Consider the following 72,089-nt stretch of genomic DNA (forward strand, 5'->3'; position numbering starts at 1 on the left):
CTCTTATTCCAATTCTTCCAAATCCAAAGGGTTCTTGTTTAGAGGCCGTAATTCCGTCACTTCCAAGAAAGACTCCCCCCCAATGACGCCAGGGTGGGAGGAAGACTGTTGGACTTCCTCCCAGCCTGGTCAAAGATTTCCAACAGTACCTGGATTCTTCAATCCTTATGGGAGGGATTCAGGCTGGAATTCAAGGGTCTTCCCCCTGAAAAAAAATGTGGTTACAGAGGTAGGCCTGAGGGCTCTAGAAAGGGAGGTAGAGAAGCTTATTCAAAAAGGTGCACTTATCTTTTGTCCTCCATCAGAAGAAGGTATGGGGTTCTACTCCAAACCTTTTCTTGAAGTTCTTAGTGTACAGAAAGTTCTAAATGGAGACGATGAAGTCAGTAATGGACCTCCTTTACAGGGACTGTTATATGTAGTCCTAGACATTAGGGACACATTATCTCCCGATACCCGGCTCACCTGAAATTCTTGAGTGGCACTGCAGATGCAGGGATGTCAGGCATTTTCAGTTCCAGGTGCTACCCTTTGGAATCTCCATGGCAGCTGATCTAAGAGAGGACATCCTGTTTGTGCCATATCTGAATGATTTCCTGATCATAGCCCAGTCCGAACAGGCCTGTCTCATCCAGTGAACTCTCTGGGGTGGATAATCAATGCGGAAAAGTCCAGAATGGTTCCTCAGAAGGTTCAGCAGTTCCTGGGCATATTATTGGACTCTGCATCTCAAAAATCTCTTCTGCCTCCAGAGAGTAAGGTCAGTGGTACATCAGCTTATTCAGTCTCCTTCTCTTGTCTATCAGAAAGAGCATGTCAGCTCTGGGAATTCTAACCTCCTGCATTATGGAGGTTCCGTGGGTGCAGGCTCACCAGGAGCCTTCAATGGGAGATTATCCAGACTTGGTCAGGGAAGGTAGAAGAAATGGACAGGGAAACTTCCAGTCAGACATGCAGTTCCCTAAACTGGTGGTTGGATCTGGTCAATCTTGTCCAAGGGGTTCCCTGGAAGGATTGTGGACCCTGGACCCAATAGTAGTAACTACAGATGCCAGTCCAGTTGGCTGGGGAGCTCACATCCAGGGCAGAGTCCCCCTGGGAAGGATCAATATGTGCAGCTTCTTCAAATGTAAAAAAAGAGTTGATGGCGGTTCTTCTAGCCCTTGCTCGAGAATAGTCATCTAAAAGTGTTGTCATACAATGGTTCAGTTTTAGCTTATCTGAATAATCAGGGAGGGACCAGGCCCATAGAATTACAACAAATAGCTGCCCACATTTTTTCCTAGATAGAAGGGAGAGTCCTGTCATTATCGGCCCTTCATATCAGAGGAGTAGACAACCAACAGGCGGATTTTTTGCGTTGCCAAACTAGACAAGAGAGAACCGTCTCTGAATCAGAGGGGGACCAGTCATCCACTCTCCAGTAAAAGGTCTTCACTTGATGGCCTGGTGTTAGAATGATCACTGCTAACGCATAAGGGTTTGTCTGAATCAGTTATTTCCACCTTGCTTAAAAGGGAACCTGTCACCAGGATTTTGTGCATAGTGCTGAGGCCATGGGTTGCTAGATAGCCGCTAGAGAAGTGAGTGTTATTTGTGTGAAACTGCCTCAAGGGACACTTTACAATTTTTATCATTTCTTACTCTATTTTATTATGTCTACATGGTTTTAGTCAGTCCCTTCTCTATAGCTGGGTGTACTCTGGGTCCTCTATCCGGAGTACCCATCATCTTTACTCCACGCTATTGCTCTATGATATATTTTGTGCAACACAGTAGTTAGCACTGAGTGGTGCTTTGTATTCCAATTCCTTTTTTTAACTGCACTTTGACACAGGGTTTGGCGCTCTTTTTCCCTCATTTTGTCTTTAGGGTCTATACTGCAAGTGTTTGACCTTTGGCCAACACTATAGATACAGACGTGGACAAAATTGTTGGTACCCTTTGGTCAATGAAAGAAAAAGTCACAATGGTCACAGAAATAACTTTAATCTGACAAAAGTAATAATAAATTAAAATTCTATAAATGTTAACCAATGAAAGTCAGACATTGTTTTTCAACCATGCTTCAACAGAATTATGTAAAAAAATAAACTCATGAAACAGGCATGGACAAAAATGATGGTACCCCTAACTTAATATTTTGTTGCGCAACCTTTTGAGGCAATCACTGCAATCAAACGCTTCCTGTAACTGTCAATGAGACATCTGCACCTCTCAGCAGGTATTTTGGCCCACTCCTCATGAGCAAACTGCTCCAGTTGTGTCCGGTTTGAAGGGTGCCTTTTCCAGACTGCATGTTTCAGCTCCTTCCAAAGATGCTCAATAGGATTGAGGTCAGGGCTCATAGAAGGCCACTTTAGAATAGTCCAATTTTTTCCTCTTAGCCATTCTTGGGTGTTTTTAGCGGTGTGTTTTGGGTCATTGTCCTGTTGCAAGACCCATGACCTGCGACTGAGACCAAGCTTTCTGACACTGGCTAGTACATTTCTCTCTAGAATTCCTTGATAGTCTTGAGATTTCATTGTACCCTGCACAGATTCAAGACACCCTGTGCCAGACGCAGCAAAGCAGTCCCAGAACATAACAGAGCCTCCTCCATGTTTCACAGTAGGGACAGTGTTCTTTTCTTGATATGCTTCATTTTTTCGTCTGTGAACATACAGCTGATGTGCCTTGGCAAAAACTTCGATTTTTGTCTCATCTGTCCACAGGACATTCTCCCAGAAGCTTTGTGGCTTGTCAACATGTAGTTTGGCATATTCCAGTCTTGCTTTTTTATGATTCGTTTTCAACAATGGTGTCCTCCTTGGTCGTCTCCCATGTAGTCCACTTTGGCTCAAACAACGACGGATGGTGCGATCTGACACTGATGTTCCTTGAGCATGAAGTTCACCTTGAATCTCTTTAGAAGTCTTTCTAGGCTCTTTTGTTACCATTCGGATTATCCGTCTCTTAGATTTGTCATCAATTTTCCTCCTGCGGCCACGTCCAGGGAGGTTGGCTACAGTCCCATGGATCTTAAACTTATGAATAATATGTGCAACTGTACTCACAGGAACATCTAGTTGCTTGGAGATGGTCTTATAGCCTTTACCTTTAACATGCTTGTCTATAATTTTCTTTCTGATCTCTTGAGACAGCTCTTTCCTTTGCTTCCTCTGGTCCATGTCGAGTGTGGTACACACCATATCACCAAACAACACAGTGATTACCTGGAGCCATATATATAGGCCCAATGGCTGATTACAAGGTTGTAGACACCTGTGATGCTAATTAGTGGACACACCTTGAATTAACATGTCCCTTTGGTCACATTATGTTCTGTGTTTTCTAGGGGTACCATCATTTTTGTCCATGCCTGTTTCATGAGTTTATTTTTTTACATAATTCTGTTGAAGCATGGTTGAAAAACAATGTCTGACTTTCATTGGTTAACATTTATAGAATTTTAATTTATTATTACTTTTGTCAGATTAAAGTTATTTCTGTGACCATTGTGACTTTTTCTTTCATTGACCAAAGGGTACCAACAATTTTGTCCACGTCTGTATATCACCCTGCACATTCATATACTATCTTGTTAATTGTCTGTAACCACAAACACTTTCTGGAGCTGCCTCCCCCTCCCTTCTCTTTATCCCTACCACCCCTGTTGGCGCCTGAGTTTTTTATTCCTTTGGGATACGTTGTGATCCCTACGGGTCTGAATTAACTTTCCCTTTTTTCTCTGTTCTATATTACAGCTATTAGGGCATGCTGGGAGTTGGTTTTGCAACAGCTGGAGGGCTGCAGTTTAGACATGCCTGATCTAAACAAAGCTGCTGTGGATTTAGGTCATTTATGCAAGAAAGCTGGCATAGAAGACAAATGATTTAAGCTTCTGGACCCACCCCTTTTTCACAAAGTGATGAAGGCAGCATAAAAGCCGTTTGTGACAACTGCTGCAAACATTGGGGTTGTCCCCAAAAAAAAAAAAAAACACATTATGTGACTAAGGCTAACAAATTCTTACCGATTTCACATAATTCGCTGTATGAGAATACACACTACTCTGGGGAAGTTATCTGCATTCTGATTGGTCCTTCTAGTTCATGTAGGGAGAGCAAGGTGTTATGGGAAGTGAGGGAAATACAGGATGGCCTCAAGGACATTGCAAACCACCACCACAGGAAGATGCCATCTTAGGCTACTTTCACACTTGTGTTTGGGGTTCCCCTTGCGAGTTCCATTTGAAGGCTCTCACAAGCGGCCCCAAACGGATCCGTACGGCCCCAATGCATTCTGAGTGGATGCGGATCCGCTCAATGCCTCAGTCTGTCACCGTTTGAACTCCGTTCCGCTCAGCTGGCGGACACCCGAACGCAGCTTGCAGCGTTAGTGTCCGCCTGGCTGTGCGGAGCCAAACGGATCCATCTGACTAACTTTCAGACTTAGAATTTTTTCTGAAAGATCCATTCTGAACAGATCCCATTGTTTGCATTATAGGAGCGGATCCGTCTGTGCAGAATTCAGACGGATCCGCTCCGAACGCAAGTGTGAAAGTAGCCTAACGCAGATGCCACAAGAGAGGCAAGATATTCATGAATAAAGCTTCATGAATATCTTACCTTCAGTATCACATTAGGAATTTTTTTTGGTAGCGAAATGAGTTACACTTTAATGAATCTCACTGGCAGGTCCTCTAAGGCTACTTTCACACTAGCGTTCGGGCGGATCCGTTCTGAACGGATCCGCTCATAATAATGCAGACGGAGGCTCCGTTCAGAACGGATCCGTCTGCATTAAAATGGCAAAAAAAAAGCTAAGTGAAAATAGCCTCGGACGGATCTGTCCAGACTTTCAATGTAAAGTCAATGGGGGACGGATCCGCTTGAAGATTGAGCCACATTGTGGCATCTTCAAACGGATCCGTCCCCATTGACTTACATTGTAAGTCTGGACGGATCCGCACGCCTCCGCACGGCCAGGCGGACACCCGAACGCTGCAAGCAGCGTTCAGCTGTCCGCGCGGAGGCGAGCGGAGCGGAGGCTGAACGCCGCCAGACTGATGCAGTCTGAGCGGATCCGCTCCATTCAGACTGCATCAGGGCTGGACGGCTGCGTTCGGGTCCGCTCGTGAGCCCCTTCAAACAGAGCTCACGAGCGGACCGACGAACGCTAGTGTGAAAGTAGCCTAAGTTTTTAAAACCATCATTAATGCTAAACAGCCTGTTACAAGTGGTACTGTCTGGTAAATCTAGCATGGAAGAAAAGTCCAGTAGGCGGCATTTATGTGTAGTTTCAGATGCATCCAACACCCATTTGCCTCCTTGAAACACTGAATTCCAAGTTTCCCTAAATCAGCACAGTTCATAGTAAACCTTTACATTATATATAGCTGGTAATATGCAGTGAGCTCCGCATGCATGTGGAACCTGTCTTCCCTTAATTTGATAGAGGCCAGTATGGCACTAGCTGAGGAAGCATTTAGTGTAGATTCCTGTCCTAAAGAAATTGCCTTGTTGGCAGACAGGCACAATTTTATACAAATTTTGCAAAGAACCTCACATTTATAATGTAGTATTAGTACATTTTCTATAGTGAGAATGGCACCATTGCATTTACTTTGATTTGCAGCAGGCTGTTGCACTGCATTTGTTTCTGCTCCTTTAGCCATGGTGATGTGCATCTGCCATTTTTATATATCTAGATTCAAGAACAAATCCATTGCCAAGATTGCCCAGTTTATTTTGCAACCCAAATCATTGAGTTGGGTAAAAAAGTACCTAACAGATTGTGAATTGTATGGAGCTAGAGAAGTTCCAAGTTCTAACTAGACAATTTTAGGGGGCGTTTACATACTTTGCTGGCGTTTTCCTGCAGTTTCCCATAGACCTTCAGCTAACAAGTTTTTTGCCACTGGTATTGTTGAGGTACTTTCACACTTGCATTGAGGATCTGGCAGGCAGTTCGCCGATGGAACTCCCCATGCAAACGTTTACCATTAATAGATGGATCCGTCTGAAATGCATTGAAATACTGGATCAGTCTCTGTCATCCAGAAAAACAGGCCCAGTATTTATCATTCACATTTTTAAAGGTCTGCACATACAAACTGGGTCAATGCAGCAATTTTAAAGCATGATCCAGCACTAATACATGTCAATGGAAATTAAGTGCCGGATCCGGCAAGTGTTCCGGAATTTTGGACGGAGAAAATACTGCAGCATGCGGCGGTATTTTCTCCAGTCAAACACCGTAAGAGGGATTGAACTGCTGCATACTGAATGGAATGCTCCCCCAGTCAGAATGCAGTAGGATTAAACTGATCAGATTTTTTTCTGGTATTGGGCCCCTAGGATGGAACTGCATACCGGAAAAGAACACCACTAATGTGAAAGTACTCTTCATTACAGCAGGTGCCACTTTCTGCTGCTTTCCAACAGCAAGCTTGACAGGCATTTTCACATCACTTTTATAATGGCATTAAGAAAACACTAGTGGGCAAACTGCTGCTTTTGTAAAGCTGGCCAGAGTATGGAGGCAGCCTGACCTAGAGGATAAAAATGTATTTATATGGAACATCTGCAAATACCACAGCATAAAACTTCAGGTGGTCCTTATGTTTTTACTAGACAATTTGTGTGCAGCAACCCTTAGACATGGAGACAGCGTGGAAACTCCAACATATGTTGGAGAACAGTATTGTTTCTGATTCTATGCTCCCTGGGAAGTGAGAACCCTGCTGGACGAATCACATGCATGTCCACTGCTCAAATCAACTTTATGGTACTGAAGGTGATAGCCGGGTCCAAGCACTTTGCCATTTGCAGCAGCCCCATGCATGTGTGACCGCTGCTCCACTCAGAGCATAAGCCCTTAGCAGTCAGACCCCCAGTGGATAGGAATGTTTAAAGAAATACAGCAAGTCAGTACAGGAATTTGATTCTTTATTTTTAAAAATCCATTTGAAAGCAATTAGTCCTGAAAAATAAAAAAATAAAAATGATAAACACACAGCATGGCATATTGTAATTGTAGATAAGTGTTACACAGTACAAGATAATGACACTATTTTCACAACAGTATACCTTTTAGCCCCCTAAACTTGAAGTTCATTTTGTAGTTGCAGTGCAGACTGGATGACACTTCATAAAATCTAAAAGACAAATGCAAACGTGAGTTTTACACTTCCTGAAATATTACAGATAAAATGTAATGAACAGCAGAGCAGTGTGACTGAGCAAACAAATGTGTCAAAACCCCTTCAGTCCCATTTTTATGTAGTGTAGGGGTGTACTGACCACTGTAATCTACTTTAATTACTGAAGTCACACATTTCTATTAGAAAATTAGCTGTAAAGTAGGCCATTTTAAGTCTTCATAACCCTCTCCTGTTTACATAACTGGTGACTTGCTCAACACTGACTTATGTAAACAGCATTGCTAAGGCTCAAAATGGGCCACTTGAGCTATTTTTCTAATATAAATGTATGATTTCAATAATTAAAGTAACAAATGGTCAGCATCACTGCCCTATACATTACACAAAAATAAAAAATGGTAGTTACACTAAGGGTTTCTTCAGCTTTGTTATTGGCTTTTGTTTAGCAAAACCTATAGAGTTCAATCTTGGAATTTTTGATTACTTAAAACTGAAGACTGTTGGTATACAAGCGTATCCCTATAGAGGGATTGTCAGCTCTGAAACATGCATAAAACTGACAAAGGGTGTGGTTACAATTGAGTATTCATTCAACTAATAACTGGACAAATAAGTACTATGACAAGGTGTTCCATCACAGTTCAAGTAAAAATTTTTATAAAAATGAATGACACGAGCTGCCCTCTCCCAGACTACCAAACATACCTTATACAAGAGCACAGAGTAGTTCATGTCAGCCAGTGTCTAGACTCCAGACCTAGAGATAGATAAAACAGTAAGCAATGAATGTGTAACTTATATTTCTAGACAAAAGGAAAAAAAAAATAATCCAGGATAACAATTTTAAAGAGGAGTTGAGCACTTTATGGTTATTTAAAGCAATGTGTAGGAACAAAGATAAATTATAAAATGTTCTGCCGTCTTTCTGGTTTGTTAAAAAGGAATCTGTTATCAGTTTTAGGTTGTCCCAAGGGGGTACCAAACTAGGGACAGATCCCCTTAGCAAAATGTTGGTTAACTTTCTCTAGTTGGTCAGCATGTGCTGGAGCAGTTTGAACCTAGCAGCATAAAAACTGGTAACAGATTCCCTTTAAGCGCTGCACCCTTGTCAGGCAAAATGATAGTTGCTGGTCATGTCACCAGACCCACCACCAATGGAAAGACTGAGGGAGGAATGTGCAGTGTGAGATGGGTGACTGACATGTAGTCACATGATACTCTGTCAGCAGCCAGTTCAGGACTGGAGCTGTGTGGTTCGACAAGAATGCATCGCCCAACAAGGGACAGCGCCAAAGAAACAGATTTTCAATTACTTGTATATACAAATGTGTCCTTCCTTGCATTTCATCAACAGGTATCCTTTACCTCTTGGATCATGAGTGTGCAAAATGACCCAATTTTGGAAACTATGGGATAAAAAATGTGGCAAGTTTTGTTGGTACTATTTTAGGTTTCTCTATATTTCTTTGTGAGGCAAGGGTAAAAAAAAAAAAAAAAAAAAGTTTTCAAACTTGTTGTTCTTTACAACTGTCATCTGACAGGTTAGATCATGATCTATTTTTATAGAGCAGATTGTTATGGACGCGACAATACCAAATAGGACTACTTTTTTGGGTTGTTTCAGTTTCACATAAAGCATCTTTGAAAAGATTAGTGTCATGTTCTGAAAGCCATAGTTTTTTGGGCGACGCATGCAAGTGCTCATTTTTTGTTTGGTATGAGATGACGTTTGATGGTACTATTTTAGGGTGCATATGACTGATCACTTGGTATTACTTTGATGCAAGGTGACAAAAAGGCAGACTTTTTTTTACAGTGTTCACCTGAGAAGTTAGAGGTAATGTGAGTTTTATAAAGCAGGTCGTTACAGAAGTGGCAATACCCAATATGTACACTTATTTATGTTTTACACAATATTTTTTTAAACAAAAAAAGGTTTTGGTGTCTCAAAAGTCTGAGCCAGTTGTGTTTTTTTGGGGCGATTGTCTTACATGGGGACTCTTTTGCAGGATGAGGTGACATACTATTTTGGGGCATATGCCTTTTTGATTGCTTGGTGTTACACTTAGTGATGTAAGGTGACAAACATAGCCTTGAGGTTTTTTTTAGGGTGTCTATTGGACAGGGGTGGATCATGTATGTGATCTTTATAGAGCCAGATGTCAGATGCCGTGATCCACATGCCATGCAAGGTATTGAGAAGCCTCTGCATGGCATAAGGCTGCCTTGTCACAGGGTCCCCAATGTGCTCCTTCACCTGCCACAAACCACTTCTATGTTGTGGTCAGCGCTGACAGCGGCATAGAAGGGGTTAAATCTGCTGGCAGATACAGCAGGGGCCCAGCTACCAGACCCCTGCAGTAATTAGGTGGGCGCAGCCCCTGCACCTGGTGATCAGCCTGCCGTGCATGTACAGTAGAATGTGTTCTGACACAGCATCCCACTGTACATGCACAGAATTTTCAGTTTAGGGGTTAAAGAGCAAAACTAGTTTTATTGACATTGCTGTGATATTCCATTCATATATACCCTGCACTGTAGAGGCACTTTTATTATACTTACATTTAGTCATAGACTACTGGTTGCCTACTCTTGACAGGTGCATATTATATTTTTTATTTTTAGTTTAAAATGTAACTTTTATTATTGCTTACTTAATAGATAAAAATATTTACTATGATGCCTAACCTACTACATTAAAACTATCTACAGAACCCCAGTGTGTGCAGTTCTAATATTTATTTCTTCCAGTTTGGCACTATTGTTACAGTGGCAGTATGTTTGTTGCAATTGCTCTCTAGTAGCTAACTGCTTGAGTTACACATCTATATAGATACTGCTACTTTTCTTGTGTCATTGCCATTTCTTTCAATGCTGCCTAAAGATTTTTTTAATCTATTTCTTGTGGTAGATTACTGTAACAATGTTGCCGTTTTTTCTGACTTATCTGCAGCGGTTCATACCCTGCACTTGCTGCCTTATGTCGGTCAGCTTTCTGCTCATTCTATTAACATGCAGCATTCATTGTGGCGGCACTGTGGCTTCCTTAGTTGCCTATTAGCTAGTCAGCAGCTTGCACACTTTGAACTGGGTGCCCTGTAGCCTAAAAATCTAGATACTGCCCTGACCTGTATGAATGTGTGCATACATTAACAATTTTGTGCAACGGTTGCGGACCCATTCATTTCAATGGGACCCCAAACTATGCAGAAAGCACAGTGCTGTCTGCATCCGCAGAAAAGAGCTTTTACCATTCTTGTCCACAGACAGGCATCTTTTATGATGTGGCTATGTGCAGTCTGCAAATGGCTGGTATCTGTTATACAGATCCGCAAAGCACTACAGCTGTCTGAGTGGGCTCTTAGTCTCATGTGGTCGAATTTATTTTTTGTTTTTTTTTTAATACTGTTTGAGGGTACATAAAAATTTGCATTGCACATATAGAAAAGCAATTTTACAGTACAGATGTCACACAACCCATATAATTTCAGGTTACGGTTGTGGATACCTGGCATGTTTTTTGCTTGTATGCCTAAGAAAATTTCATATAAAATGTAATATTTTAGTAACTTTTTAAATCCCATTAAAGAATCACTATTTCACAAATTCATATTTTGTACCGATTTATTCTCATACTCCTGTATGCCAGAACATTATGCTGCGTCTATGGCACTGGCAGCATTTAGAGAGACTACTGCACTGTAATAGTTGAATTACTGAACTAAACTTTGGGGCCTAAAAAAAAGACCATGACGGTAGATGGTCAAGGCTGGGTTCACATATGTGCTTTTAACTCTGGCAGTCTGTTCCAGCAGAGGAACAGACTGCTGTAGTTCATATCTGGATACTACTGTGGACTGCCAAATCCCATTCACCAAGCGCCCATTGGGCTCTACTCTACACTAGAGCAGAGCCACAGTTACAACTGTCTAGCAGTGGCTCTCTGATCCCCATTAGCATAGACCCACACAGTCAAGTTTTCATGTGTATGGGGAAGACAGGAGGAGCAACAGAAGGTATAATTGGACATGTATTTGACCCACTCCCGGTTTTGGACTCACAATCAGTAATGGAAATTAATGGTGTTTGTTCAAAACTAGTCACTTTACAACACTCAAGATCTCCAGCAAAGTTTAAAAAGGTAAGGAAGGACACCATAAGCAGTTTTCTACACATTGGTTAAAGTAAACTTACAGTGAACAACTCCTTTAGGTGTCAAGCAACAGTCACAGGGCAATATAAGGCAAAATCTACCAGCTGACTGGATTTAAAAAAAAAAAACTGAACAAAGTACTGAGTGACTGAATGGGACTGACTGAGGAAAATTTACTCAGCACAGACCAGTGGTCGGTTATTGGTATTCATTTTCAAGATGTACATTTTTATCCAATATGTATTAATCCATTCATTATATATGTCAGCAGTACAAACTGAGCTGGTGATGCAGTTCAGTCCAAGTTATGCATTTCCAGCACAATGCAGCTTATGTATCTGCATGGAATGTAATAAGGGAGATACAGACTGAGTGAAATGCCCATTAGTCCACAGAATTTCCTGCCTCAACCAAGTTACTTCAATGAGACACGAGCCCAAACCCCCATTATATCCCCAATTCATTAGCTACTTAAAAAGGTGCAGATCATTAAAGACAAACTAAAATTTTAGTTAAAGACTGCACCTTTAAGCAGCATCTGTTTCTGACATAACACTTCTGATTTGTTTTTGAAGGAATTCTCATCAATAGTGAAAACACAGTGCAGCACTTTATCAAGTTTACTTATAGAACCCACTTCACATCTGGTCACTGTGCACAGAGAAGCTTTTCACCTGTACAACAGTGCACGCGGAATTACGTGAGCAGTATTACAAACACCGCTCTTTTAGACTGCTGAAGTTAAAGCATGACCCAGTCAAATATCTAAAGATTCTCCTCAAGGAAAGCCAGTACTGGCTCATAAAAGTTCACAGTATTGACATGACGAAAGCTGCATACCGATAGCTCATCACCACACCAAAAGTAGACCCTCATACACAAGCATGGTTACAAGATCAGGGTTTGCGCTGTAAGATCCTGGGAATTAAAGTGGAGTCTGGCAATGACCAGTGTCATGAGACTATATGAGGTATATTGAACACTGCATTCCATCAAGTAATGTTTGAATTCAGTCCCTAAGCCCTTATTTGCTTATGCATTTAAGATGTGCAGTATATACTGTCCTGCTCCATTATCCACAATGCCATGATGTACACAGTGCACTCATGAACTATGCAATTTAGATAATGAATTGGTCAAAAAGATGTACATTATATATTTAGTATTGATATGGGATTACAAGCTAGTAACCAGAGCAGCATTAAGAAGTCTGCAGGTTTCAGAGCTGAAATTTGCCCATGACAGATTCAATGGGGTTTTCCCTGACCAAGATAATGACCTATCCATAGAATAAGATTGGTGGGGGATGACACTATCCTATTAGCCGTTAGTGGCAGCCTCTGTTCAAGGAAGTAAACATTGGAGAGCCTGTAAACTGCAGGGGCCATTCTCTGGTACTGAGGGACATCAAGCTCTTCATCCCAGAAAATGTCAACTATCCAACTGAAATGTTGCTAACCCAGTAGGAATGTTTAAAATATCTAGCATTAAGGCAAGTTCAGATGCAGTAACAAGCTGTTGATTTTGCAGATTTGTTGCTAGTCATTACACTGCTAGGGGTGGAATCTGGTGCACATGAATATGTTCTCAAAAATCTTGTTTAGGTATTCTACTTTGCAGCAAATGTATTAAATATATACCCAACTCTGGTATATCTGAAAATGCCCAAATAGTGAATAAATGCATCTGTAGAGTACATGGCAGAAATGCTGGATCATGGCAATTTACATAAATAATTAGTTTCTCCCCACTCAAGCCAAAATGTTATGCCAAATCAGTTGAGGCCAGACAGCTCACTGTAGAATCAGATTCTGCTCAGAAGTCTAAGGGCAGAGTGAGCTGCTAGAGGGAGAATAAGGCATTTTCATTATTAGTCTATTTGTACCATTGTCAGTGTGTGGAAAGCACAACAATTAATCTTAAAATGGTCATTGTAAACAGTTATTTCTATATATATATATATAAAAACTAAATGGTGCTTTAAAAGTATACCCTTTAATGGTTTAGTTAAGATTTGGCTTTGTTATTGACAATAGCCCTCACTGCAAATCTTGCTGCATACCTGAAGTAGTCATCATTTCCTTACTGAAGCAATTAGTGTCCTGCCTTATGGTCTCTTTAAAAGCTACTGGTACACAACGTTTTTAAATAGTTTGACAAAATCCAAATTTCAGCCTGCCTAGTTATACCTGCTTTGCAACACCAGAAAAAACACCAAGTTGATGTGATGTGCACCAAGTCTAATACTTTAGAGTCTAAGCACAGTTTAGGGATTTAAAAGGCAATTTCAGTACACAAATTAGTTTGTGCTCTTGGCCCTTGTGACCAACTTTGGACAGAAAGGCTTAAGGTGGTTTTCAAAGAACAGGTAAAATCCTGGCCATGGATCATTTGGAAGAGCTGCAATACCAGGAGTTGCACCATTTCTGGCGGGGGGTGGGTGTAGGTAGAAATATGTTTTGCCAATACTAGACTTGGTGTATGGCTACATGCACATTGATACCCTACCAGCCATGGTACTCAGAAATGGCTATTGTCCACAGACAATAGGACACGATCTACAATATGCAGAACGGCTGGGGACAGCATACAGATAACATCCATGCGTTGTCCATTTTTTTTGCAGCCCTATAGAAATGAATAGGTCCGTGTGAAAGTGTGGTTCAAATATGGACCAAGACGATAGTAAAACCGCACACTGATAAGCACCAGATAAAATTCATGAAGGCGTTCCAGTATATAGAAAACTAAAAAGGTTCTTACAGCTAAAGAATGCTAAAAAGGTTTTTCCAAGTACTTTCTAACAGTTGCCTGGTACAACATTCTTTGAAAGTAATGTAGCAGTTCACTGAAAATGACGACTTGACCACCATACACATGGCCGAAGTAAACTTTGCATTGTGAGAGATTCCACCCAATGTCCATTAAACAGAAACCTCATCTACTGTTACACAGGAATACAAATACCCACCCAAACAGACTCCTGCCAGGTACTGTAGCAGTGAAATCATGTAAGTAAATGTCCGCTTTGATACTTCGTCGTAGTTTGAGATTACAAAACCCCCCACCCCCAAGTGCTGCACTGTTTCATTCAACAGAAGTGTTATTTCAGAAGGGCATCTTTACACAGTATTTGACCAAGGTAGAGGATTACTTATGTACCTACCTGAGCACGATCAGCACTGAGCATCTTGAAGCGGCACTACTACATCCGGGATCCTACAGTCCTTTGGTAGCACTATGTTCCTCAAAGTTACGCAGAACTGCTTGCTACAGACGGTCACTAAGACTGTAAGTGCAATTGAAGCAGCCAAAACTCCAGCAAGAACATGTAAATGCGTTCCCATGACTCTGGCTGCCAAGATCACACAGCTGAAGTACTCATCTTTGCCAGGATTACATTCAGAAGACAACAGGAAGTGTTAGTCAACTGCCTGATTTTAACCAGTTATGAAAACTGTCTTTACATCAAGTACATACAATACTTTTCTAAAGGACATTAGTAGTTTGCCAGCTAGTAGGTTTATGGATGGCATCTGCTTCATATAAAGTCATACGTCTCAGGAGTGACAGTTAAACCTTTGGTTACTGGCCATCTTATAAGCATGATGAGGTCAAAATATTTATCAATGCAGAGTCACCTTGGATTACTAAGTGCTCAGCACATCTAAAATCAGGTTCCTAAACATGGACTAATCTATGGAGGAAAGGGGTTGCAGTAGTTATACCCCAAACGTACACTATAGGGATTGTGAAAAAAAAAAGTATTGGCATAATGAACTTAAAACCCCCGCATAAGAAAACTACATCTAGTCTGGTAATCAGCATCCTGCTTTTGCCATTGGTCTAGTTTTAGAATACCTCAGTGAACACATGGCAAGGAGTAGGTGAAGTGTGTGAAGGCCACACACAAATAGACAAACTATGGAATCTGTGGTCTCAAGAACTGTAGAAGTGGTCAACTACTATATTCCCAGCATTTAAGACATAGCATCTTGAGAAATGCCATCACTTAGCTTTCCCTTCAGCAGCAATTGTGTAGTGTCCTAAAGATGGGGACAACTCCCAGGTTGCATCCTTATTAATACCAACTATGGAATATAAAATTGGGGTTTAGTCATGTCATTTATACAAGTGGTACAAGTACAGTTTGTCACCAAGTACCTATACTTAATCTTATATCTCAAATGTTTGATACTTCTATCCCAAGCATGGACCTGCCTTGAAAGTTGTTAATTTAGTCATCTTGCAGCTATAAACAGACAACACCAGACCAACACTCATTTATGGGCTGCAACTATTAAGACCAATTGCCTACTCCTGAGACATCATTGTTGAGGCTTTACATTTTTTTCCAAGATGCTGAAATTTAAAGAGACAGAGTTAACCTTGGCGAAAACCTGGTCGATGTGGCCGTGTCCTAAATTATACAAATCAAAGAATGGTTCAAGTTAGATTAAAAGCTATGATTTTCTCTACATTAAATGGTCCATGTCTACTTGTGCAGCCAGAAGAGTCCTTTCCAGTGACTACAGCTTACATTAAACATGTAGTAGAGCAAGCAGAGTAGTTTCCATAGACTTCAACCTCGGTCGAGACGACGACTTAAGGCCTCATGCACACAAACGCATTTTGTTTCAGTGTGTTCCTCTTTTTTGCAGATAGGGTGCAGACATTCAATGGGTGCGCAAAAAAAAAAAACACAGCATGCTGTCCACATCAGCATGTCTGTTATGTAGCCTCAAAATTAAATAAAAAGAACATGTCCTAGTCGCAGAGAATAGGCATTGTTACAATGTATCTGCAAAAAAAAATAAAAAATAAGGATGGCATACAGATGTCTTTTTTCAGAGCTGCAATTTGCGGACTGCAAAACACATACGGTTGTATGCATGTAGCCTTATACTGCACCTTTTTACAGAGACCTTATCGAAGTGCCTTAGAGGATGTCAAGTTATGGCAACTCATTCTGACACCCCCCCCCCCCGTCAGAAAAAGTCTGACTGCAGCAGTGATATTCCATGCAACACACAAGACTGCTGCAGCCAATCACTGGCGTCTAAATAATAAAGCACAAGACAACTGAGGCCAGCAACTGGCTGTAGCAGTAGTGTGCAGTATATGGACACCACCACTCAAAGTCCAGCTGTAAGGATTAAACATTGCTGGGATGGAGGGAGTCTTGAACAGCATTGATCAGACAACCCCTTTATGTTATATAGCAGTACAAGAGGTTGTCCCTTCTCTTGCAGACTGCTTTGGAAGGAAATGCTTTAAATAAAGTTTCCCCAGCAATTGTTCTCTAAAGCAATTTGTCTTAGGAGTGGCTTGAAGAAAAATGCAGTCATCTATATCATTAAAGAATCCATAAATTTGAACCCAATAAGGACTTGCATAATTTACCATACTGATATATCTGGAAAACCAATGATTCTGCATTAAGAGGACTTGTCAACATGTCCCATATTCATAGATAACCAATGACAACCAGTCTGTAGAATGTGAGCCATTTGTTTTAACTCCTCACCATCTGATTTGACAACTGGGTGTTACATTATGTTTGTCATTCTGGCACTGTCAGCACCACTTGTATAGTATACTGTACTGGCCACTAATCCACAATAGCCAGTTGTCAATTCATAAAATTCTAGTGGTAATAAGTGGAATGGCACATTGTACAGTTCTAATTAAATATGCTTCAGAATTAAAATCCTAAATAAAAGTCAGAAGGGATGACAGCTCCTCCAGTTTGCTTATAGACTACAAAAAAATTCGAGAAAGACAGGTCTAAAAATATTTCATAACCTTATTAAAAAGCAAGCCAAATGTCAAACTAGTCTTGGAAATCTAATAGAGTATCTAAACAGCTTGTACATTGTTCAAGTATTACCACAATGCAATTTTATTATGCAAGCTGTTCTAGGAAAATTTATAATATATTCTAGAGGGGAGAAAAAAATAATCCCAATTGATACTGTATGAGTATACCTCACAGTTTAAGGGGGAAGGAAAAAAAAAAATCCACAAAGGATCTTAAAACAAAAATGAGCCAGTTGTACAGTCCATACAAAGGCTTCTGCTACCCAATATCATAAGTTAAAAAGGGGCCTTGGCTTTACCCTGTCATAAAAGCACAAGTTTTAAATAGTTTTCAAGTTTCATGCGTCGTAAGGTACATTGCAAGGATTGCCATAAACGTTTCTTGTTGGCGGCTACATAAGGATTTCTCCAGGTCTGCCTACCAACAAGGAGTTATCCCAGAAACAATCTTGATACTTTGAAAGTCAGAATCTGATTACACCACATTACTGTTCTCTGCTAGTTTCCCTTTCAGTAGTGACCATATGGTAACCCAACACAATAAGCATTCCACATTTTTTATTTTAAGTTTTTTTAATACAACGAATTACAAGGACAAAATCCATGGAGCTTCTACTTGTCACAATACTCAATTACATAAAGATTTGAGTGTTAGAGCTTTTACCCAAAATACTGGGCAGATAAACCAGTGATGAGAATTATATCACCATCTTGACGAAACCACAGCCAGCTGCATTTGTGCTGCACAGATGTATGGTGTAGGGCTGCCTATCTGGTTTTACAGTCCAAGTGGGTGGCAGAGGCAAGGCAAGTCATGCAGTGGTCTTACCAAGCCACAATTACAGCTCCTGAGATCAGTTATCCCAGTCAACTGTCAAAAATGTAAATGGCAATGTCCAAGAGTGTATATAGCATCCAGTATAGGTCAAGCACAGTTTAAAAATATATAAAAAAGGAGATAAGGGAATCCACAAACTGTCATAAAACAAATGAGAATGTCACAAGTCAAATCTGCATATATTAACTGGCTTTACAAATACTGGGTCAAGCAAAGGCATCCATAAAAATGTTACCTTCTCGCTAAAATGCAAGTTAAAAAAAAATATATTAAACAAAAACTAACATTAGACTTAAGGGAATCTATTTAGAATCTGGCTTTTTTGCTTGGCCCTTCATATTCATCTCTGCCCCTGCCATAACCTCCAGCACCCGCTGCAGGAGGTACAGCCCCAATCCCTCTGGAAGCCTGTGCAGTGGGAGTTCCTGCATTGCCCTGGGCAAAGCGATCGTTACGCTATTGGATAAATTCAGTTCATTACAGAAGAAGTCCAGGTGTATAGTATGTTAATTTTACAGTAGTCCCGTAGTCAAGGTTCATCGATACAACCACCAGTGAGCCGATCCACAGGTACGAGGAACATAGAAAGGAAAAAAGGGTAATTTGCAAATTAGTTAAGAATCACATACCATGAGAAACGCTCCGACAATTGATAAAGGTCAACTGCTTCAAAGAGACTTGTAGCTGTGCCCAAGAAAGCACCCAAAATGAGCAACTGGGAAGTTATAAGTTACAAAGGCACTCAAGTATACAAACCCGAGTACTTCTGCCTTATGACCCTACACATATTGCAACAGATAAAACCTGCACGTTTATGGCCCTAAAAGCTTACTGGTAAAACTAGAAGCTATTGCATGGCCCTGCTGAATTACACCATAAATATCAACCGCCATGAAAAATTACATCAGGTGAGCCAGACACCTCACATTTTCTATGGCAGTGTTCCACGTTTATATTCTGGAGGACAGAACATTGCTACCTCACTCTTGAACTGGCAACATCACTTTTCCAAATAGTGTATCTAAAGCAGTGCTTCTCAAACCAAGATGCCCCTTAGTTAAGGCAATTAAAAGTGATCCATATGCTGATCACTCCTGCTGGAAAAAATAAAATTTCACCACTTGTTAAAACTCTGGAAAAATGCTGGCCCTGTATATGGTGAAAATGTGTTGCGCCTTTTCCTCCATGAACTCTAGGAGCTGATGAATGCACCAGAATTATGTCATGGGGAATGCAAGCAGTTACTAACAGACGTCAGTAGACAGGTCCAGAGTTTGCAGCAAAACGCAGGGGTCCAGATAGCGACCAAAATAGTCGCCAATGTGACCAAGAATTTGCAAGTGGTGACAAGTCTTACTGCCATTTGTGACTTGTCCCACTGCCGCAGATGCACCACACTAGACATGTCTGTTAGAAGAGCCAATCCCCTGACATCCAGCCCACAAGGACGGCAAGCTTGCGAGTACACAGGTATAATACTCTGTCTTCCTAAACTCTTCAGCATCCACATCGTAAGTTGGTTAGTGTGACCGCATACCGCAACGGATACATTATCATGAGTCCCCTGTGCAGTTCCCCTTCCCAGCACACTTTTTTGCCCATGTAGGGACCATGCTGCTTTGAAGATTTCTACCTTCAGTGCAGACAGGCCCTTACTGACGATCAGGCAGCAGGCTGCTGTGAAGCAGGGACCATAAAGTTCTAAAGCACCACAGGGAACACAGAAGGGCTGAACCAAGGACAAAGACAAGAGGAAGGAGGTACTGTATACACAGACAAATGGTTGGATACAGTAGGATACAACAATGGGTTACCTTCCCTTCATTACATATTCCCTTTTAGGTCCCTTTCACATGGAGCAAGCTCCAAGCATTAACCTCGCAGTGCAGGGAGCACTGACCTCCCAGCAGTGACAGGGTCACATAACATTGATTTATGATGCTCTGTAACCCTTACAGTTCTGGAATGTATTACACTGACAGCATTATGTCAGTGTCATCTAATACATTCCAGAACTGTAAGGGTTACATAGAATAAATCACTAATGCTATGCAATCTCCTTTTCCCCTCTCCCCCATATCTGTGCTGGAAGTTCAGATAGGTGATGTATCTTTTGGCTTTTAATATTTATAACCTATCTTCAGGACAGGTCATAAACATCAGATCGGCAGGGCTGATACCCATCACCCCCGCCGAGAGCGCAGTGAGCAAGTGCCACCTCCCGTATCTCTTGAGTGCTGTGGCTTTGCCATAGACATAGCAGCAAGCACGATTGGGCTTTTGATATTGATCTACCGTGCTTGCTGCTATGTCTATGGCAAAGCCACAGCGCTCAAGAGATACGGGATGTGGCACTTGCTCACTGCGCTTTCGGCAGGGGTGCTGGGTATCAGGTATAAATAAAGAGCACGTTTCATCTTTTAAAGGAGAGCTGCAGATTTTTATTGTCCGTCTTCCATCCCGAATCAAGGGATCACCGCAGGCACCCTATACCTTTAAAGCTACAAGGGAGTGCTGCCAGACTATATCTACACACACCAGGATTGTACTACTGAGAAGTAGAATCCCATGTGAAGGAAGGTTTATCTGCCCAAAAACAGACTTAAGTATGCAATCAATTCCTATTTCTACACTAGAGGATCCAATTGAAATTAGTTCAAAAGACCCTTCACTGAAACCATTTAATCCTGAGCCCTGTGTTACATGCTGGTCTGGATCTAAGAGGATGCCTCATTACACAGGATGGCCAAGTGACACTGACATTTTGACCCTTTATTGGGGACCATAAACCCTACATTTTAAAACGATGTAAATACCATGTTTCTCAGAAAAAACGGGGCCTTTCTCCGAAAAAAGGTTTGGGGCTTATTTTGGCTCCATGAACATATTTTATATAAACACATGCCAATTACAGAACAGTCCCTGGACAGTGTTTCTATTAAATATGACTAACCCCCTCATCCATAGGAATACACCCATATACTGCAGTACATAGGTGAATTTCTATGGATGAGGGGGGTTTATAGTCATTTGCCAGACATTTTTCATTCTGGTACTGTATATTGCCCCTGAGCTGTCCAGATCAGCAGCAATCTATGGTACCAGGGAGAGCAGATCTGGCATAGGAGAGAGCTCCTCCAGGCAGCAGAAAAGGAGAGCCTCCTTCATGCAAGTACAAACGTGTGGGCTGGCAGCAGTACAGGGCATACAGAAGCCGCCAGCCCCCCCCCCCCCCCCCCAACATGAAAGTGAAGTGAAGCACAGACTGCCAGCCCACCCAGGTGCTGCTTAGTGTTGAGATGTATGCACAGGTTGCCGTCTTCACCGAAGGCCAATTCACTGAGGCCTGTGCTGCTTGGCTCAAAGTCACTGCCATGTGAATGATGCAATTTATATCATGTATTTAAATTTGGCAGCTAAACATTTTATTTGGCTCCCAAATTTTGCAGTTTAGGATCCATTGGCTCCTAGGTAAAAAAATGTTTTAGTCTGGAGCACAGACATGCAAAATAAAGGACAGAAAAAGAACAGTTGCCAATACAGAAAAACCTTCAGTTTAAGGCCACATTCTCAAAACTATGGGATGACCATGCTGTGCTGCAGATCCGCAAAAAACAGACACCAGCCGTGCGCACTGCCCATTAATGTGCAGACCCAGAAGGGATGCTTGTGTTTTACAGATGTGTAACCCATGCATGGCTGTCCCACAGTTGTCTGAATGTGGCCTAAGCAGCATGTTCAGGATATTTTAGTGCAAAGGTTATTGCAACTCTGTTCAAAAGCTCAGGGGGGAAAAAACAAAACAAAAAAAAAAACACAAATTTCTTGTAGGTTACATTTGGAAAAGCATTGGTTTAAGCTCATCCTTGGCCTTGCATTCAACTGGCAAGGCCCCAGCAGGTAGTTTGAGAAGCACTGATTTAGAGAAATTACTCCACATGAATCAAACAGCACTGAACTTGAAATTACAAATACAATAACCCAAGGTCACGTTAGATGCTGCAGTGATGCAGTCTGAAGTAAAAAAAAAAAGACTGTTCTCATGACAGTCAATAGACCAACACCTCTATATGTTCCATATCAAGTCTGGAAGGCTTTTAAAACTAGATTCCATAAGATTCCTCATGTTTATCAATAAGACATGCATGGCATTCACCTAAAGCCATGAGCAAGTGGGTGATCACCAGATCACCTAGATTACTCTACCCATTTCAGTTGTTGTGATAAAGTATTTCATAGAACCGCAAGTCACTCACTGAACCAAACATCTAGTCATAAATCCCTCACCTAAACCAAGTCTGCAGAAATGACGCAGACCATCTAGAACACAGCTGGGAGTGAAGACTACATGTGTAACAACTGCTGAAGGAAGGTTGAGAATGATCAGCCTGCAAGGACTGAAGATGTATTCACATTGTCTCACTAGGAATTTTTCCCAATGAAACAGATTGGGGATGAATGCAACATCTATAGCAGATAAATGCATCACAATAGTCACTTGTGATATCCCCTGACTGTTGTGGTTACAGAAAACTAGTGGACAGAGTTTTGTAGTGAGAACTTCCACAATGCTCACATGGAATGCAGATAAGAAATGAAAAGTCCACTGAGCCCAAGCTCAGCTAAGGCTACTTTCACATTTGTGTTTTGTGCGGATCCATCATGGACAGATCTGTTCCGATAGTACAACAGTCTGCATCCGTTCTGAACAGATCCATTTGTATCATCTTGAAAGTCAATGGACAGATCAATTTTCAATCGTGCCAGTGAAAACTTGTTGACTTTCATTGTGTGCCAGGACGGATGTTTGGCTCAGTTTCATCAGACGCACCAAAACGCTGCAAGCATGGTTTGGCTGTCCACCTGACGAAGTAAAGCCAAACTGATCCATCCCCATTGACTTAAGGCTACTTTCACACTTGCGTTCGGAGCGGATCCGTCTGGTGTCTGCACAGACGGATCCGCACCTATAATGCAAACGCTTAGATCCGTTCAGAACGGATCAGTTTACATTACCATTTTTTTTGTTCATGATAGTCAAAACGGATCAGTTTTGACTTTACATTCAAAGTCAATGGGGAACGGATCAGTTTGAAAATTGAGCCATACTGTGTCAACTTCAAACGGATCCGTCCCCATTGACTTACATTGTAAGTCTGGACAGATCCGTTTGCCTCCACACGGCCAGTCCGCCTGCTGAGCGGAGCTGATGACAAACAGTGCCAGACTGATGCATTCTGAGCGGATCAAGGAGGATCTGTCATTGCTATAATACAACCGGAACCAGTTCATGTCTGATGCATGCAGTTGTATTGTAATTAAGAGTTTTTGCAGATCCATGATGGATCCACAATAAACACTGGTGTGAAAGTAGCCCATGTTGGCAATGGTATTTAAAGGCGTTTTCCGAGATTTTAATATTGATAATGCATCTTCAGAATATGTCAACAATTTCAGAACGGCAGGGGTCTGACACCTGCCACCCTGACCGATCAGCTGGTTAAAGGGCCACACTGAGCACTGCCTTCCCTTCACCTGTTAGTATACATCACAGCAGTAATTACCAGCTGCCCCATTCACTTCAATGGGGCAGCTCTGTAGCGTACACTTTACTAGGAAGGGGCCATCCAAATGAAGTGAATGGGACGGCTTGTAAACAATGAAGGGACGGCTGTGCTTGCATGGAGTGCGGCCTTCTTTACAACCAGCTAATCAGCAAGGGTGCCAGGTGTTGGACCCCTGTCGATCTGATATTGATAAACAATCCTGAGGATAGGAAGACCCAGAAAACTTCAAGTGTACTACAGTGAATTGCTGGTAGTTTACAATGAGAACTGTAAGTGGCAGTCCTTGTAAAGAGTAAAAAGCTTTTACATTCTTAAATGCCATTCAAATGGCCTGCTAAAACTCACTTAAATAACTTAGGTTTACACAGTTGAGTGGAAATGTAATAAGGCAAGATTCTTGCTGTCTTTAAAGTCAGATTTCATAAACTTGATATTCTAACATTTTACACTTGTCTACAGGTGAAACTCGAAAAATTTGAATATTGTGCAAAAGTCCATTTTTCAGTAATACAACTTAAGGAACTGCATTAATGCAACTTAAATTATAATTTTGTAAAAAGGTTCAATATTCTAGGCTCAAAGTGTCACATTCTAGTCAGCTAATTAAGCCATACCCCCTGAGCAGAGGGGACCTGAGATTGTGACTGGGGTTTCATAAGCTGTAGGCCATAATCATCCAAATTACAAAAAATACCTCTTGCACACAACCGTAGGTAGTTATTTTTTGCGGACTGCAAAATATACAGACTGTCCGTGTGCATTCTGTATTTTGCAGAACGGAACAGCTGGCCCCTAATAGAACATTCCTATCCTTGTCAGTTATGTGGACAATAGGAAAAGTTCTATCTTAGCGGAACGGAATGCACACGGAATACATTCTTTTTTTGCTGAACCATTGAAATGGATGGTTCCAGATACAGACCACAAACTGAAATAGCAAAAACTGAAGGAAAATACTTGTGTGCAAGAAGCCTAAAGGCTTGAAATTTCTTGCTTTGCATGTAATGTCTCATGTTAGTGCAAAGTTCATTTCTTTCAGTAATTAAACAAATTTTTCAAGTGTTACCTGTACACTATAGTGGCTGCTGTTAGGACTACACTAGCAGGCTTACTATACTGACAGCCTTGAGATAGTTTGAAGACATCCAAGGCTGACTGCAGATAGATTAGAGATGGGAAAGAGCTAACAAACATGGTGACGCAATTTGAGTGGGGGCTGAGGATCTGTAGGTGCCCACAAAAGACAGGGCAGTCAATAGTTGCATATCAGATGCCACTTAAAGACCAAGTAATAAAGACAATCATGGTTAACAATTACCCAGTGACCACCTGCAAGAGAAGGTTTAAACTGTAGCATGCCCATTTATACCCTTTTAAACAAACTCGGCAAGAAACTTTAACCTAGCCAGAATAATCTAACCAGTGCAAAGAATGAAATAATTGAACAATCTTTGCAAGCAGCATGGGCAAATGAGGTAGATCCTTAGAAGGGGAGGTGGAAGAGCGCACATGTAGTCCATAAACAGATGAAAGCTGTTCATTACTCCCTGTATAATGGTCAGGTCTTTTCAGGCAGACTTGGCTTAGGTGGATGTTACACGACAGCAGTATTATGCATACAGATACCTGCCTAGAATAACCTAAATTACCAGAGACTATACTGTATAATACATAGACTGATTTAAGAAAATGAAGTCAAAATACCATATTTAAAACTGCTAGATGCAAAATGCCTGAAAACTAAGGGTGCTTACTGAAGGTCAAAGCAACACCACTAAAATGGGTGCTTTTGGATTTATAGTCCATAAAAACGAATTTCTAGCGGATAATTTGGTTGCTAAAATCCTGCAATTCAAAGACAAGAAACTACAACACTATCATACTACACATTCTAGCTTTTATTTACTCATCTTTCTAGTTATAGAGACAGCTACTGCTCTGATCAGATCACATCTGGATACATTACCATTTCGCCTGCCATCAGGGATGAAGCAATTGCTGCTTGGGTTACACCTGGGCTGCCTTCATAACCCATACCAGATGCCCCAAGGGGTGGGTACTTCTGTGCTGCTGCACCATAGGGATCTTTTAAAAAATATATATAAATATAGATCAGTAAATAAAAGCAGCTTTCAGATTTGTAATTTACCTTGCACTAAGTGAATAGAGTCTCACCTCCCATGCCCATAGAGTTTGCTCCCATACGCATCTCCCGCTCCCTCTGTAAGTTAAGAAAGTTTGTTAGATGAATTTAAAGACCCAGAAATAAACTCCTTAGGATTTTTACTTACTGGATCCATGTATCCCATACGATAGCCATCATCTCTTTGGCGCCTCATCTGCTCTTCCATGTCACGCTGACGAATCATCATCTCTTCCTCACGCCTCCGCCGCTCTTCTTCTTGTCTGATTAGGTTAAACAGGGTTTAAAAACACGTCATGGAGCAGGCTACTTTCACACTTGCGTTCGGAGCAGATCCGCTCCTATAATGCAGACGATGGGATCCGTTCAGAACGGATCCCATCGTCTGCATTATATTTCAGAAAAAATTCTAAGTGTGAAAGTCAGACGGATCTGTCCAGACTTTACATTGAAAGTCAATGGGGGAACGGATCCGTGTGTTAACTTCAAATAGATCCGTCCCCATTAACACAGTGTAAGTCTGGATGGATCCGTTTGGCTCCGCACAGCCAGGCGGACACCCGAACACTGCAAGCTGCGTTCAGGTGTCCACCTTCTGAGCAGAGGTCAAACGGTGCCAGACTGAGGCATTCTGAGCAAATCCGCATCCACTCAGAATGCATTGGGGCCGTACGGATGCGTTCAGGTCCGCTTGTGAGAGCCTTCAAATGGAACTCACAAGCAGAGCCCCAAATGCTAGTGTGAAAGTCCAAAAGCTACAAAGCAAAGATCAAAAACTATGGCTTACCGTAACTGCATCTCCTTACGCTTTTGCATTTCTTGATTGTGTAGTTCTTCCATACGTCTAAGCTCTTCCTGACGCCTCAACAGATCTAAAGAAAAGTTATTACTTGACGATAACTGCATAAAAGGTTTTACTATAGAAGGCAGCAGACTGCTTTATACAAGCTAGCAATTCAGAAGCTGTGCCAGTTTCCTTAAAGCTCAATACAAAATGTAAGATACTTATGGGGTCATTTATCAAACTGGTGTAGAGTAGAACTGGCTTAGTTACCCATAGCAACCAGATTCCACCTTTCATTTTGGAAAAAACAAAGGTGGATTCTGGGAAACCAAGCCAGTTCTACTTTACACCAGTTTGATAAATGACCCCATTAATCTACACCTGGTTGGGGCCAGAAGATTTGGCTGTGGTCAAAAACAGCCGTACATCTAGTGTGACAGCAGAAGGTCTTACAGCAGACTAGATACTTGTGGATATCATGTTATAGCAGCAATATACAAAACAGACTTGTGAAGGCTACTACGGCTGCAGTTAAAAAGAATCTGTCACTTCTCCCACCACTTCTATTTCCCATGCAATAAATCTGGCACAAGTAATTGTATGACTATTGGGCCATTCCTCTATTCCAATTTGATATATATGAATGAATTGCCAACACTCCGCATTAAAGTTACCGATGACTATCCAACCAGTGTGCTGCCAGTGTTACTGTGCAGGGACTCAAACCATGATCATTTTCCCCATTTATTTTCCAAAATTGGAGTGGTGTAAGGGGTCCCAAAAACCCCATTTGGTAACTCCAGAACGCCATTAATAGAAGGTGGTCATAACAGATGCTCCAGAATGCACAGGGGAATGCAAGTCTTTCCTAAAGCAGTCAATTCAGCAGTGGCATGTCCAATTTAATAGACAATGAGTCACTTGGGGACCAATATATAGTTACTGTCAAATCAAGCTAAGCAGGAGAAAAGCAAAGCACCTTGTCGAAGCAGGTTGGCTTGATGTTCATGGAAAGCATCTTCCATTTCACTTTCAAGCTTCTCTTTAGCTTCCTTCATGTTTTTCTCCACTTGCTGCCTTTGCTGTTTCTCCATATCATCCAAAGACTTCCACCTCTGGGAATATTCATACTCAAAGGAGCCATGTTGTGCAAACCGGGGTGGTATCTCCCGCTCCCTGTTGGCAAAGGATTGTATGATAAGATCAGATGTTCGTTAGGATATCTATTGCTGTAGGGTACTTTCACACTATTGCTATTCATGCCAGTATGAATGAGGATGTCTTCTGTTCCATCCCTTATACAGTATTTGACCAGCCAAAATCCCGGAACGATACCGCACATGCCAGATCCAGCATTAATTTCCATAGAGCTGTATTAATGCCGGATCCGGTACCAAGTGTTCTGGAAATTGTCACATCTGGTCTGCGCCAGGATATAGGAGCTAGTTTTGCTTTTGATCTTTAAAAAAAATACTGCATCAGTTATTCTGTTTGAAACTGGATGATAATGGATTAGATGGATCGGGTATAACACCGGATCCGAGAAAAAAAATAAAAAATTGATATCCATTTGTATAGTTTGCTGGACCAACAGGTAGTTCCGGCAATGGAACTGCCTGCTGTATTCTAAACGCTAGTGTGAAAGTAGCCTTAACGAAGCTGAATATAGTAGGGAGATTCTAACAGCATGATCATGAACACCATTTTTAGATTTGGTTTGTACCCAATTGTTTGCATAGCTAAGAAAATATTTCAAAATTCAAACTTACTTTTGATACATGTGATTCTTCTGAGCAAGTTTCTCAGGAAGCCCATCCTCATCGTCATACTGTTCCAATGGCTCCACAATAACTGGCATTGGTGTCCTAGATGTAATATTGAATAAAGGTTATACTAATGGGACAGGTTTAGACCATTCTATACAGCTTCAGTACAGACTAGTGCAGTGACAGCTAACATCCAGCACTCCAATGTAGTAAAACTGCAACTCCCAACATGCTCCAATTATTTCTATGAAGTTCAGAGAACAGCCAAGCAAGTGTACATCTGGGGAGTTGGTTTTACCACAGTTTGAGTGCTGAGGTTAGCCACCACAGGGCTAGCAGTTTGCTCACAAGCAGAGAACTTACGTGGTCAAAAGAAACACTCCATCTGAACACCGGTCATATGCTTTTCTCGCAGCTGGTTTCGCAGCAAATTCAATTATTCCCTTTCCAGTGGATCTCCCTCGGTCATCCACTATAACCACAGCCCTCTCAACTGGTCCAAATTGGCTGAAGGCCTCTTCTAAGAGCTCATTTGATACAAATGGAGACAAGTTGCGCACAGAAAGTGCCGCAGAATGGGTAGCAAATCGTACTCTGAGTTGTCTACCTCTCATTGGGAAATCATCAAGTTCTGCCTTGGCAATCTCAGCCAGTGCCCTAGTTTCCTAGAAAATTAAGCAAACATCACATTAAATTCAGACAATGACTTAAAGGGGGTTCTCTGGGTTTTTAATATTAATGACCCATCCTCAGGATAGGTCAATATCAGAGCGACAGGTCCAACACTCAACACCCCCACCGATCAGCTGTTTGAAGAGAAGGCGTGTATCAGTGCTGCCGCCCCTGCAGCAGTGAGCAGGTGTAATTACACCCAAGCCGTCCCACACACTTATTGAAATGAATGGGACAGCTTGGGTGAAATTACACCTGCTCAATGCTGCAGTGGAGCTGGCGAGAAGGTAAACAAAGGCAGCGCTGGCACAGCACACCTTTTCTTCAAACAGCTGATCGGCGGACTGCCGGGTGTCAGACCCCACTGATCCGATTTTATGACCTATCCTAAAGATAGGTCAATTAGAAGCCCGGAGAACCCCTTTAACTCTGCTTCAAACACAGCCACAGGTCATACATTACCACAATCAAACGGACACAAGTCCAAGTCACTTGTGGCCACATGTCCACACTAGTATGGATATTGTGCAAAGTGCAAATATCACCAAGCACAATAGTGCCACCTCACTAGCAATCTAAAGGTTTAAGCACCTTGTCACAAATTTTGATTTCCAAACCCAAGATCGTAAGTGGTATAAAGGAAAACTAGCTTAGTTGCCCATAGCAACCAGATTTCATCTTTCATTCTCTAAATCAGCTTTGGAAAATGAAACATTGAATCCAACTGGTTATGGGCAACTAAGCCAGTTTTTACACCAAACATCCCCTAATAGTTTAGCTTTACCAGTGTTGATTCACTCTCCAGGTAATATTTTCAAGCACAACATGAACTTCCATAGAAGCTTCACAAAACCTGCATTGTTCCACCAGATCTTCAGGAGTGTAGTAGAAGAAACAGCTGTACCCTACATACTTCTAAGATAGCTGGTAAGTCCTCATCGCTGCACATTTTTTTTAAATGGAACCTGTCAGTTTTATGGCCTCATGCACACTGCCGTGTTTCACAGCCGTGTGCGGGCCGTGGAACCGTGGCCTGGATCCCTCCTGAGAGCAGGAGCGCACGGCGTCACTGGTTGCTATGACGCCGTGCGCTCCCTGCTGCCGGCACAGTACATTAATACACTGGTATGATCTATACCAGTGTATTACTGTATTGCGGCGGCAGCAGGGAGCGCACGGCTTCATAGCAACCAGTGACGCCGTGCGCTCCTGCTCTCAGGAGGGATCCAGGCCGCGGTTCCACGGCCCGCACACGGCTGTGAAACACGGCCGTGTGCATGGGGCCTTTGGGCAACATAAATAAGTGACTGATTCTCTTAGCAAAATGCTGGGTCACTTTCTTTAATTGACCCAGTCACCTGTATATAACTTACTATAAATTTAATCCCAAATACCCTTCGTTAGTTACAATAGCTCGTTTTGTCTGGGGAGCAATTAGGAGAAATAAAATGACTGCCATCCATTAGTACACACAAAACCTGTCCTAATCACAGCAGGACAAGTTACTTAAAGAGGTTCTGAAGTTTTTAAACTGATGACCTATCCTCTGGATATATCATCAGCATCTGATCGGCAGGGGTCAGACACCCAGGACCCCTGCCAATCAGCTGTAGCCGCAGGCCCAGTGACATGACTAGCATCACTGGCCTGGGCGCAGCTAAGCTCTGTTCAAGTGAAGAGCACTTAGCCCTCACTAAGGCCAGTGAAACTAGTCATGACGTAACTGGGCCTGAGGGAAACAGAAGGCTGCAGCGCTCCTGCCTTCTCAAACAGCTGATCTCCTTGTCAGGGATTATCCTGAATACAGATAAGATCAATTGAAGATCTGTGGGAATGGAGTTCATGAGGAGACAAGTATAAAGAGAACGGATAGTGGCAATGGAGACTGCATACAAGTAGGCCTGCAGCCATAAACTATTTTTGTAAGAGTAGAGTATTCTATAACTAGGAGAGGAGGATGAGCAGATCTTTAACTCAGTGAAGTAACTTGTCCTCCTGTATCGTTAGGACGGGCTGTGTGTAGTAATAGGATGGCAGCCATTTTATTTCTCCTGATGATTACTCCCTAGACAAACCATTAGAACTAATGAAAAGAATTTGGGAAAATATTTATAATAAAAGTAATATTTAAGTATTTTCACTTAATTCCTAGAGAATCCTCTTTAACCAGACCTCCATCATATATGTACAGGGGAAGTCTGGTCCCTAAACATGGCACCCGCTCACATGTGCAGCTGGCGCCATAGCAGTCAGGCTTCGGAGTCCATTTCAGGAATATACCAATACATAGGTAACAGCATTGTATTGTTATATTGCAAATTAAGTGTTCAATGATGGCTATATAGCCATCAATGAACACTATGGGCAATCTAAGTGAAAAAAAAAAAAAAAAAAAAAACAGTAAAAAAAGTTTAATATAAAAGTAAAAAAAAAAAGTGTAAAGATGCCCATACACCTGGATTTTGCCTATAGCGCTGCAGACATGTGCAATACCCAGTCCCCATAACTGCTTTTCTTTTATATGTAAATGATGAAAGTAAGGAGCCCAAGGGGCTGTTACTAACATTTCTGGAGCCCAGCCACGCCTGCATCCTCCAAATCTCCTTGATCCAGGACGTCAGAAAGTTAGAGCGCTGTAATCTTGCAGCTAGCACATACAGTTCATTCCCTGAGGCTGATGCCAGCACAGAGAAGGAACACTATGCTGGCACTAAGACTACAGCACTAACTTGGTGACCTCGGGGAGCAAGGAAGCTATTCAGAGGATGCAGGACTGTGCTGTGCTCCTTCAGTGTAAAAAATATAAATACCTTTATTAGAATCGAGTCAAATCGAATCCTGATCAGGATTATCCTAATGCATTCTGAATGGAGTGAAATCCGTTCAGGATGTCTTCAGTTTCGGAATGGAACGTTTTTGGGCCGGAGAGAATACCGCAGCATGCTGCGCTTTTTGCTCCGGCCAAAAAAGCGGCAAGTCTTCAGTAAGACCGGATCCGGAATGAATGCCCATTGAAAGGCATTGATCCGGACTTAAGCTAAACGTCGTTTCGGAGCATTGCCGGATCTGACGTTTAGCTTTTTTAGAGTTGTTACCATGGCTGCCGGGACGCTAAAGTCCTGGCAGCCATGGTAAAGTGTAGCGGGGAGCAGCATACTTACCGTCCGTGCGGCTCCCGGGGCGCTACAGAGTGACATCAGGGCGCCCCAGGCGCATGGATGACATGATCGCATGTCACGTCATCCATGCGCCTGGGGTGCTCTGACGTCACTGTGGAGCCGCACGGATGGTAAGTATACCGCTCCCCACTACTACTATGGCAACCAGGACATGAATAGCGTCCTGGGTGCCATAGTAACACTGAAAGCATTTTGAAGACGGATCCGTCTTCAAATGCTTTCAGTACACTTGCGTTTTTCTGGATCCGGCGTGTAATTCCGGCAAGTGGAGTACACGCCGGATCCGGACAACGCAAGTGTGAAAGAGGCCTTACTTATGTATATGGTATTCCACCATCATACTGTTGTATGTATCTGGCAGTCTATTACCATCCTGATACCAATAGTCCCCTGATGAACCTTGGATTACTTATATTTTTGAGGAAAATATATTACCATCCAAAGGTTATTCCATCATGAAATAAAGATTAGTGTTTTATGTATGTAGAATAAGGCTGCATGTTTAATTGTTTTGGTAAATAAATTCCATTAATCCATTCACAACAGGAGGGAAGGGATGCAAATGAGCTCTTAAGCTCTGCCTCTAATGCCACCAGATGTAAGGCAGCTAGCCTAGAAGTCAATGTTCAGCTCTTAAAATAAGCCTTAAGACATGACTTGGATATTAAATAAGCCAGCACCTCATTGACAGCTGTTTTGGGGTGATTGTCCCTCAGTGCAGAGAGTACTGGCTTAAAGAGGACCTTTCACTAGTTTAAAAACTAAAAACACTATCAGTGGGCAGAGCGGCGCCTAGGGGTCCCCCTGCACTTACTAGTATGTATGGGCGCCGCTCCGTTCGCCCAGTATAGGCGCCGGTGTCTGCAGCTCCCTGTTGTACTGGGTGGAGGTTTTTGTATTAGGGTTGTCCCTTGCTGCAGCGCTGCCCAATTGTAGCGCACAGCTCATAGCCTGGGACTCCCAGTACAACAGAGGGAGCTGCAGACACTGGAGCCTATACCGGGCGAACGGTGCGGCACCCAGACATACTAGTAAGTGCAGGGGGACCCCTGGGTGCCGCTCTGCCCACTGATAGTGTTTAGTTTTTAAACTAGTGAAAGGTCCTCTTTAACTGAGTAGGAGGCCTGTGTCCGAAACAGCTGCCTGCAGATGAGGTGCTGGCTTATTTAATATCCAAGTCATGTCTCAAGGCTTATTTTAAGAGCTGAACATTGACTTATAGGATAGCTGCCTTTCATCTGGTGGCATTAGAGGCAGAGCTTGTTAAGACTCCATTTGCATCCCTTCCCTCCCAGAATTCCAGAGGAGCATGTATGGCCTATAAGTCTCCTCACACTGATTAAAGGGACTGTCACCAGTTTCTGACCCCCCCCCCCCCACACACTTAAAAATATGGTTCTGTGCATGGAGCCTTTGTGATTCCTATTGTGGTGTTAAGCTAAATCTGCAGGCTCATTTAGTTAAAAAAACATTTTATCTAACCTGTCATCTTGTTAAGGTGCCCAGGGCGTTGCTCATGGCTTGAAGATGCCGCCCGCCGCCGTTCTTGCCCAGCTCCTCCTCTGCTCTCATCAGTGCCGCCTGAAAATACTTAGATACGCCTCTGGCTCTGCCTCACTTTCCCCTCCTTTTCTAAGATCCCGTGCGTGCGGCAGTGTTCGTGTTATCAGGAGGTTGAGCGAAGTGCCTGCGCATGCGCACTTCGCTCAATGAGGCTGAACGGAAAAGTCTGCACGGGCACAGGCCTGTGCGCACACGCGGGATCTTAGAAAAGGAGGGGGGAGTGAGGGAGAGCCGGAGGCGTATCTAAGTATTTTCAGGCGGCGCTGATGAGAGCAGAGGAGGAGCTGGGCACGAACGGCGGCGGGCGGCATCTTCAAGCCATGAGCAACACCCTGGGCACCTTAAGATGACTGACAGGTTAGATAAAATGTTTTTTTTTAACTAAATGAGCCTGCAGATTTAGCTTATAACACCATAATAGGAATCACAAGGGATCCATGCACAGAACCATATTTTTAAAAGTGGGGCTCAGAAACTGGTGACAGAGTCCCTTTAAAGGTGCTCTCTCCCTAAGGAGAGTTAGTTCCCATTTGTCAATTCACAATGTCATGCTCTTCCAGAGGTTTTTGTAAGATTATTGGGCAGTTTCTCTGCCTACAAGATTATAACAGATGCTTGATTTACTTTTGCAGTTCTCAAAACTGAATTTGACTCAGCAGAGATCACATGCCTCTTCACAGCAAAGTGTTATAACATGAACAGAGTTCAGAAAAAGACCTTAATCCTAACTTCTACAAACCTATGAACGCAGACTCAACCTAATCGAAACTAATATGCAAGTAGATAAGGATTTTTAGAACAACAACTTTTCATAAGTTATACCAGCAAGAATTAGTCTTTATGTAAAACTGATTTAAAGCAAGCCTTACTGACTAGTAATTTAAATCAAATCCATCCTGCTTCTAAGGGGAAATGTGTTGGGACAGTGCATGGTGTCAGAAAGTGAGGGTTGTATAAGGACAGGTTAGCCTAGGTATGTGGACAGTACATCTGGGCTGAGCAGTGTGGATAAGGGCAAGAATAGCAACAGATTCAACACTTAAGTTCTGTCCCAAATGCATCCTGTCCGTGCGGTTTGCTAACCGTCCAATGTTTGATAGTTTGTGACAATATTCAGCAGTCTTGCTGTATTAAGGGATATGGTATGTGGTGTCAGAAAGTGATAGGGTTGTACAAGGACAGGTTAGCCTAGGTACGTGGACAGCACATCTACAGTATAAGTCTGAACTGTCCCAGATGTATCCTACCACTGACTTACTAACCGCCCTTTAGTGTGCCTTTTTTGTACTTTAGGGATCACACTCAACCTGTGGTTGGTTGAACAATTTTGTATTTTTATTGTATGTAGAATAAAGGTTCTGTTTCAGGAAATTGCCCTCAGTGATGTAGAATGGAGGCCTTTGTCCTTCGATATTAATGCCTTAGTGACCAGCCTGTTATTGGCCTTACTGCCCAAGAGTTTCTTTTTTCATTGTCATGTGCCAAGAACTATAACTTTACTTTTCCACCTATATTAGCCGTCTGAGGACTTGTTTTTTGTGGGAAAAAGTTGTACATTTTAATGGCACCATTTTGTGGTACACAACTTTCTGATTAACTTAAAGGAAACCTGTCACCAGGATTTTGCGCATAGAGCTGGGGACATGGGCTGCTAGATGGCCACTAGCACATCTGCAATACCCAGGTCCCATAGCTCTCTGCGCTTTTATTGTGTCAAAAAACAGTTTTGATCGATATGCAAATTATCTGATGAGTCCTGTAGCCAGAGATGAGTCAAGCGGAAAGGAGCCCAGCACCGCCCTGCGTCCTCCGAATCTCCTCCTTGCTGGCGTCACAGAGCTGGAGCGCCGAAATCTTGCGATGCGCAAGCTAGCGCATGCGTAGTTTGCTCCCTGTGCTGATGCCAGTACAGGGAATGAACATTTCGGCGCTCCAGCTCTGTGACGTCAGCCAGCAAGGAGGAGATTCGGAGGACGCGGGGCGGTGCTGGGCTCCTTTCCGCTTGACTCATCTCCGGCTACAGGACTCATCAGGTAATCTGCATATCAAAATGTTTTTTAACACAATAAAAGCGCAGAGAGCTATGGGACTGGGTATTGCGGATGTGCTAGCGGCCATCTAGCAGCCCATGTCCCCAGCTCTATGCGCAAAATCCAAGTGACAGGTTTCCTTTAAGTGTTTCTCTTTTACCACTCAATAGTCCCACTCCTGCTGCTCCAGGCTGTTAGAGCAGGGCTGGGGCTCACGTAAAAAAGCAGCAGCCAAGCCTAAGGCCCGACACCTGGGACCCCTGCAGTGTGAGAAAGCATTGGCACTCCTGTGAGCGATGTGGCCTTCTCTGCAAGCACAGCTTCAAACAATGTATAGCAGCTCAGCTGTATTCACTTCTATGGAGCTGAGCTGTACCCTAGGCCAATGAAGATGTAGGTAGTCACTGGCATAGGAAAGGCAGAGATGGCCACCGCGCTCACAGAAACCAGCTTTTTGGTGCCACGTGAAAACCCCCAAAGTATGAAACAAAATAAAGATATGTGAGGTAACAAGAATTAAAGGGGTTCTGCAGTTTATGTCAACTGATTTATCAGCATCTGACCTGCAGGGATACGACACCCAGGACCCCCCACCAGTTTGAGAAGGCAGCAGCTCTCCAGCCTTCTCGCTGTTTACCACAGGCCCAGTGACATCACGACTAGTATTAACTGGCATGTGCCAAGCGCTATTCAAGTGGGACAGATGTCAGACCCCTGCCAGAGGCTGATCTATCCAGAGGACAGATCAGTTAAAACAACCTGTAGACCCCCTTTACAACCCCTGAAAGCTGGTATACCCTTTAACGTAGTGCTTAGAAAAGGTGACAGCCAGACATGAGCATATGTGCAGGAGTTACAACCAGCGGAGGGGATACAGTGCATCTCCTGGGCAGGAGAGCCCACAGCATGTGCCAGTACTGCAGAGGCAGCATGGGGGAGGGTAAGTACTATAGGAAACATCCTCTTTCCACAGATTAGCACCACATGGAATTAGACAGAACACAAGATAAAACTCACCAGCTTAATGAAGCCGAAGCCCTTGTTCTTATTGATGAACACTTCGCCGGGCTCTCCATATTTCGAGAACAGCTTCTTAAACTCGTCATCGGAGATATCCGTGGGCAGATTCCCGACAAACAGCCTGCAGCGCTGGGTGTAAGTCTTCTCTCCGGGCCTCTTCAGAAGGGACAGAGTGGCCCGAACACCCTAAATAAAACGCATTAGCATTAAAGGCAGGCAGCAAGCACACAGCCGTATGTACACCACATTGTGGAAGCACCCGCCCTCCGGCGTCACACGGGGTGGGCGGGCCCCGTGCCCAAAATGGACGCCACACAAAAGACGGCAGCCATTTTAAAACACTTCCAACCACTGCACCACACAAAATGACGGCCGCCTCCCTTCCTGCCACGGCCAGCCTGGGGCGCTAGCTGCTATGCAAGCGGTTCGTGCCCGCCATAATGGCGCACACGGTATAGTTACACAACATGGCACACTCACACGTGGCGGACAACAAGGCGCAGCGTACACAGTCCTTACCTCGGTCCAGTCGCTCTCCTCCTTTTTGAGCTCAGGTGTCTGCTGCTGTTCCGGTGGATGTGAGTGGAACCGGGACTGGTGCGGCCTCTTCTGGCCGGGCTGCGGGTTAGGCCCGGAGCGCCCCCTTTGCTGCTGCTGCGCCTGATTCTGCTGCTGCAGCGGAGGAGGGGGAGCAGGCTTCTGCTGCTGCTGTAGCGGGGCAGGCTTCTGCTGTTGGGGCAGAACAGGCTTCTGCTGTTGTGGGGGTATTACAGGCTTCTGCTGCTGCTGGGGCGTTACAGGCTTCTGCTGCTGCTGGGGCGTTACAGGCTTCTGCTGCTGCTGTTGGGGTGTTACAGGCTTCTGCTGCTGCAATGGCGCAGGCTTCTGCTGCTGGGGTGTTACAGGCTTCTGCTGGGGTGGTTGAGACGTGTTCTGGGAGGGAGGAGGGGTTACTTTAGGCGGCGGCTTCTGGGCCTGATTCTGTATAGCGGGTTTCTGCAAGGCGGGCGATGGCTGTTGCGGCGCACTGCCAGGCTTCTGCTGAGGGGACGGCGTTAGTTTGGCCTGGGCAGAAGCTACAGGAGTCTGCGGGGCGGGAGTCTTGGCCGCAGGGCTTTTGGCTATTGGGGTCGGCGGAGTCTGGGGGGTCTTGGCGGGCTCCTGAGCGGCCGGTTTCTGCTCCTGGTTGTTCTGCTGGGGCGGCTTCTGCTGCTGCGGGGGCTGCGCTGGCTTCTGCTGCGGCTGCTGTGGAGGCTTCAGCTGGTTCTGTTGGGGTTTATGCAGCTGCTGCTGGTGGTGGTTATGGCCTGAAGGGCCGCGATTCGAGTCCATATAGCTATGTCCGCGGTAGTTAGACATGCCACCCATACCTCCACGGCCACCGTTACCCCGACGGTAAATGTTCAATCCCATTCCTCCTCCGCCGCCGCCCATGCCACCGCGGCTTCGGAATCTATCACGCGACATCGTTATCAGAGAGCCTACACAGCGCGCTGTACCGTTCGTCACTGCAAAATGGCGGCGCAGAAGACTGTGAGGCGGCTTTGTCCTTTGCTTATGTAGAAAGACTAGGTTTACGCCCCCTTAAGCAGTAACCAATTAGGCAACACCAGCCCACTAGCCGCCCAAGCTCATTGGTGAGAGCCTATTAAAGCAAAAGGAAGCGCGTCTTCATCTTTACAACGCCGACAGTGATTTGACACTTTGGTGATTGACAGGGCTGACAACCAATAAGGATCCTGCGGTATATTGACTGTGAAATTCAAGCAGATGTTTTCGTGAATGAATGAAAGGAAGCAGTGTGCGGTTCCTGGGGTCCTTGTATGTGGCATGTAGTTTATTATAAGACATTTCACAAGCTGTGCTTTTCAAACAAGGGACTACAACATGTTATTTTGTATCAATGACAATAACATTGCTGTATATGTACATTGCCAGTTCACCAGGGGCGGACACAGACAGCAGAGGGCCCCTATGCAAAAAATGTGTCTGGGCCCCCCTCCCCCAAGCCAAATTCACAACCTAACCTATCCCGGCCTAACATTGCTTATAGCAATAGAAAACATACAGGGTAAGGCTACTTTCACACCTACGGCACTACGCTCCGGCCACCTGATCCGGTAGAAAATGAAAGGAATCGGCCGGACACAATCCGCAGCATGCAGCAGTTTGTGTCCCGCTGATTCTCTGTATTTATGCCAGATTGTGGCCGGATCTCTGCCGTACCCCATTATAGTCAATGGGGCCGGCGGGCATTCTGTCTGCATCCAGCAGTGCCAGATCCAGTGAATTTCAGCAGGCTGTTCTGCTGGAACAGCCTGCCGCCAGAATCACAAACGCAGATGTGAAAGTAGCCTAATACAGGTCCACATACCTCTTCCATCCAGTAACGTCTCCTTTGATGTAGATGTTCTTTGTCCTCATCTTCTACTTTCAGACCACACCGCCATGATGATTTTTCAGCCATCTCTTCTCTCTGCAGAGTTTGACAGACAGACATCTTAGTTTTCTACTTTTCCATCATCCTCCCACCTTCTGAACAGCCCATCCTGCCACCCCCAATACTGTGCCCGATGTGCTCCCTATACTAGTTACACACAGATAGTTTTCCTTCAATAATTATTGGCACACAGTGTCCTAAAAAATAACTGTGCCAAGGAAACAGTGTCCCTGACACCAACAGTGTAAACATAATGTTCCCCAAAAGTAATTGTGCTAAGCTGAAACTGTGCCAGGGTGCCCCCACAGTGATACTGCTCCCCAAAGTCCCAATAGAATCAATTATCTACCAGACAACACGTAGTAGTAATAGTGTCCCTACAGTAATAAATTCCCACTGTGTCCCAGAAGTAATAATTCTCCCATAGTGCTCATACTAGTATTGAATGACGTATGAAGCAGGCACTTGAAGCAGTATATGAATGAAGCAGGCGGCGCAGGCACGTGACGTCAGTCAGTCACGCTGCCGCTCGTCTGCCCGGCCGGCCTGCATTGCAATATAACAGTAGCCCTGTGAGTAGGATATATTGAATGTTATACTACAGAGGGGGCAGCATGAATCATTATTAATTGAATTACACATTTTATAACTGTACTGGAGCGGCAATGGGGGGTCTGTGGATGACACTGTTAAGGGGTGGAGGGTCTGTGGATGGCACTGTTATGGGGGGGTCTGTGGATGGCACTGTTATGGGGGTCTGTGGATGACACTGTTAAGGGGTGGAGGGTCTGTGGATGGCACTGTTATGGGGGGGTCTGTGGATGGCACTGTTATGGGGGGTCTGTGGATGGCACTGTTATGGGGGGGGTCTGTGGATGGCACTGTTAAGGGGTGGAGGGTCTGTGGATGGCATTGTTATGGGGTGGGGGGGTCTGTGGATGGCACTGTTATGGGGGGGGGTCTGTGGATGGCACTGTTAAGGGGGGGGTCTGTGGATGGCACTGTTATGGGGTGGGGGGGGTCTGTGGATGGCACTGTTATAGGATGGGGGAATATGTGGATGCCATCCACAGATCCCCCATAACAGTGCCATCCACAGATCCCCCATTAACAGTGCCATCCCCATCTGGGGGGTTTCTTTGCTGGGCTGGACTTTTATAGCCCCCCCCCCCCCCCCAAAATTTTACTTGCATCCCTGTTCTCTAAAGGGGCGGTTTTAGGTGGCGGTCCTAAGGGTGGGTAGGGGCTTGGCCATGGGAGGGGGGGTGAGTTCCACCACCTTTTCTCTGAGAAAAAAAGCCCTGGTCACCTCCATATGGCCATATACAGTGCTTACATGGCTCTGCAGCACACCTATACAGGATTGTAACAGTACCTTTGTTCTTTTCTTTAGACTTGCACAAGCAGGAAAAATGAAGTTTAATTCATATGCAAGTGAGCACTCGTAAGTGCCCAGGGGCGGCGTTCAGAGTGTATGGAGGTAAGTGTTAAGGGGCGGGGTGCTGTATAGGTTACTGTTACGGGGATGGGCCCCTGAGGAGGTCAGTGTCAAGGGAGTGGGGTGCTATGAAACTCACTGTTAAAGGGGCGGGCTGCTGTGAAGGTCAAAGTTAAAGAGATGGGCTGCTATGGAGGTGCCATTTTAAGGAGGCGGGGAACTTTGGGGGGTCAGTGTTAAGGGGTGAGGGGCTGTGGAGTTCACTGTTAAGGGGGGCGGATATCTTTTAACGACACATAGAAATATTAAATGAAATATACCCTTGCGAAGCCGGGTCCTTCTGCAAGTATAAATATACAGTACAGACCAAAAGTTTGGACACACCTTCTCATTCAAAGAGTTTTCTTTATTTTCATGACTATGAAAATTGTAGATTCACATTGAAGGCATCAAAACTATGAATTAACACATGTGGGATTATTTACATAACAAAAAAGTGTGAAACAACAGAAAATATGTCATATTCTAGGTTCTTCAAAGTAGCCACCTTTTGCTTTGATTACTGCTTTGCACACTCTTGGCATTCTCTTGATGAGCTTCAAGAGGTAGTCACCTGAAATGGTTTTCACTTCACAGGTGTGCCCTGTCAGGTTTAATAAGTGGGATTTCTTGCCTTATAAATGGGGTTGGGACCATCAGTTGCGTTGTGGAGAAGTCAGGTGGACACACAGCTGATAGTCCTACTGAATAGACTGTTAGAATTTGTATTATGGCAAGAAAAAAGTAGCTAAGTAAAGAAAAACTAGTGGCCATCATTACTTTAAGAAATGAAGGTCAGTGAGTCTGAAAAATTGGGAAAACTTTGAAAGTGTCCTCAATTGCAGTCACAAAAACCATCAAGCGCTACAAAGAAACTGGCTCACATGAGGACCACCCCAGGAAAGGAAGATCAAGAGTCACCTCTGCTGCGGAGCATAAGTTCATCCGAGTCACTAGCCTCAGAAATCGCAGGTTAACAGCAGCTCAGATTAGAGACCAGGTCAATGCCACACAGAGTTCTAGCAGAAGACACATCTCTAGAACAACTGTTAAGAGGAGACTGTGTGAATCAGGCCTTCATGGTAGAATATCTGCAAGGAAACCACTGCTAAGGACAGGCAACAAGCAGAAGAGACTTGTTTGGGCTAAAGAACACAAGTAATGGACATTAGACCAGTGGAAATCTGTGCTTTGGTCTGATGAGTCCAAATTTGAGATCTTTGGTTCCAACCACTGTGTCTTTGTGTGACGCAGAAAAGGTGAACGGATGGACTCTACATGCCTGGTTCCCACCGTGAAGCATGGAGGAGGAGGTGTGATGGTGTGGGGGTGCTTTGCTGGTGACACTGTTGGGGATTTATTCAAAATTGAAGGCATACTGAACCACATGGCTACCACAGCATCTTGCAGCGGCATGCTATTCCATCCGGTTTGCGTTTAGTTGGACCATCATTTATTTTTCAACAGGACAATGACCCCAAACACACCTCCAGGCTGTGTAAGGGCTATTTGACCATGAAGGAGAGTGATGGGGTGCTGCGCCAGATGACCTGGCCTCCACAGTCACCGGACCTGAACCCAATCGAGATGGTTTGGGGTGAGCTGGACCGCAGAGTGAAGGCAAAAGGGCCAACAAGTGCTAAGCATCTCTGGGAACTCCTTCAAGACTGTTGGAAGACCATTTCAGGTGACTACCTCTTGAAGCTCATCAAGAGAATGCCAAGAGTGTGCAAAGCAGTAATCAAAGCAAAAGGTGGCTACTTTGAAGAACCTAGAATATGACATATTTTCAGTTGTTTCACACTTTTTTGTTATGTATATAAATCCACATGTGTTAATTCATAGTTTTGATGCCTTCAATGTGAATCTACAATTTTCATAGTCATGAAAATAAAGAAAACTCTTTGAATGAGAAGGTGTGTCCAAACTTTTGGTCTGTACTGTGTACATATATATATATATATATATATATATATATATATAAAATACAAAAAAAGCGCAGCAGCACTACTTTTGGATGAAGTGGGTGCAGTATCCTCTGGCCTTAGGCTATTCGGTCAGTAGTTGTAGATATCTTAAAGAAGAGGCAGCACTCCAGGATAAAATGAAACAGTGGCCCGCTTTATTTCCCCTGTGCAACGTTTCAACTGCTCATTGCAGTCTTTCTCAAGCATAACACTGGTGTCTCAACAACTACATTTATACCCACAATGCTTAGTGGGTCAATTTTAACAAGATAATTGACAATAACATATTCAATAGTATAAAAAGCGTGCATATATATAAAAAATAGTTTTTTCATATCACATACATAGTGGATTTCGAAAATTTATGAAATCCACTATGTATGTGATTATGGCACATGTTATGGAATGCACATATGAATATGAAAAAACTATTTTTTATATATATGCACGCTTTTTATACTATTGAATATGTTATTGTCAATTATCTTGTTAAAATTGACCCACTAAGCATTGTGGGTATAAATGTAGTTGTTGAGACACCAGTGTTATGCTTGAGAAAGACTGCAATGAGCAGTTGAAACGTTGCACAGGGGAAATAAAGCGGGCCACTGTTTCATTTTATCCTGGAGTGCTGCCTCTTCTTTGAGATATCTATATATATATATATATACATATAATTGTATACGTATATATATACACATAATTATTCATACCCCTGGCAAATTTTGACTTCAAGTTACTTTTATTCAACCAGCAAGTAATTTTTTGACGGGAAATGACATAGGTGTCTCCCAAAAGATAAGACAATGTACAAGAGGCATTATTGTGGAAAAAAAACATTTCTTAGCTTTTATTTACATTTGAGCAAAAAATACAAGATGTTCCGCACTGTGGAAAATCTCAGAAGACGTGGTCGGAAGCCAAAAGTAACACCTGTGCTGGCCAGGAGGATAGTTAGAGAGGTGAAAAAGAATCCAAGGATCACAACCAAGGCCATCCTGGTGAATTTGGGCTCTGCTGGTGGCAATGTCTTAAGGCAGACAATCCAACGGACACTGCACACTGCTGGGTTCCACTTCTCCAGATAAGGCACACAAAAGCTTGCTTGGCCTTTGCAAAAGCTCATCTGGACAAAGTAGAAGACTTCTGGTCTTCTGTTTTATGGTCAGATTAAACAAAAATTGTATTGTTTGGTCACAATGATATTTTCTTCATTTGGCGTAAAAAATGAGAATCCTTCAACCCAAAGAACACCATCCCCACTGTCAAACCTGGTGGTGGGAACCTAATGCTTTGGGGGTGTTTTTCAGCCAATGGACCAGGGAACCTAATCACAGTAAACGGCACCATAAAAAAAAGAGCAATACATGAGGATTCTCAATGACAACATCAGGCAGTCTGCAGAGAAACTTGGCCTTGGGAACCAGTGGACGCATGACAATGACCCAAAACAAACAGCAAAAGTGGTGAAGAAATGGTTAGCAGACAACATTAACATTTTGGAGTGGCCCAGCCAGAGTCCAGACTTGAATCCAATTGAGAATCTGTGGAGGGAGCTAAAGATCAGGGTGATGGCAAGAAGACCCTCCAACCTGAAAGATTTGGAACTCATTGCTAAAGATGAATGGGCAAAAATTCCTGTGGAGACATGCAATTATAGAAAGTGTTTAATTGCTGTAATAGCCAATAAAGGCTTTTCTATTGATTATTGAGAAGGGTATGAATAATTTTGGACTGGACACTTTTTGCTCAAATGTAACTAAAAGCTGAGAAATGTTTTTTTTCCACAATAATTATTATTATCTTTTGGGAGACACCTACCGTATGTCATTTCCCGTCAAAAAATTACTTGCTGTTTGAAAAAAATTCAAAATTTGCCAGGGGTATGAATAATTATGGGCAGCACTGTATATACAGTACAGACCAAAAGTTTGGACACACCTTATCATTCAAAGAGTTTTCTTTGAATGATAAGGTGTCCGCATGTGAGCCAGTTTCTGTGTAGCGCTTGATGGTTTTTGTGACTGCACTTGGGGACACTTTCAAAGTTTTCCCAATTTTTCGGACTGACTGACCTTCATTTCTTAAAGTAATGATTGCCACTCGTTTTTCTTTACTTAGCTGCTTTTTTCTTGCCATAATACAAATTCTAACAGTCTATTCAGTAGGACTATCAGCTGTGTATCCACCTGACTTCTCTACAATGCAACTGATGGTCCCAACCCCCTTTATAAGGCAAGAAATCCCACTTATTAAACCTGACAGGGCACACCTGTGAAGTGAAAACCATTTCAGGTGACTACCTCTTGAAGCTCATCAAGAGAATGCCAAGAGTGTGCAAAGGAGTAATCAAAGCAAAAGCTGGCTACTTTGAAGAACCTAGAATATGACATATTTTCAGTTGTTTCACACTTTTTTGTTATGTATATAATTCCACATGTGTTAATTCATAGTTTTGATGCCTTCAGTGTGAATCTACAATTTTCATAGTCATGAAAATAAAGAAAACTCTTTGAATGAGAAGATGTGTCCAAACTTTTGGTCTGCACTGTATATAGACACACAATATACCACAATACAGATAAAGCAGCAGCACAGTCAGACGGTGTGAATAGGGTGCAACTCCTCAGGGAAGGCAGGCTTCTCCTGCACTGTAAATACGTCCAAAGAACGAGGCAGCACTCCAAATTCTCGTGAGGAGGTGATGACCCAAATTTATTTCCCAGGCAACGTTTTGGCCTACTCAATGAGGCCTTTGTCAAGCAATGCAATAGTGTTGAAACTGGGTATATATACCCAAATGCCAAAAGTGCAAACAAATCACATGGTGCAAATTAAGTGGATAATTGAACACATGATAGATATAACGCATGATCACATGACATCAGAAGCATTATAAATATTCTCAGTACAAAAGTGCATAAATACATTAAAAACCAAATAACTAATACTGTGGAGGGTTCATAAATACAGTGAGTGCATATTATTCGTATCACATCTTCATAAAAATAGATTTGTAGACCTGTGTCTTAGTGCTAAAGTGCTGGTGGACTTAGGGGGTTAAAAAATCAGCTGCAGTTAGAACTACAGCTGTATCAAATTAGAATATTGTTTGATTAAAATAGCTTACCATTGGTGGTTCAGTGTGACCGCATGTATCTGGCGTCCCTGCATATGCACTGCGCAGGCGCAGAGCCAGACAGCCTGCCCCATCCTCCCCGGCGCGAGCGGCGCAGCTCCGAACCCTTGTCCATGTGATCTGGGACGTGATGACGGAGAACACGTCACTCGCATCAGAGTGGGAAGGAGCGGACCATGTGACTCCGCATCTGCCAATACACATCAGGGGTGTATCCGGTCACCGTGGCAACCAGGATCTGCTTATTTACTATACTTCGATATAGAAAAACAACATCAGTGGGACCAACTAGATCAACAACGCAATGAAATCAGCGGTTTAAAGGATCAATCATACTAGGCTCAATGTAATACAGGGAACTAGGGTGGCACGTATTATGACGCGGCGGCAACCATCACTCCCCAACACCAATGAGCTCAACTGTCAACCAACAGGCCACTATCGGGTGATGAGAAGCTCAATATAGTGCCATCCATTGTCCCAATACACAGATTCACACTTCAGATGACCGAGGAGGAACTCACCCTTCCCTCTTGACTGCAGTGTGAAAATGGTGCAACGTAAGAGAGGAGCCACAAAAGTGGATCCATCAACTACTGTTGTTGTAATGACATCCAAAAGGGGTACACTGTGGCCCACTCCGGATATCCAAATAGCACCACCACTGTAGAAATAGGACTGTCATCAATTAGACACACAAAAAAAACAACAAACTCATGTCCAAGAATGACACCACTCATAGATGGAACCACTGATGTCCAAAGATTCTTCATGTCAATAAAACAAGGCCATGTTGCGCGGAGACAAGGAACCACTTCTGGTATCGCTAACTGGATAAGGACAAAGGACTTCCAACGTATCTATAAAAAAAATAGACAAAAAAATAATCAATATACAAGAGATAGCACTATTGCATAGTCCTAAAACCAGGCTAGACAAATCATATCCTCCACAGTAACGGAGCAATCTGTACCTATTTATTAAAGAGATCCCTTTTAAATTCTTGGTTGAGACCATCGGGTTTAAGTGTATGTAACCGGTGTATCCATACTAGTTCACGTCGTTTTAATGTCAGCTCTCTATTACCTCCTCTTTTTAGAGGGGGGATATGATCTATGATTCTGAATTTAAGATCTTTTTCTCTATGTCCAACATCCGCAAAGTGTTTTGGAAACAGGAAGATCTTTCCTTCTCTGTCGTATCGTGTACCTGTGTTGGTTGAGTCTGTTTTTAAATCCAAAGTGGTTTCTCCTACATATAGAAGGCCACACGGACATTGAATCAAATAAATAAGGAAAATACTATTACATGTTCGAAAATGACAGATCTCAAACTGAGTGTTTAAGATGGGATGTACAAATTTGTCACCTTTCAACATATAACTACAATTGACGCAACTCAAACATGGGAAGCATCCATTTGTTTTAATACCTATATAGGTCTGACTCAATGTTTTGTCCCCCACCACATCTGTTCTGACAAGTTTCTCACGCAGATTATACACAATATAACTAATTATGTTGTGGAGACCCTCTCATTCATTAGGCCTTATGTACTCGTCTGTGTCCGTGTTTCACCCAAGACGATGTCCTTGGTGAGTCAATTTTTTGTCTCATGCCTTCCATTCATTTTTTATGGACATGAAAATAAACAGCGGCCCATTTGGGTCTTCTAGAAAGTGGCCATGAAAAACAGACTGAACATGGATGGTATCTCTGTTCTGGCTGCGGTTTTCACCCCTTTTTTTTCTGCAGAGCAACTATTTAAGAATAAATGGAATCAATGGATTTGTATGTCGTTCATGGAGAATAAACTGATGTGTGAATAAGGGCTTATTCCACAGGCATTTGGAAAATAGAGGGACATGGTGTGTCAACTACTGGACTTCTGCATGACCTGGTAGACATATCATTAACCCTTTCAGTGCCAAGGCACTTTTCACCTTAAATCCCAGGCAGATTTTTGCAAATCAGACATGCGTCATTTTATGTGCTAATAACTTTGGAACGCTTTTACTTATCCAGACCATTCTGAGACTGTTTTCTCGTGACACATTGTACTTCATGACAGTGGTAAATTTGAGTCGATATATTTCACCTTTATTTATAAAATAATTCCAAAATGTACCCAAAATTTGAAAAAATTCACAATTTTCTGAATTAGAATTTACTCTACTTTTAAGACAGATAGACTTTATAAAAAAGTTATCAGTCAACATTCCCCATATGTCTGCTTTATGTTGGCATAATTTTGTAAATCTCATTTTTTTAGGACATTAGAAGACTTAGAATTTCAGAAACAATTTTTCAAATTTTCAACAAAATTTCCAAAACAATTTTTCTTAAGCACCATTTCAGTCATAAAGTGATTTTGATGGGCTTACGTAATGGAAACCACCCATCAATTACCCCATTTTAGAAACTATACTCCACTGTCTAATCTAGCCAATTCCCACCCTTCTTTATAAAATTCTTCCCCATCTTACCAATTGTTGTCATTGGCTTCCCCCTAGTTACGGCCACATCTCGCCTGCCGAATGCAGGGGCCGCGCATGCGCAGATGATTCAAAGCGATCCAGTGGCCGGCCTCTTCTTTCATTCATGCACGTGCACAGCGCCGGGCGGCCGTGCATGTGTTGATCTTTATTTCTTTGTGCTCCGGCTAAAACAGAGCCGCATATGCGCAGCTCAGTTTTGGACGCAGCACAAAGAAATAAAGATCAGCGCTGGGCGGACACGCATGCGTGGATCATTATTCCATTGTGCCGCGTCAGGCTACTTCTCAGAGCCTCCTCAGTGCCTTCATCTGCAGGAGCAGAGGACAGGAGGCAGGATGGGGTCAGACTCTGGACAGCAGCATTCCTGATCCGGTGGGATCCAGCAATGGAGCTGTGGGGGATTTTTGGCTGCTCCCTTCTGGTTGTATTCATAGTGGCTGCTGCATTATTGAATGGAGGGACACAGAGGGGATGACATTGAATGGATGGACACAGAGGGGTGACATTGAATGGAGGGACACAGAGGGGATGACCTTGAATGGAGGGACACAGAGGGGTGACATTGAATGGAGGGACACAGAGGGGTGACATTGAATGGAGGGACACAGAGGGGTGACATTGAATGGAGGGACACAGAGGGGATGACATTGAATGGAGGGACACAGAGGGGATGACATTGAATGGAGGGACACAGAGGGGATGAAATTCTGAAGTGTAGGGACACCATTATGGAGTGAAGGGACCCAGAGGGAAGGACATTATGACGTGGAGAGAATGGAGGGACATTGCATCCCCTGTGTGCCTCTACTTCATAATGTCCTCCCCTCTGTTTCCCTTCACTTCATAATGGCATCCCCTGTGTTGCTCCATTCCATAATGGCGTCCCCTCTGTGTCCCACCATTCCATAATGGAGTCCCCTCTGTGTCCGTCCATTCCATAATGGTGTCCCTCTATTCCATAATGGCGTCCCCTCTGTGTCCCTCCATTCCATAATGGCATCCCATCTGTGTCCCTCCATTCTATAATGGCGTCCCCTGTGTCCCTCCATTCCATAATGGCATACCCTCTGTGTCCCTCCATTCTATAATGGCGTCCCCTGTGTCCCTCCATTCCATAATGGTGTCCCCTCTGTGTCTCTCCATTCTATAACGGCGTCCCCTCTGTGTCCTTCCACTCCCTAACGTCTTCCCCCAATGTTGCTCCATTTCATAATGGAGTTCATCTTGAATTCCTTTATTGTCCTATATTGTAATATCGTTGATGGATTTGGTGGTGCATTTATTCAAATAAAAATGATACTCACCTATTTTGAAGTTGTCCTGGTCCTCCGATACTTGTCCGGCACGTCCTCTCTCTCCACTTCTGTCTCCGAAGTCTTCGAGCGGCCGCACATGCGCTGATCTTCATATACGCTGATCTTCATATACAGCTCTGCTACATCTGTCTTCCTCTACACCAGTGGTCCCCAACCTTTTTTGCACCAAGGACCGGTTTCATGCTAGACAATTTCCCCAGGGACCGGGAGGGGGCGGGGCTTAGGGGGTGGGCGGGGCTGACCGATTCACGCGCATAACAAAACACAAGGTGCACATTAAAATATATAACACTATATAACGACTATATAAACTGACTATGGTCTCTGCTGCACTGGTCTCTGCTGCACTGTACCGTATTTTTCACCCTATAAGATGCACCTAGTTTTAGAGGAGAACAATAAGAAAAACATTTTTTTCATTACACCTCAGGTCAGACCAGCAATCAGACCCCCAATGTTAATCAGACCTCAGATCAGACCCCCAAACCTTTAGCCATCTATTAGCCCCCAATGTCCGCCATAAACCCCCCCAATGTCAGCCATAAACCCCCCCAATGTCAGCCATAAACCCCCCCCAATGTCAGCCATAAACCCCCCATTAGCCCCTCATTGTCAGCCATAAGCCCCCATTAGCCCCTCATGTCAGCCATAAGCCCCCCATGTCAGCCATAAGCCCCCATTAGCCCCTCATGTCAGCCATAAGTCCCCCATTAGCCCCTCATGTCAGCCATAAGCCCCCATTAGCCCCTCATGTCAGCCATAAGCCCCCATTAGCCCCTCATGTCAGCCATAAGCCCCCATTAGCCCCTCATGTCAGCAATAAACCCCATTAGCCCCTCATGTCAGCCATAAGCCCCCATTAGCCCCTCATGTCAGCCATAAGCCCCCCATTAGCCCCTCATGTCAGACATAAGCCCCCCATTAGCCCCTCATGTCAGACATAAGCCCCCCATTAGCCCCTCATGTCAGCCATAAGCCCCCATTAGCCCCTCATGTCAGCCATAAGCCCCCATTAGCCCCTCATGTCAGCCATAAGCCCCCATTAGCCCCTCATGTCAGCAATAAACCCCATTAGCCCCTCATGTCCGCCATAAGCCCCCATTAGCCCCTCATGTCAGCCATAAGCCCCCCATTAGCCCCTCATGTCAGACATAAGCCCCCCATTAGCCCCTCATGTCAGCCATAAGCCCCCCATTAGCCCCTCATGTCAGCCATAAGCCCCCCATTAGCCCCTCATGTCAGCCATAAGCCCCCCATTAGCCCCTCATGTCAGCCATAAGCCCCCTATTAGCCCCTCATGTCAGCCCAATGTCCCCCATTAGCCCCTCATGTCTGCCCAATGTCCCCCATTAGCCCCTCATGTCTGCCCAATGTCCCCCATTAGCCCCTCATGTCTGCCCAATGTCCCCCAGGTCAGCCATCAGCCCCCAGTGCAAATAAAATAAAAAAAACACTTACCTCTCCTGCTCCTAGTCACCATCGCGATCCTCTTCATTCATTCTGCTGTCGGCTGTGTATCGCGGCGCACAGTGTGAGGTCACAGAGCGACCTCACGCTGTGCGCAGCCCTGCACAGCCGATAGCCGAGCCGAGGACCAGGAAGTGGTGAGTACAGATCCTTCACCACTTCCTGGTCCTTCTGTACTAATGAAGCGCTTCCATAATGGAAGCGCTTCATTAGTACAGCGTTAAAGACGGCCCTGATTGCCGCGGCCCGGCAAACCATCCTCCAGGGCCCGGTCGGTTGGGGACCGCTGCTCTACACTACCAGCACTGTGTTTGAATCCCTTTATATACAGCTCTGCTAGATCTGTCTTTCCCTCCCCCAATAGCACTCTGGCTGAACCGCTTCTTATACAGCTCTGCTACATCTGTCTTCCTCTACACTACATTTCATTCTTGGTGTCTAATTCATGAAACTCAGTGTCCCTCCATTCCATAATGGCGTCCCCTCTGTGTCCCTCCATTCCATAATGGCGTCCCCTCTGTGTCCCTCCATTCCATATTGGCATCCCCTCTGTATCCCTCCATTCCATAATGGCGTCCCATCTGTGTCCCTCCATTCTATAATGGCGTCCCCTGTGTCCCTCCATTCCATAATCGCATACCCTCTGTGTCCCTCCATTCTATAATGGCGTCCCCTGTGTCCCTCCATTCCATAATCGCATACCCTCTGTGTCCCTCCATTCTATAATGGCGTCCCCTGTGTCCCTCCATTCCATAATGGCGTCCCCTGTGTGTCTCTCCATTCTATAACGGCATCCCCTCTGTATCCTTCCACTCCATAACGTCTTCCCCCTATGTTGCTCCATTCCATAATGGAGTTCATCCTGAATTTCTTTATTGTCCACAGCTCTGCTACATCTGTCTTCCCCTCCCCTAATAGCACTCTGGCTGAACCGCTTCTTATACAGCTATGCTACATCTGTGTCGCCGCCAGCTCTCTGAGAAGGTCTGGCAGACGTTCTTCTGTACCTCTTGCATGATGTTCTTTGTTTTGGTTTTACTTTGTCATCTCCTTTCCTTCTCCCAGCTGTCAGCTATTCACACTAATTGCCTCCCTTTATATTCCCTCCCATACTGCCTCACTTTGCGGTTTATACTACTTCCTGGATTGAAGTGATCACTGCTGGAGTCTTCTGTTACTGCTTGTTCAGATAAGTCCTTTCTTGTATTGTGTTTCTTTGCTGGCTTGATTCTAGGTGACCCTGACTCCCTCCGTATTAAGTGCAGGGAGCCGGTGGTCGTGTCCCCTCACTATTATAGGGTTTTCAGGTGTCACACAGTCTAGGTGCTAGGGCATGCAATTGTCTACCTTGTATGTGCTTAGCAGTCAGGGTGAGCTCTTAGGGTTTTAGAGGGATCACCTTTATGCTCATTAGTTTGGGATCAAGCCAGTCGGATGTTTATCCATAACTTCTAGCTATCTGCAATATCATCCGTGACATTCTGTCTTCCTCTACACTACATTTCATTCTTGGTGTCTAATTCATGAAACTCAGTGTCCCTCCATTTCATATACAGTCATGTGAAAAAATTAGGACACCCTTTGAAAGCATGTGGTTTTTTGTAACATTTTTAATAAAAGGTTATTTCATCTCCGTTTCAACAATACAGAGAGATTAAAGTAATCCAACTAAACAAAGAAAACTGAAGAAAAGTCTTTTCAAGATCTTCTGTAAATGTCATTCTACAAAAATGCCTATTCTAACTGAGGAAAAAGATAGGACACCCTTGCCCCTAATAGCGAGTGTTACCTCCTTTGGCTGAAATAACTGCAGTGAGACGGTTCTTGTAGCCATCTACCAGTCTTCGACATCGGTCTGAGGAAATTTTACCCCACTCCTCAATGCAGAACTTTTTCAGCTGTGAGATGTTTGAGGGGTTTCTTGCATGTACAGCCCTTTTCAAGTCACCCCACAGCATCTCAATGGGATTCAAATCTGGACTTTGACTTGGCCATTCCAGGACTCTCCATTTCTTCTTTTTCAGCCAATCTTTGGTTGATTTACTAGTATGTTTTGGGTCATTGTCATGTTGCATGGTCCAGTTCCGCTTCAGCTTTAATTTTCTAACTGATGGTCTCACATGTTCTTCAAGCACCTTCTGATACACAGTAGAATTCATCGTGGATTCTATGATGGTGAGCTGACCAGGTCCTGCTGCAGCAAAGCAGCCCCAAACCATGACACTTCCACCTCCATGCTTCACAGTTGGTATGAGGTTCTTTTCTTGGAATGCTGTGTTTGGTTTACGCCAAACATGTCCTCTGCTGTTGTGTCCAAATAATTCAATTTTGGACTCATCTGTCCAAAGAACATTATTCCAGAAGTCCTGGTCTTTGTCAACTTTATCTCTGGCAAATGTCAGTCTGGCCTCGATGTTTCTCTTGGAAAGCAAAGGTTTCCTCCTTGCACACCTCCCATGCAAGTTCAACTTGTACAGTCTCTTTCTGATTGTAGAGGCATGTACTTCTACATCAACAGTAGCCAGAGCCTGCTGTAGTTCTCGAGATGACACTTTAGGGTTTTTGGAGACCTCTTTTAGCATCTTGCGGTCTGCTCTTGGGGTGAACTTGCTGGGGCGACCAGTCCTGGGCATGTTGGCAGTTGTTTTGAAAGCCCTCCACTTGTAGACTATCTTCCGGACAGTGGAATGGCTGATTTCAAAATCTTTTGAGATCTTTTTAAATCCCTTCCCAGACTCATAGGCTGCTACAATCTTTTTTCTGAAGTCCTCTGACAGCTCTTTTGCTCTCACCATGGTGCTCACTCTCACTTCAACAGTCAGGAGCACACCAAACTAAATGTCTGAGGTTTAAATAGGGCAAGCCTCATTCAACATGCAGAGTAACGATCTACTAATTATGTGCACCTGGTGTGATATACCTGTGTGAGATCTGAGCCAATTTAAGAGGGAATACATGTGAGGGTGTCCTATCTTTTTCCGCAGTTAGAATAGGCATTTTTGTAGAATGACATTTACAGAAGATCTTGAAAAGACTTTTCTTCAGTTTTCTTTGTTTAGTTGGATTACTTTAATCTCTCTGTATTGTTGAAACGGAGATGAAATAACCTTTTATTAAAAATGTTACAAAAAACCACATGCTTTCAAAGGGTGTCCTAATTTTTTCACATGACTGTAGGCATCCCCTGTGTCCCTCCACAGGATATTATGAAGTGGAGGTTCTAGTGTGTAGAGGAAGACAGATGTAGAAGGGCTGCATCGGAAGCTTTTCATCCACAATGCTAGTGGTGGAAGGGGAGACTGATGTAGCAGTGCTGTATAAGAAGTTGATCAACCACAGTGCAAGTGGTGGAGACAGATGTAGCAGAGCTGTATAGGAAGCTTTTCATCCACAATGCTAGTGGTGGAGGGGGAGACAGATGTAGCAGAGCTGTATATGAAGCTGTTCAAACATAGTACTAGTGGGGGAACGGAATAGACAGATGGAGCAGAGCTTTATATGAAGCCTTTCAGACACAGTGCTAGTGGGGGAGTGGAATAAAGATGTAGCCGAGCTGTATAGGAAGCTTTTCAGACACACTGCTAGTGGGGGAGTGGAATAAAGATGTAGCACAGCTGTATAGGAAGCCATTCCGCCAAACTGATGTTAGGGGACTGGGGAAGACATGTAGCTGAGCTGTATATGCATCTATACAGATACATAGTGTAAGGTTTATACAAAACTGTAGTACAGCTTTAATGGAAACAAATCTGCATCAGTGCTGGTGGGTGGGAGATGGTCATGTTTTATGGGAGTCAAAAGCACAGATTATAAGTCTACTAGCTAACATGCTTTTGGGCTAATGTATAATATGGAATTACAGTTTTTGCTGCCCAGAATGGGTTTGTTAAAGATAAGACTGAGATTTTGTGTGTAAAACTGTGCAGGACAGCCATATGTTACTGTACACTGAGCTCACTTATCACAGCCCTCAAAGAATATTTTAAGGGGTGTACTGAGCACTTTGACCCAATTCATCACATGCCCATGTTCTCTGCTGCTATGTCCAGGACACGATTTGAGACCATCCTGCGTTTCCTGCACTTTAGCGACAACACCACCTCCCGTCCCAGAGGCCACCCAGCTTTTGACCAGCTCCACAAAATTCGGCCCCTCATAGACCACTTCAACCAGAAATTTGCAGATTTGTATACCCCTGAGCAAAACATCTGCGTAGACGAGTCCCTAATACATTTTACCGGGCGCCTTGGCTTCAAACAATACATCCCAAGCAAGCGCGCCCGGTATGGGGTCAAATTGTATAAGCTCTGTGAAAGGGCCACAGGCTATACGCACAAATTTCGGATCTATGAGGGAAAAGATCAGACCCTGGAGCCGGTCGGTTGCCCTGACTACCTGGGGAGCAGTGGGAAGACAGTCATTTGTTTCTAGAACAGATTGGCTGCTGTGGCACCGCGCTAACTAGTCGAGCGGGCTCCCCCCAACGGCTCGTTACCACCCGTCTTGCAAGGGGGGAGAGGGCTGCCTTGTGTAACCAAGAACTGCTCGCGGTGAAATGGAGAGACAAGCGTGACGTTTACATGCTCTCCTCCATTCACGCAGACACGACAATCCAAATTGAGCGAGCAACCAGTGTCATTGAAAAGCCCCTCTCAGTCCACGACTATAACCTTCACATGGGAGGGGTGGACTTCAATGACCAGATGTTGGCTCCGTATTTAGTTTCCCGATGCACCAGACGCTGGTATAAGAAGGTGTCTGTTTATTTAATTCAATTGGCTCTGTATAATAGTTTTGTTCTCCACATCGATCGATCCACATTGATCGATGCGAATGAAGAAATCTGTGCCGTTCATTTTTTTCTTTCAGCCTAGAGGCTGAATGGAAAAAAAAAATCTCATGCTCAATATAAGGAGAATAGCAGAAACTCCTAATGCTGGCCATACATGTAATGATTGCAGAGACCCTCAAATGCCAGGGCAGTACAAACACCCCACAAATGACCCCATTTTGGAAAGGAGACACCCCAAGGTATTCGCTGAGGGGCATATTGAGTCCATGAAAGATTGAAATTTTTGTCCCAAGTTAGCGGAAAGTGAGACTTTGTGAGAAAAAATAAATAAATAAAAAATTTCCGCTAACATGCCCCAAAAAAATTCTATGAACTCGCCATGCCCCTCATTGAATACCTTGGGGTGTCTTCTTTCCAAAATGGGGTCATATGTGGGGTATTTATACTGCCCTGGCTTTTTTAGGGGCCCTAAAGCGTGAGAAGAAGTCTGGGATCCAAATGTCTAAAAATGCCGTCCTAAAAGGAATTTGGGCACCTTTGCGCATCTAGGCTGCAAAAAAGTGTCACACATGTGGTATCGCCGTACTCAGGAGAAGTTGGGGAATGTGTTTTGGGGTGTCATTTTACATATACCCATGCTGGTTTCACGAGGGTGTCATGAACCACGCCCGACTCCATTATACCTGGGGTCAAGAAGTCACAGCGGTTGGCTGCGCGCTCTATGTAGTAAGATAGGGCTGTTTCCTTATGGTAGCTTTCTGGGTTTGCTTTGCAACCCTTTTTGGCTCACTCAGGGATCCGTAGCTCCTTCTCCTCAGCTGTTCCTTGTCCAGCACTCCCAACCTCCTTATATTCCCCTCTCACACACTCTGGTTGCCAGATATAGAGCTTCCTGCCTGGACTTCTATACTGACCCACTGGAGCTGTGTTGCTGCGTTCTCTGGTTGTTGGTCCAGAACGTTTCCCTCCGGATCCCTGTTGGACCTTTGTGGTCTGCTGTGGTCGCCCACCTGGGTTTATGTGTTTGTCTGTATTGTCTGTCCTCTCCCTGGTGTTTTCCTTTAGTGTCAGTGGTGCGGACTAGCGATCCCACCGGCCCGTTCACTATCTAGGGCTCATTTTAGGGAAAGCCAGGGTTTAGGCACGTGATCGCCGCACGGGTGAGGAACCCGTCTAGGGACGTCAGGGCAGTCAGGTGCAAGGTGATTCAGGGGTCACCACCTTTCCCTCTCCCTTGGGCAGGGCTTTCCCTTTTCCCTCCCTGTGCGTGACGCCGGTCATTACATTATATCTGGCCCTTATTTTGTATAAGTAAAAAAATAAATAAATAAATACATTTTTACCTACTTAGAATCCAGTATGGATCCAATTGCTGCTCTGTCCAAGCAATTTCATGGCCTGTCTTTGGAGGTGGCAGGATTGAAGGCGTCGGTCCTCCAGCAACAGCAGCAATTACAACTGACCGCAAGCCCAGCGGTTGCTACTGGTAACCAGGTTGTTGCGGAACCCAAGGTTCCTCTCCCTGACAGATTTTCTGGGGGAAGGGACAAGTTTTTGACATTCCGTGAGGCCTGTAAATTATATTTTAAATTGCGCCCTTACTCCTCTGGTAATGAAGAACAGCGGGTGGGGGTTGTTATTTCCCTGCTGCAGGGGGACCCGCAGTCCTGGGCGTTCTCTTTACCCACTGATTCCCAGGCTCTTCGGTCAGTGGATGAGTTTTTCGGGGCCTTGGGTCTCATATATGACGACCCTGACCGAGTCGCAGGGAGAGCGGCCGGTAGAGGAGTATTGCTCTGACTTCCGTAGGTGGGCTACGGATACCCAATGGAACGACCCGGCTCTCAGGAGTCAGTTCTGCTCTGGGTTATCCGAAAGGGTTAAGGATGCGCTTGCATTATATGAGACCCCCTTTTCCCTTGATGCGGTTATGTCCCTTTCTATCCGAATAGATAGACGCCTTAGGGACAGGTTGAAAAAAACGGAGCAATTGGTAACCCCTCCCAAGCAGCAGTTAGTCTGTACGGACTTAGACGAGCCTATGCAGCTAGGAGAAACCACTCGTCAGGTCCGTCCTCCTGAGGTTTGCCGTAGGCGTGGGGTTTGTTTTTTTTGTGGGGAGAGGGGTCATTTCATTATTGTCTGTCCTTCTTTCCTCAGAAACAAAAGACCGTCGGAAAACTACTAACCCCAGGCTGTGTGGAGGATGTCAGCCGGGGGGTATATGTTTCCTCCATACGTACATCGCAATTTGTGTTGCCAGCGGTTATTGTTTTTGGTGTTAAGACGGAGACTATTTCTTTCTTTCTTTCTAGACAGTGGAGCAGGGGTAAATTTGATAGATGCCCATTTTGCCCGCACTATGGGTTTGTCTCTCTGTACGCTACAGAGACCTATTCCCATATTCGCTATTGATTCTGCTCCTCTGTCTCAGAGAAACCTCACCCACATTGTTCATAATTTACACCTTCGGGTAGGGGACCACCATAACGAGATGCTTTCATGTTACAAACCGGATTCCAAAAAAGTTGGGACACTAAACAAATTGTGAATAAAAACTGAATGCAATGATGTGGAGATGGCAAATGTCAATATTTTATTTGTAATAGAACGTAGATGACAGATCAAACGTTTAATCCGAGTAAATGTATCATTTTAAAGGAAAAATACGTTGATTCAAATTTTCACGGTGTCTCAAATCCCCAAAAAGTTGGGACAAGTAGCAATAAGAGGCTGGAAAAAGTAAATTTGAGCATAAGGAAGAGCTGGAAGACCAATTAACACTAATTAGGTCAATTGGCAACATGATTGGGTATAAAAAGAGCTTCTCAGAGTGGCAGTGTCTCTCAGAAGCCAAGATGGGTAGAGGATCACCAATTCCCACAATGTTGCGCAGAAAGATAGTGGAGCAATATCAGAAAGGTGTTACCCAGCGAAAAATTGCAAAGACTTTGCATCTATCATCATCAACTGTGCATAACATCATCTGAAGATTCAGAGAATCTGGAACAATCTCTGTGCGTAAGGGTCAAGGCCGTAAAACCATACTGGATGCCCGTGATCTCCGGGCCCTTAAACGACACTGCACCACAAACAGGAATGCTACTGTAAAGGAAATCACAGAATGGGCTCAGGAATACTTCCAGAAACCATTGTCAGTGAACACAATCCACCGTGCCATCCGCCGTTGCCAGCTGAAACTCTACAGTGCAAAGAAGAAGCCATTTCTAAACAAGATCCACAAGCTCAGGCGTTTTCACTGGGCCAGGGATCATTTAAAATGGAGTGTGGCAAAATGAAGACTGTTCTGTGGTCAGACGAGTCACGATTCAAAGTTCTTTTTGGAAATCTGGGACGCCATGTCATCCGGACCAAAGAGGACAAGGACAACCCAAGTTGTTATCAACGCTCAGTTCAGAAGCCTGCATCTCTGATGGTATGGGGTTGCATGAGTGCGTGTGGCATGGGCAGCTTGCATGTCTGGAAAGGCACCATCAATGCAGAAAAATATATTCAGGTTCTAGAACAACATATGCTCCCATCCAGACGTCATCTCTTTCAGGGAAGACCCTGCATTTTTCAACAAGATAATGCCAGACCACATTCTGCATCAATCACAACATCATGGCTGCGTAGGAGAAGGATCCGGGTACTGAAATGGCCAGTCTGCAGTCCAGATCTTTCACCTATAGAGAACATTTGGCGCATCATAAAGAGGAAGGTGCAACAAAGAAGGCCCAAGACGATTGAACAGTTAGAGGCCTGTATTAGACAAGAATGGGAGAGCATTCCTATTTCTAAACTTGAGAAACTGGTCTCCTCGGTCCCCAGACGTCTGTTGAGTGTTGTAAGAAGAAGGGGAGATGCCACACAGTGGTGAAAATGGCCTTGTCCCAACTTTTTGGGGATTTGTTGACACCATGAAATTCTGATGCAACATATTTTTCCCTTAAAATGGTACATTTTCTCAGTTTAAACTTTTGTTCCGTGATTTATGTTCTATTCTGAATAAAATATTAGAAGTTGGCACCTCCACATCATTGCATTCAGTTTTTATTCACGATTTGTATAGTGTCCCAACTTTTTTGGAATCCGGTTTGTATGTTCTGGAGGGGCTTCCCACTCCGGTAGTGCTGGGCCTTCCCTGGTTGGTAGCGCACAATCCAATGGTGGATTGGCAGGCCAGAGAGATATCGGAGTGGAGTGAGCATTGCAGAGAAAATTGCTTAAATAGCAATTGCTTAGTCGCCTCCATAACTACCCTACCTACATTTATTTTGGATTTTGAGGACTTTTTTCTGAAAAGGGTTGTCAGAAGTTACCACCTCACCGTCCTTATGATTGCCCGGTTAACCTTATTCCCGGCGCAAAATTACCCAAGACCAGGTTATATAATCTTTCGGGTCCAGAGAGACAAGCCATGAAAGATTATATCTCCGAGAGCTTGGCTAAGGGACACATCAGACCCTCTTCTTCACCCGTGGCTGCAGGGTTTTTCTTCGTTAAAAAGAAAGATGGGGGTCTGCGTCCTTGCCTAGATTTTCGCGAATTTAATCGGATAACCATCTGAGACCCATACCCTATTCCTCTCATTCCTGACCTGTTTAACCAGATTGCGGGTGCTAGGTGGTTCTCCAAACTTGATCTTAGGGGGGCCTACAATCTGATTCGTATCAAGGAGGGGGATGAGTGGAAGACAGCTTTTAACACCCCTGAGGGGCATTGTGAAAATCTAGTTATGCCTTTCGGTCTGACCAATGCTCCTGCCGTCTTTCAACATTTCGTTAATGACATTTTTAGTCATCTAATCGGCAGGTTTGTGGTAATATACCTAGATGATATTTTAATTTATTCGTCTGATCTGAGAACACATGAGGTGCATGTCAGACAAGTACTGCAGGTCCTACGGACGAATAAATTATATGCTAAAATTGAAAAATGTGTCTTCGCCGTTCAGGAGATACAATTCCTAGGTTATTTTTTATCTGCTTCAGGTTTCCGTATGGATCCTAGGAAGGTCCAGGCAATTTTAGATTGGGATCTTCCTGAGAACCTCAAAGCACTGCAACAGTTCTTGGGCTTCGCGAATTTCTATAGGAAATTCATTAAAAATTATTCAGTTATTGTAAAACCCCTTACTGACATGACTAGGAAGGGGACTGATTTTTCTAAATGGTCTGACGCCGCTAAAGTTGCTTTTTCCTCTCTAAAAGAGAGGTTTACCTCGGCACCTGTACTAGTCCAACCTGATGTCTCTCAGCCTTTTATTGTTGAACTCGATGCGTCAGAGGTGGGAGTGGGGGCGGTGCTGTCTCAGGGTCCGTCCCCTGGCAAATGGCGTCCTTGTGCTTTCTTTTCTAAAAAACTATCTGCAGCAGAAAAGAACTACGATATTGGCAATAGGGAACTATTAGCTATTAAACTAGCGTTTGAAGAATGGCGTCACTTTTTAGAGGGGGCAGTCCACCCCGTCACTGTGATTACGGACCACAAAAATCTTCTGTACCTCGAATCAGCTAAGCTTCTCACTCCTAGACAAGCTAGGTGGTCGCTATTTTTTGCCAGGTTTAACTTTGTTATTACCTATCGTCCTGGGGCAAAAAATACCAAGGCTGATGTACTATCTCGTTGTTTCCCTGGAGGGGGGAATGTGAGTGATCCGGTACCCATTCTTCAAAGAGGAGGTGTTGTTTCTGCGGTACACTCTGCTCTGGAGGGGAAGGTGTTAGAGGCCCAGGGGGACGCCCCGGTCTCTTTCCCCTCAGAGAAATTGTTTGTACCGTTGAACCTGCGTTTTGAATTATTAAAGTAACATCATAATTCGGCACTTGCTGGGCACCCGGGTAGTAAAGCAACCTTGGAGCTATTGTCTCGTCATTTTTGGTGGCCAAGGTTGCGTCAGGATGTATTGGATTTTGTGGCTTCTTGTTCTACCTCTGTGCGTGCAAAAGTTTCGCATACACGTCCTGCAGGGTCTCTATTACCACTCGTCATTCCCAATAGACCATGGACACATCTGTCAATGGATTTTATCACTGACTTACCTTTGTCTGCGGGTAAAACTGTTATTTTGGTAGTAGTGGACAGGTTTAGCAAAATGGTACACTTCATTGCGTTACCCGCACTACCTAATGCTAAGACTCTTGCTCAGGTATTCATCAGTAATATCGTGAAGCTTCACGGGGTCCCTTCCGATGTTGTTTCGGATTGGGGTACCCAGTTTATTTCTAAATTTTGGAAAGCTTTTTGTTCCCGTTTGGGGGTACACTTGTCGTTTTCCTCAGCTTTCCATCCTCAGTCGAATGGACAGACTGAGCGTACCAACCAAAACCTTGAGACATATCTAAGATGTTTTGTGTCTGAAAACCAAGAGTTGTGGTCATCATATTTACCGTTAGCTGAGTTTGCCATAAATAATCGTCGTCAGGAATCCACTGGCAAGTCACCATTTCTTGGTGCATATGGTTTTTATCCCCAATTCTGTACTTTCAAAGAGGGGGGGGTCTTCTGGGGTTTTCGTCATCTATTTCATCGGTATGGCAGAAGGTGCAAGCTAACTTGAAAAATATTGGAGGTAAATACAAATGCATGGCTGATAAGAGACGGTCGCCAGGTCCGGACCTACGAGTGAATGACTATGTGTAGTTGTCTACTAAGAATATTAAATTAAAGGTTCCCTCTTGGAAACTGGGTCCTAGGTTCATTGGCCCTTACAAAATTATAGCCATCATCAACCCCGTGGCTTTTCGCCTGGAGCTACCTCAGACTTTTAAAATCCATAACGTCTTTCATAAGTCGTTACTCAAAAAATATGTTCCACCTCTAGAACCGTCACCGCTGCCACCCCTCCTGTTGTTGTGGATGGTAATCTAGAGTTTCAGATATCCAAAATTGTGAATTCTCGTCGGGTCCGCCGCTCTCTTCAATATCTGGTGCATTGGAGAGGTTACGGTCCCGAGGAAAGAATGGGGGTTCCTGCGTCTGAGGTAAACGCCGACAGGCTAGTTCGAGCTTTTCATGCCTCTCATCCTGAGAGACCTGGTCCTGAGTGTCCAGAGGCCCCTCGTAGAGAGGGGGGTACTGTCACGAGGGTGTCAAGAACCACGCCTGACTCCATTATACCCGGGGTCAGGAAGTCGCAGCGGTTGGCTGCGCGCTCTATGTAGTAAGATAGGGCTGTTTCCTTATGGTAGCTTTCTGGGTTTGCTTTGCAACCCTTTTTGGCTCACTCAGGGATCCGTAGCTCCTTCTCCTCAGCTCTTCCTTGTCCAGCACTCCCAACCTCCTTATATTCCCCTCTCACACTTCTCTGGTTGCCAGATATAGAGCTTCCTGCCTGGACTTCTATACTGACCCACTAGTGTCAGTGGTACGGACTAGCGATCCCACCGGCCCGTTCACTATCTAGGGCTCATTTTAGGGAAAGCCAGGGTTTAGGCACGTGATCGCTGTACGGGTGAGGAACCCGTCTAGGGACGTCAAGGCAGTCAGGTGCAAGGTGATTCAGGGGTCACCACCTTTCCCTCTCCCTTGGGCAGGGCTTTCCCTTTTGCCTGCCAGTGCGTGACGCCGGTCATTACAGCTGGGTGAGATAAATATCTTGGTCAAATGCCACCTTTGTATAAAAAAATGGAAAAAGTTGTCTTTTGCCGAGATATTTCTCTCACCCAGCATGGGTATATGTAAAATGACACCCCAAAACACATTCCCCAACTTCTCTTGAGTACGGCGATACCACATGTGTGACACTTTTTTTGCAGCCTAGGTGGGCAAATGGGCCCACATTCCAAAGAGCACCTTGATTTCAAACTACTTATCACACATATGGGCCCCTAAAATGCCATGGCAGCATAACTACCCCCCAAGTGACCCCATTTTACCGTGAGGGGCATGGCGAGTTCCTAGAATTTTTTATTTTTTGTTATTACAAAGTCTCATATTCCACTAACTTGTGACAAAAAATAAAAAAATTCTAGGAACTCGCCATGCCCCTCACGGAATACCTTGGGGTGTCTTCTTTCCAAAATGGGGTCACTTGTGGGGTAGTTATACTGCCCTGGCATTTTAGGGGCCCAAATGCGTGCGAAGTAGTTTGAAATCAAAATCTGTAAAAAATGGCCTGTGAAATCCGAAAGGTGCTCTTTGGAATGTGGGCCCCTTTGCCCACCTAGGCGGCAAAAAAGTGTCACACATGTGGTATCGCCATACTCAGGAGAAGTTGGGGAATGTGTTTTGGGGTGTCATTTTACATATACCCATGCTGCGTGAGATAAATATCTTGGTCAAGTGCCAACTTTGTATAAAAAAATGGGAATAACTATCTCGGCAAAAGACAACTTTTCCCATTTTTTTTATACAAAGTTGGCATTTGACCAAGATATTTCTCTCACCCAGCATGGGTATATGTAAAATGACACCCCAAAACACATTCCCCAACTTCTCCTGAGTACGGCGATACCACATGTGTGACACCTTTTTGCAGCCTAGGTGGGCAAAGGGGCCCACATTCCAAAGAGCACCTTTCGGATTTCACAGGCCATTTTTTACAGATTTTGATTTCAAACTACTTTGCACGCATTTGGGCCCCTAAAATGCCAGGGCAGTATAACTACCCCACAAGTGACCCCATTTTGGAAAGAAGACACCCCAAGGTATTTCATGATGGGCATAGTGAGTTCATGGAAGTTTTTATTTTTCGTCACAAGTTAGTGGAATATGAGACTTTGTAAGGAAAAATAAATAAATATAAAAATCATCATTTTCCACTAACTTGTGACCCCATTTCGGAAATAAGACACCCCAAGGTATTCCGTGAGGGGCATATTGAGTCCATGAAAGATTGAAATTTTTGTCCTAAGTTAGCGGAAAGTGAGACTTTGTGAGAAAAAAAATAAAAATAATTTCCGCTAACTTATGCAAAAAAAAAAAAAGTTCTATGAACTCACTATGCCCATCAGCGAATACCTTAGGGTGTCTACCTTCCGAAATGGGGTCATTTGTGGGGTTTTTCTACTGTCTGGGCATTGTAGAACCTCCAAAAACATGACAGGTGCTCAGAAAGTCAGAGCTGCTTCAAAAAGCGGAAATTCACATAATTGTACAATAGTTTGTAAATGCTATAACTTTTACCCAAACCATTTTTTTTACCCAAACATTTTTTTTTTATCAAAGACATGTAGAACAATAAATTTAGCGAAAAATTTATATATGGATGTTGTTTTAAAAAAAAAAAAATGACAACTGAAAGTGAAAAATGTCATTTTTTTGCAAAAATTTCGTTAAATTTCGATTAATAACAAGAAAGTAAAAATGTCAGCAGCAATGAAATACCACCAAATGAAATCTCAATTAGTGAGAAGAAAAGGAGGTAAAATTCATTTGGGTGGTAAGTTGCATGACCGAGCAATAAACAGTGAAAGTAGTGTAGTGCAGAAGTGTAAAAAGTGGCCTGGTCATTAAGGGTGTTTCAGCTAGGGGGGCTGAAGTGGTTAAACTGGGATCCGAAGTCGACTTTGATACCTACTGGTACCTGAGTGCCAAAGCCAACTTCGAATCCCAGTTTTAAAATTGTTTTCAAGTTGAATAATGTCTGAAGTTATTAAATGAAGTCTCACGCGACTTCAGAGATAACTAATTTCATCTTGGTGGAGCCCATACATTTGAATTCTGTACAGAGAACGATCTCCATACAGCATTCAAACGAAGTTTTGACAGAAGGGACTTTGGATCTATGCTCCGAAGCTCGCTTCCTTCAATACTACTGATGACGTATCCTCTTAGTCATCAGTATCTGATCAGTGGGGGTCCAACAACCGGAACCCTCATCGATCAGCTGTTTGAGAAGGCAGCGGTGCTTCTGTGAGTACATAGTACATTGTATAGCGGCTGTGTTTGGTATTGCGCTCAGCGCCATTCACTTCTATGGGGCTGACGTCCCTAGGCTACATGACCAATGAACATTTCGGCACTTAGCCTAGGGAAAGCTGAGAGAAGGCCGCTGCCTTCTCAAACAGCTGAATGGCAGGAGTCCTGGATGTCCAGAGATAGATAATCAGTATTTAAGTCTTGCAAAACCTCTAAAGGGGTATTTGCATCTTAACTTGTTCAGGAGCAGTATTTGTCAGTACGTTTAACCCCTTCAAGACAAAGCCAGTTTTCACTACAGGGAGTGCAGAATTATTAGGCAAGTTGTATTTTTGAGGATTAATTTAATTATTGAACAACAACCATGTTCTCAATGAACCCAAAAAACTCATTAATATCAAAGCTGAATATTTTTGGAAGTAGTTTTTAGTTTTAGCTATTTTAGGGGGATATCTGTGTGTGCAGGTGACTATTACTGTGCATAATTATTAGGCAACTTAACAAAAAACAAATATATACCCATTTCAATTATTTATTTTTACCAGTGAAACCAATATAACATCTCAACATTCACAAATATACATTTCTGACATTCAAAAACAAGACAAAAACAAATCAGTGACCAATATAGCCACCTTTCTTTGCAAGGACACTCAAAAGCCTGCCATCCATGGATTCTGTCAGTGTTTTGATCTGTTCACCATCAACATTGCGTGCAGCAGCAACCACAGCCTCCCAGACACTGTTCAGAGAGGTGTACTGTTTTCCCTCCTTGTAAATCTCACATTTGATGATGGACCACAGGTTCTCAATGGGGTTCAGATCAGGTGAACAAGGAGGCCATGTCATTAGATTTTCTTCCTTTATACCCTTTCTTGCCAGCCACGCTGTGGAGTACTTGGACGCGTGTGATGGAGCATTGTCCTGCATGAAAATCATGTTTTTCTTGAAGGATGCAGACTTCTTCCTGTACCACTGCTTGAAGAAGGTGTCTTCCAGAAACTGGCAGTAGGACTGGGAGTTGAGCTTGACTCCATCCTCAACCCGAAAAGGCCCCACAAGCTCATCTTTGATGATACCAGCCCAAACCAGTACTCCACCTCCACCTTGCTGGCGTCTGAGTCGGACTGGAGCTCTCTGCCCTTTACCAATCCAGCCACGGGCCTATCCATCTGGCCCATCAAGACTCACTCTCATTTCATCAGTCCATAAAACCTTAGAAAAATCAGTCTTGAGATATTTCTTGGCCCAGTCTTGACGTTTCAGCTTGTGTGTCTTGTTCAGTGGTGGTCATCTTTCAGCCTTTCTTACCTTGGCCATGTCTCTGAGTATTGCACACCTTGTGCTTTTGGGCACTCCAGTGATGTTGCAGCTCTGAAATATGGCCAAACTGGTGGCAAGTGGCATCTTGGCAGCTGCACGCTTGACTTTTCTCAGTTCATGGGCAGTTATTTTGCGCCTTGGTTTTTCCACACGCTTCTTGCGACCCTGTTGACTATTTTGAATGAAACGCCTGATTGTTCGATGATCACGCTTCAGAAGCTTTGCAATTTTAAGAGTGCTGCATCCCTCTGCAAGATATCTCACTATTTTTGACTTTTCTGAGCCTGTCAAGTCCTTCTTTTGACCCATTTTGCCAAAGGAAAGGAAGTTGCCTAATAATTATGCACACCTGATATAGGGTGTTGATGTCATTAGACCACACCCCTTCTCATTACAGAGATGCACATCACCTAATATGCTTAATTGGTAGTAGGCTTTCGAGCCTATACAGCTTGGAGTAAGACAACATGCATAAAGAGGATGATGTGGTCAAAATACTCATTTGCCTAATAATTCTGCACTCCCTGTATAAGGACCAGGCCACATTTTGCAAATCTGACACGTTTCACTTTATGTGGTAAAAACTCTGAAATGCTTTTACTTATCCATGCAATTCTGAGATCGTTTTTGTCATGACATACTGCACTTCGTGTTATTGGTAAATTTGAGTCAATATGTTTTACCTTTAGGCATCATGCACACGGATCCGCAAAAACGGAAGACGGCCGTGTGCCTTCCGCAGTTTGCGGAACTGGCGGCCCATTGTAGAAATGCCTATTCTTGTCTGCAAAACAGACAAGAATAGGACATGTTATATTTTTTTTTTTGCGGGGCTATGGAACGGAGCAACGGATGCAGACAGCACACAGAGTGCTGTCCGCATCTTTTGCGGCCCCATTGAAGTGAATGGGTCCGCATCCTAACCGCAAAAACTGCGGCTCGGATGCGGACCAAAACAACGGTTGTGTGCATGAGCCTTAGGGTCCATTCACACGTCTGTATGTGTTTTGCGGATCCACAAAACACGGACACCGGCAGTGTGCGTTCTACATTTTGCAGACCGCACATCACCGGCATTCTCGTAGAAAGTGCCTTTTCTTGTCCACAATTGCAGACAAGAATAGGACATGTTTTATTTTTTTGAGGATTCGGAAGTGCGAATCCGCGAAGTGCGGATGCGGACAGCACAGTCCAGCCCCATTGAAAATGAATGGGTCCGCATCTGTTCCGCAAAATTGCGGAACGGATGCACAACCATTTTGTGGACGTGTGAATATTCAAAACTGATTTTACAATCTTTGTTAAAGGAAAATGGAGGTCAAATTTAAAATTTACACTTTTAAAATTTTGGGGTTTTAGTTTTACTTAAAGCATTCTTTTGGGAAAAAATTATGTTTTTTCTTTTATTTTTCTGCCGATCATCTTGTGTAGGGGCAAATTTTTTTGAGCTGACGTTTTTATTGGTACCATTTTGGGTACTTATGATTTTTTGATGATTTAATATTACACTTTTTGGGGGCACGGTGACCAAAAAATGGCTATTTTGGCACAGTTTTATTTATTTTTTAACATCATTCACCTGAAGGGGTAGATCATGTGATATTTTTATAGAACAAGTCCTTACGGATGCAGAAATACCTAATATGTCTATTTTCTTTTTTTATTTCAGTTTTATACAATAAAAGCATTTTTGAAAATAAATCATGTTTTTTCTCTCCATTTTCTGACAGCTATATTTTATTTTTCTGCTGATCGTTTTGTGTAGTGATCTTTTTTTGCAGTTAGAACTGACATTTTTATTGGTACCATTTTTTGGTACATATGTTTTTTTGATTATTCAGTATTACACTTTTTTGGGGAAAGGTGACCATTTTGGCATAGTTTTTATTTATTTTTAACAGCGTACAACTAATGGTGTAGATCATGTGACATTTTTATAGAATGGGTCGTCACAGACGTGGCGATATCTAATATGTGTTTTTTTTATTTTTGTTAAGTTTCACACAGTAAAAGCATTTTTGAAAAGAAGAAAAAATTGTTTTTGTGTTACCATTTTCTGAAAGCCATATTTATTTTATTGTGATTGTCTTTATTGTGTTTTTTGCAGGATGTGGTGATCGATTCATTGGTACCATTTTGGGTTGCACACAACTTTTTGATTGCTCGCTTTTACGCTTTTTACTAGAATTTTTTATCATACTTTTTAGGGTTTGATCCCTCTTTCAGCGCAGTACAATACATGCTGTATTGTGATGCATGGACAGCCAGCTTAAAGGGTTTCTACCACCACATTTTGACCTAATTAGCTGTCAGACACTAGCGATCTGCTGTACCTAACCATGCTATTGTAATCCCTTTCTCTGCAGCGGTTACCCTAGAGGCTATGCAAATGAGCCTCTAGGTGCTATGGGGGCGTCTTTTCAGCACCTAGAGGCTCTGTCTACTCACCATGTCTGCCGCCCAGCTTGTTCCTCCAGCCCGCCCATCTCTAGATTGACAGCCTCCATCGCGGCTGAATTCTCGCGCCTGCGCCATGTGCGTCTGTATTCGGCGCAGGCGCAGTGACTGTCGGACTGCTCACTGCGCCTGTGCCGATGACGTCAGAGTGCTCCCAGGAACAGACGACGCCCGGCCTCAAGCAGTGGAGATGTGCAGACGCAGTGAGCGGTCTGACAGTCACTGCGCCTGCGCCGAATACAGACACGCGGCGCAGGCAGGAGAATTCGGGCGCGATGAAGGCTGTCAATCTAGAGATGGGCGGGCTGGAGGGATGAGCTGGGCGGCAGACATGGTGAGTAGACGGAGCCTCTGTCTAGGTGCTGAAAAGACGCCCCCATAGCACCTAGAGGCTCATTTGCATAGCAATAAAAGTTCAGTTTTTTAGGGTAACCGCTGCAGAGTATTACAATAGCGTGGTTAGGTACAGAAGACACTAGCAGATCGCTAGTGTCTGACAGCTAATTAGGTCAAAATGTGGTGGTAGAAACCCTTTAAGGCTACATGCACACAGCAGTGGTTTTTTGCAGCCTCCTTTTTTTTTTTTTTTGCGGATCGGATGGTTTCCCATTAATTTCTATAGATCCGTAAAAAATGCGGTGGAATCATCCATTACTTGTCCGCGTCCGCTGTCCCTGTTTCACAAAAAACGCGGATGACCAACGGAAGCTATCCAGTGTCATCCGCATCAGTTTTTTTTTTGCGGATGGTTGCTGGGAAACCTGTATATATTACATTTCAAGAATTACAGCCTTCAGGGTTTTTTTGCGGACCGCAAAAGAAAACTGAAGACACATGGAAACACAACCTACAAAATTTGCGGACAAACAGAGCGGATGTAAAAAAAACAGAAACACGGATCCGCTATTTGCGGACCGCAAAAAACAACTGTCGTGTGCATATAGCCTAATACAGTGTAAGACGCTGACAGTTGCCTAGGAGACCTGTGTAAGGCATCGGGGCTGCCATGGCAATCGTCGTCCCCGTCACCACAGTGCGGGGGGTGATGGGGTCAGAGAGGGAGCCCCCTCCCTCTGTAAATCCCACACATGTCCGCGGCATTGGGATTTTCAGCAATGCTGGTGGATACAGAAGGGGCCTTGCTGTCAGTAACACCCGAGACTATGCCGCTAATTGAGCTGGCGCAGTTCCTGCACCCGCCGGATCAGATCATGTACATGCATGTGCTGCAAGAGACCATAGTCCCCCACGCAACACATCACGGACGTGTGAATGGACACTTATGCAGGTTTCTTTTTTTTAACTTTATTTCATGGTCTGTTCCTCACAATTCAGAAATGACCACTGTGGGCTATATCTAATTGTGACTGCACAACAGCCCTTGTTAACCACCTCCCGACCGCCTAACGCACCGATGCGTACCGGCGCGTCATCTCGCGATAGCCGAGATTTCCTAACGCACCGCCTAACGCACCGGCGCGTCATCTCGCGATAGCCGAGATTTCCTGTGAACGCGCGCACGCAGGCGTGCGCGCTCACAGGAACAGAAGGTAAGCGAGTGGATCTCCAGCCTGCCAGCGGCGATCGCTCACTGGCAGGCTGGAGATGTGATTTTTTTTAACCCCTAACAGGTATATTAGATGCTGTTTTGATAACAGCGTCTAATATACCTGCTACCTGGTCCTCTGGTGGTCCCTTTTGTTTGGATCGACCACCAGAGGACACAGGTAGCTCAGTAAAGTCGCACCAAACACCACACTACACTACACCCCCTCCCCCCGTCACTTATTAACCCCTTATGAACCCCTGATCACCCATGATCACCCCATATAAACTCCCTGATCACCCCCCCCTGTCATTGATCACCCCCCTGTCATTGATCACCCCCCTGTCAGGCTCCGTTCAGACGTCCGTATGATTTTTACGGATCCACGGATACATGGATCGGATCCGCAAAACACATACGGACGTCTGAATAGAGCCTTACAGGGGGGTGATCAATGACAGACGGGTGATCACCCATATAGATTCCCTGATCACCCCCTGTCATTGATCACCCCCCTGTCATTGATTACCCCCCTGTAAGGCTCCATTCAGACGTCCGTATGATTTTTACGGATCCATGGATACATGGATCGGATCCGCAAAACACATGCGGACGTCTGAATGGAGCCTTACAGGGGGGTGATCAATGACAGGCGGGTGATCAATGACAGGGGGGTGATCAATGACAGGGGGGTGATCACCCATATAGACTCCCTGATCACCCCCTGTCATTGATCACCCCCCTGTCATTGATCACCCCCCTGTAAGGCTCCATTCAGACGTCCGTATGATTTTTACGGATACATGGATCGGATCCGCAAAACACATGCGGACGTCTGAATGGAGCCTTACAGGGGGGTGATCAATGACAGGCGGGTGATCACCCATATAGATTCCCTGATCACCCCCTGTCATTGATCACCCCCTATCATTGATCACCCCCCTGTAAGGCTCCATTCAGACGTCCGCATGTGTTTTGCGGATCCGAACCATGTATCCTTGGATCAGTAAAAATCATTCGGACGTCTGAATGGAGCCTTACAGGGGGGTGATCAATGACAGGGGCGTGATCACCCATATACACTCCCTGATCACCCCCTGTCATTGATCACCCCCCTGTAAG

General features: G+C 44.0%; 1 protein-coding gene across 2 annotated transcripts; it reads right to left on the minus strand.

Moving 5' to 3' along the window:
- Nucleotides 1-6,915: 6,915 nt before the first annotated feature.
- On the minus strand, nt 6,916-38,223 carry SFPQ (splicing factor proline and glutamine rich). Of its 2 annotated transcripts, XR_006388357.1 has the most exons (12): nt 37,202-38,223; nt 36,680-36,868; nt 28,582-28,883; nt 28,222-28,317; nt 27,432-27,628; nt 26,456-26,540; nt 25,817-25,931; nt 25,701-25,746; nt 25,492-25,610; nt 7,853-7,904; nt 7,074-7,141; nt 6,916-6,966 (listed from the first exon to the last, which is right to left on the minus strand). XR_006388357.1 is itself a non-coding variant. In XM_044287623.1 (10 exons), the coding sequence occupies exons 1-10, from the start codon at nt 38,147-38,149 to the stop codon at nt 18,265-18,267; spliced, it is 2,247 nt and encodes a 748-aa protein (XP_044143558.1). In that variant the 5' UTR covers nt 38,150-38,223; the 3' UTR covers nt 8,603-18,264. The 2 variants fall into 2 exon arrangements, 1 of the variants encoding a protein (XP_044143558.1); XM_044287623.1 differs by lacking the exons at nt 6,916-6,966; nt 7,074-7,141; nt 7,853-7,904 and adding an exon at nt 8,603-18,414.
- Nucleotides 38,224-72,089: the final 33,866 nt, after the last annotated feature.

This window comes from Bufo gargarizans, chromosome 3 (assembly GCF_014858855.1).
Source record: "Bufo gargarizans isolate SCDJY-AF-19 chromosome 3, ASM1485885v1, whole genome shotgun sequence".
Classification (NCBI taxonomy): Eukaryota; Metazoa; Chordata; class Amphibia; order Anura; family Bufonidae; genus Bufo; species Bufo gargarizans.

Coding starts and splice junctions, on each gene's coding strand:
- SFPQ (XM_044287623.1), bottom strand. CDS start 38,149: ATGTCGCGTGATAGATTCCGAAGCCGCGGTGGCATGGGCGGCGGCGGA. Junction 25,932..26,455: donor CGTAAGGAGATGCAGTTACG/GTAAGCCATAGT, acceptor TAACCTAATCAG/ACAAGAAGAAGAGCGGCGGA. Junction 25,611..25,700: donor AAACTCTATGGGCATGGGAG/GTGAGACTCTAT, acceptor ATTTTTTAAAAG/ATCCCTATGGTGCAGCAGCA.